The 72,089-nt window shown below is 36.8% G+C and overlaps 2 protein-coding genes and 1 long non-coding RNA gene across 3 annotated transcripts in view; 1 reads left to right on the top strand and 2 right to left on the bottom strand.

The window, feature by feature from the left end:
* Positions 1-24,930: 24,930 nt before the first annotated feature.
* On the bottom strand, positions 24,931-28,656 carry LOC122723691. The gene is made up of 6 exons (XM_043956788.1): positions 28,451-28,656; positions 26,836-26,845; positions 26,170-26,403; positions 25,555-25,881; positions 25,324-25,431; positions 24,931-25,211 (listed from the first exon to the last, which is right to left on the bottom strand). Exons 1-6 carry the CDS (start codon positions 28,654-28,656, stop codon positions 24,948-24,950), a joined length of 1,149 nt encoding a protein of 382 aa, XP_043812723.1. The 3' UTR covers positions 24,931-24,947.
* A 2,791-nt stretch (positions 28,657-31,447) lies between these two features.
* LOC110615801 (tyrosine--tRNA ligase 1, cytoplasmic) lies at positions 31,448-50,776 on the top strand. The gene is made up of 10 exons (XM_021757912.2): positions 31,448-31,660; positions 31,753-31,900; positions 32,255-32,544; positions 32,638-32,734; positions 33,934-34,039; positions 34,221-34,303; positions 34,482-34,627; positions 34,958-35,063; positions 50,150-50,209; positions 50,536-50,776. Exons 1-10 carry the CDS (start codon positions 31,461-31,463, stop codon positions 50,554-50,556), a joined length of 1,257 nt encoding a protein of 418 aa, XP_021613604.1. The 5' UTR covers positions 31,448-31,460; the 3' UTR covers positions 50,557-50,776.
* Positions 50,777-60,277: 9,501 nt separating this feature from the next.
* The window catches only part of LOC110614326, a 12,368-nt gene continuing 556 nt past the window's right edge, over positions 60,278-72,089 (bottom strand). Inside the window, exon 2 of the long non-coding RNA XR_002487772.2 lies at positions 60,278-60,667. This is a non-coding gene — a long non-coding RNA (uncharacterized LOC110614326). The remainder of the gene's footprint in view (positions 60,668-72,089) is intronic.

Genomic DNA, 72,089 nt, shown 5'->3' with positions numbered 1-72,089 from the left:
ATGCTGTTAAGCAGATTCCCAGGTACGCTAAATTTCTGAAAGAAGTTTGCACTAATAGAAGAAAGCTTGCAGAAAGAGAAAAAGTAAGTGTAGGTGAGGTTGTGACTGCTGTTATTAAAAGAGAACTCCCTACTAAGTGTAAAGATAAAGGCATGTTTGCAATAGCTTGCAAGATAGGCAATGTTGGAATTAAGAAAGCCATGTGTGATCTTGGTGCATCAATTAATGTTATGCCTCTTTCTATTTATCATTCTTTGAATGCAGGTGCACTGAAAGACACAAGAGTAGTCATTCAATTGGCTAACAGATCTGTGGTACATCCCATAGGAGTGCTAGAAGATGTTCTAGTGCAAGTAGATGAACTTGTCTTTCCTGCAGATTTTTATGTGATTGATACTAAGGAAGACAGTTGTAACACTACTTCTGACATTCTTCTTGGACGTCCTTTCTTGAGTACTGCTAGGACTAAGATTGATGTGCATGATGACACATTAACTATGGAGTTTGAAGGGGAAGTGATTAAATTTAATGTTTATGATGCTATGAAATATCCACATGATATGTCCCCTGTTTATGGTCTTGATATTATTGACTGCTTGAGCCAGGAAATTTTTGATAAAAATCAAGATGCTATTCTGAATGATGATCTTTGCAGGAATGAAAGCCAGACAGAGCCAAAACTGAAAGAAACTGTCTGTTGCATCCAACAGGTGCATTACAGTCAAGTACAGAACGAAGAAAACTCCCTCCAGAAGGATCGCAGAAGAGCCTTGCGCCATCTGAAACACCTTCATGCGCAACTCTTCAGCTCCCAACGCAAAGCACACCTACCAGTCCTCTTCTGCAGTCCAGTTTTGCGCACAAGGAGTTCCCTGAGGCCAGTCCTGCGCAAGGTAAGCAATCTAAAACCCTTTCTAACAAGAGTCCAACACAGACATCCCTTTCCGAATCTGAGGAAGTTGAGAATGTTTTCTACGAGCAAATTTTTCATGCTCAAACTGATGAGCCATGGTATGCAGACATAGTAAACTACTTAGCCACAGGTAACTTGCCTTCTGATATGCCAAAACACACAAGAGATAAAATCAAGAAAGATGCCAAATACTATGTTTGGAATGAGCCATATTTGTGGAAACATTGTTCTGATCAAATGATAAGGAGATGTATTCCAGACTAAGAAATAGCTTCAGTACTTACTTTTTGCCATTCATATAGTTGTGGTGGGCACTTTGGCCCAAGAAAGACTGCTCACAAAATACTTGAAAGTGGCCTATTTTGGCCCACTATTTTTCGAGATGCTTTCTTGTTTTGCAGATCATGTGCAAGATGCCAACAAACTGGAAATCTGAGCAAAAGAAATCAAATGCCACAAAATCCCATCATGGTCTGTGAGGTATTTGATGTTTGGGGCATAGACTTCATGGGCCCATTCCCACCATCCTTTGGATACACTTACATCATCCTTGCAGTAGATTATGTGTCCAAATGGGTGGAAGCTAGAGCAACAAAGACTGATGATGCCAAGGCAGTAGTGGACTTTGTAAAGACCAACATTTTTGACAGACATGGAGTGCCCAAGGCAATCATCAGTAATAGAGGTACTCACTTTTGCAACAAGGTAGTGGAAAACCTTCTCAGAAAACATAATGTCATACATAGAACATCCACTGCCTATCACCCTCAGACAAATGGGCAAACTGAAGTCTCCAATAGAGAAATCAAGGCCATCCTTGAAAAGACAGTCTCCCCCAATATAAGGGACTGGAGTACAAGATTGGAAGATGCTTTATAGGCCTACAGAACAGCCTACAAGACCCCCATAGGTATGTCTCCTTACAGATTCGTCTATGGGAAAGCATGTCATCTTCCAGTTAAGCTTGAGCACAAGGCCTACTGGGCAGTCAAAAATTGCAACATGAATCTCGCAGAGGCTGGCCACAATCGCAAACTACAATCGCAAACTACAATTGCAAGAGCTAGAAGAGATAAGACGAGATGCCTATGAGACTTCTTGGAACTACAAAGCCAAAACCAAAGCCTCTCATGACAATCAGATTTCAAGAAAACACTTTGAGGTTGGTGATAAAGTCTTACTTTTTGATTCTCATTTAAAATTGTTTCCAGGAAAGCTACGATCTAGGTGGATTGGGCCATTCATTGTGGAACATGCTTATCCCCATGGAGCTGTAGACATCCGAAGTATTGAGACTGGAAAGATTTTCAAGGTGAATGGACATCGTCTGAAACCATACTATGAAGGATTTGCAGTTCAAGTGGTGGAAGAAATTCCACTACTCCATCCATCTCATTCAGCCTAAGGAATCGCAAATTGCACTCCATACCCCAGGGGAGTACTCAGTTTCTCTTGCATTTTAATATTTTCTATACATTGAGGACAATGCATGATTTAGGTGTAGGGGTGCATAAATCTGAAACTTCATTTTTGCATTTTTTTTCATTTTTTCTTTCAGTTCTGCGTTTTCTTCTTCTTCTTGCAATCCTCTTCTGCGATTTTTCTTTCTGAATAGCCACAGTTGAATTTTTTTATTTATTTATTTTTGCTTTCAATAATACACACAGATAGCCACAGTTTTTTTTATTATTTATTCTGTTTTCGTTTTTGAGATGCTTTACTCATCATATGAACTATGTTGGATGAGCTTTTCTTTCCATGACCCCATTGATGTGATAACTCTTTAAACTTATGTTGAATCAATTGAAGTGAGTAATATTCATATTTGAGAATGGCCTTTTGAATTGAATCTTTGAGTTTGTCATGGTGAAAAATATATTGATGACACTCATTAGAGAGAATGAATTGAAATTGTGTGAATGAACTTAACATGACTTGATTTAGCAATTGGTGTTGATTTGCCCAAATCATTGAGAGAAAGAAATTCATAAAGGCTTAGACTTCAAAAGCACAAATTGAAAATTGTTCCAATGGTCAAAAGACTATGAACAGAGCTAGTAGCCACTTGGACAGGTGACCAACTGAGTAACTGGGGGTGGGTATCACAAATATATACCTTCACGTCAAAAGGTTGGTGACTTGTTCAAGCAAAATTAAAAGTGCAAAAGCTGAATAAAATACTTCAAGGTAAGGGCAAGTCACTCTGAAAGCTAAAAAAAGTCTGATCTGAACAAATAATAAGTGCATGTACGATCTCTCTCTTGAGTAAAACGAATCCTAGCCATGGTAAGTAAAAGGAAACAAGGAAAGAAGGTGAGTAATCTTCGTGCATATATTCTTCACTGCAATGATTCAAAATAGGGGTCTAGAGTAAGAGCTTAAGTGGAAATAAGGATCTAGAGTGAGAAAACTTGTTTGACTATGTTTATTTGCTTGAGGACAAGCAAAAGGCTAGGTGTGGGGGTATTTGATAGAGCATAAATTAGTCCATTTTATATTAATATTATTGATGAATATTTACATGATTTCTGCTTAATTTATTGCTTTTAATATTATTTTGCAGAAAATGGTGTAAAATGACAATTTGGAGAAAATCCCCCTAAAACTGCCTTACACTACAAAAAAATAGACTATCAGCGACGGATTTAGTGACGGAAATTACTTCCGTCGGAAAAAAAAAATTTAGCGACGGATCAGCGACGAACACTAAAGCTTTATATTTCTGACGGATTTGCGACGGATTAGCGACGGATTTTTAAAATATTAGCGACTGAATTTATTTCGTCGCTAATCCGTCAGAAAATGCAAAAAGAATATTTAAAAACCTAATCCATCTCTTTCGGGACTCTTTTTTATTTCAGCCACCCTTTTCCTCTCCTCTCTTCTCCTTATCGCTCCATCCTTCTTCTTGCCACTGTCGCCGTCGCCGCCGCCGCCGCCACCGCCGCTGCCATTCTCGGGCTGTCGCGCGTTGCTGCACCTCTCCGTAGCTGTTGCTGCTGCCGCGGCTGTGCTGCCATTGCTGGAGCTGCCACCGCTGCCGCCACCACCGTTGCCACTCACCGCCGTTGCAACTGCCGATCGTCGCCACTCCATGTAAGTTATTGATGGAATGATTGGTTGATCCTAATGTATGCTTGTTATACTAATTTTTAATTTTATATTAATTATTAGATTAATAATTTTGAAAAAGATTAGGTGATTAGCCATTGAGTTTGATGGGTTTATTGCTTAATTGTTTGTTTTTATGTTTTTTATTTATTTATTTGGGGTTTTGAGATGACATCAATTATTGAGAACATGATTATTATGTTACTAATTTTTATAAATTATGAAATATATCTTGTAATATGTTAAAAATAATGTGAAATTAAATTCATTAGTTATAAAAAAAAAAATAATGTGCAATTATGAAATATAGCTTGTGCAGCAGCAAGCATGCTGCTGCCTTGCTGTGCAGCAGCTAGCTTGCTGCTGCCTTGCTTGTGCAGCAGCAAGCTAGCAAGGCAGCAGCAAGCTAGCTGCTGCACAAGCAAGGCAAGCTGCTGCTGTGCTGCAGCACAGCAGCTTGCTGCCTTGCTGCAGCAACTGCATGCTGCTACTTCCCTGCCTTGCTGCCCAGTTGTATTAAATTTTTTTTTTGTCTCCATTTTGTAAATTGGCTTTCAATATTTATATTTTAATTATTAATTATTTTTTTCTAGCAAATTAGATGAATTGCTTATAGAAGTAATCAAAAGTAGTGATAACAAATAATTTAAAAATTGGATAAACAACGAAATATTTTTAACGTTTAAAATTGATTAAAAAAATTGATTAATATAGTTTTTTTTAATTAAAAGGAAAAACTGACCTTTTAAAAAATATATATATATTTTTAATTTTAAGAGAATAAGTCATTTTATAAATTTCAAAATAATAATAATAATAATATATAATTTTATTAATATATATATGTATTGTTAAATTGATTACTTTATGTGCCTTTATTCAACTTTTCTTTGATATGTATTGTTAAATTGATTAGTGTGTTTGATTTGTTAAATTAGTATATAATTAGAGTTGAATTTGTTTATATTTCAGGATATATTTATCATGTCGGTAGATCGTAGATGAATGTATGAGCGACTAGATCAAAATGGCTTTCTTAATTCTGAATTTGAGATTGGGGTGGAGACATTTCTAAACTTTGCCTATGCACAAGTACAGTTTATATGCCAAGATAAAATTCGTTGTCCATGTTCTAAGTGTCAGAATAGAAAATTTCAGAATAGGCAAGATGTTACTTATCACCTTTGCAAAAGTGGATTTGTTGGAGGATATACTAAGTGGATTGCGCATGGTGAATCTATCACTCATGAAATAAATTCTGAACAACTTGAGGAACAATCTACTGATTATCTAGCATCATCTGATCCATTTATTTTAGCTCAACAAGCTCATCAAGTTTGCTATATTAAATATCCTAAAATCAATAAAGTCAGAGTTGACTGGTGTGCGGTTTTCAAAACCAAAGCTAGGAGCACTTACAATATTGGACCTTCCATGGTTAACAACAATTCAAATGAGCAAAACTCCAATGATGTTGCTTATCAAGAGGATGATGTCTCAAGACCTCAAGAAATTGTACCAACAACCGAACTTGATGATCCCACAATGTTACTTGATTCAAGTAGTATGGTTGAGGTGGATGTTAATGAATTGCAACAAGTGCAACAACCACTTGAAGTGGTGGAAGATGAAGATGAGGATGTAGAGGAAGAGGAAGAGGGAGAGGATGAAGAAGAGGAAGAAGACACTGAAGAGTCAGATGACGATTTAGAAGTTGATGGTATTGATAGTGATGATGATGTCAACTTAGAAGATGATTCTGAATGATACATTGTAAAGTATATCATATTTTTATATATATTCATAGACTTAATATTTGATTATTATTTTTTCTATTGTTTGTCTTTATTATTAATTAAAACTAATGGACAATTATTTTTTCAGATGCCTCAAAGAGCAGTATCATCTAGAGGTAGAGGACATAGCCAGCAGCTCTCTATGAATGAAACAGATAATCCAACTACAGATTGTACTTCTCTATCAGATGATTCAACAAATTCATAGATTAGTTTTTAGTTTTATGAACATTGTTAAGTATTATTGATTTATTTTAAATTTTATGACGATTGTTAAGTATTATGAATTTATTTTAAATTTTATGAACATTGTTAAATATTATGGATTTATTTTATATATTCTGAATATTGTTAAGTATTATGAACATTACTTATAATTATTATGAATGATATTTGATTTATATTCAATATGATTCTTAATTATAAATTATTTGATTATACAGGGAATATCTAAATAAAAACAGGGAATTATTTTTTGTGATTGAATTTTAACATATTAGCGACGGATTAGTGACGGATTTGTGAGAAATTTTTTTTAAAATGTGTTAATATTTCCGACGGATTTCCGACGGATTAGCGACGGAATGTTCATCGGATGAATTGGAATTTCCGACGGATTTAGCGACAAACGTTTTTCGTCGCTAAATTTTTCCGACTAAATTTTCCGTCGGAAAACCGTCGTAAATTTTTCCGACAGAGTTTAGATCCGTCGGAAATCCGTCGCTAATATTTCCGACGGAATTGTAATCCGTCGAAAAAAATTAGCGACATGACTTTAAGCTACGGACTTGAGTCCGTCGCAAATCCGTCGCTGAAAGTTTCAGCGACGGATTTTTTACTTTCAGCGACGGAAAAATCCGTCACTGATACCCTGTTTTTTTGTAGTGTTATTTGGAGCAGAAGAGGGCAACCCTGTCAAGTTGGATTCAAGTCAAACTGAATGAGGAAAATATTTTGAAATTTAAATATTCAAGTGACTTTGCAATCACGGACAGCCCATTCCCACACATGGATCAAGCACCTCACGTGGACCAGGCCAAGCACATGGATCCACACATTCACGCAAATGGGCCAAGCACATGAACCAAGCACTTCACGCCAATGGGCCAAGCACATGAACCAAGCGCATTCTCACGCACATGGGATCCGCGCGGACCCGCCAAAGCACTCAGCACACATGGACCAACTCATCCTTGCACGGGACCAAAGCATCTCATCAATTCACGCACATGGCCAGCACTTCATCAAATTCATCCGCACGTGGACCGCAATTGGAAGCTAGGGCACACTCCTCTCCTCCTATTTAAAGACTCTTAAGTGGCCACCAGAAACACAATTCTCTCCTCTCGGCAATTTTCGTAAGGCTTGGCGCAAAGGGCAGATTCCAATTCCTCTCAATCTCTTCAGTTCTCCTTTCTTTCTTTTTCCCTTTTATTTTTATGTTTTTAATTCAGCCAATGAGTGGCTGATTTCTTTAATCTAGTTGAATATTGGTTGAAGCTTTAGTTGTTTAATGGGTTGTGAGACTTGATCAAATATTGTTTAACTTTTGGGAGTTCAATATTTATGCAATTTCGTACTTAATTTTCATATTATTTTGTTGTTGAGATCTACGTTGATTTTTTATTGCAAAATAATTATTTGTTAGTTTGAATAATTTAAGTCCGTAATTGCTTAGATTATTCTTACATAAGAACACTTGACATAAAAACCAAGGAAGTTGCATGATCTAGCGTTATCTCCATACGTTTGGGTAGCTAGGATTGGATCTCTCTATTTCTTAATGCAATTGACAGTTGTTTGTTGCCTAAGACCCAATGACGTTTCTTGGTAACTTGTTAATTAGTAATTGATTAGAGGACATTCCCTAATTAATTTAATAATAAGGAGAGATAATGGTATTGAGAATCTTATTCCATCTCCATAACTAATCTATTGAATCAACCCAAAAGAATAAAGTGTCTGTGATCAATCCCAACAACTAAAGTGGATCCAATATTTCAACTAGAGCTTTTTCATTATTGATTACTTTTTATTTAATTATTTGCTTTCCTTTATTATTCTCATTATTAGTTTACTACAATCAATCTCAAACCCCCCTGTTATTTTGTTGACAGTTTTAATCCCAATTTCAGTTTATCTCATTTGATCCCACTTTCAGTCTTTTATCTCATTTTTAATTTATTATCATTTCAATTTATTTTCTTGGTCATAAAAGAGAAATAGGTGAGTTCTCAATTCTCTGTGGATTCGATTCTTTCACCACTATCTGCAAATATAAAATTGTTGGTAACCAGAAAGGTTATTTTTGACCGGTTTCGACAACCGCGAGTCAATGAACATGCTTAAAATTTTGATAATCTTTAAAACAATGGATTAGTTTAGTTCTACTCACCTTTGGCTGACACTTTACCAACACTGGAGCAGTTTCCTCACTGCTGGCCTCTACGGTCTCCCAGGTCCGATCCTACACAGATGGACTCAAATGAGATACCAAACATACTCTAACAAGACTCTAAACATCTCCCCAAAAATCCTCTAAAACATCACAAAACATGTATAAGAAACAAGCAAAGGAAGGCTGGGCAGGGGACTTTCGGCGGCAGGTTCGGCGGCCGAAGGTCCCTACAAATCCGAAAGTCAGGCACTTTCAGAGGCAGGTTCGACGGCCGAAGGTCTCTACAGATCCGAAAGTCACTAACCTTCAGGGGCAGGTTCAGCGGCCAAACCTTGCTTCAGCGGTCGAACCTGGGTTCTCCGGAATGGCAGAACCCAATTCCGCCCTAAGCATTTCAGCCCCAAAACTTCTCAATCATCACTCCTAACTTCCTACAACATGCATAAGGGGTACAAAAACTAGTCGAAACCCCAACAAACAAGCAACAAAATATAAAAGGGAGCATACATCCATCAACAATCTAACACAAAGCCTATAACCTTAGATCTAGCCATATCATGCATTATAACCCTTAAAACTTACTTAAAGCATAATTAAAAACAAGGATCTACACTTACCTCTTGAAGATCGAAGGTAGATGTGATCCAAACTCGGAGATGAGGAGGAAAACGGTCTCCGGAAGTCTCCAAACTTTAAAACTTTGGATTCAAGCTTAAAACTTCAAAACAAGTGAAAACTCATGAAAATTTGAAGCATTTGAAGGAAAAAATATAAAATCATCAAAGGGAGAGCAAAAATTCACCTTTGCTCGAAAATGGAGAGAGAAAACTCTCCCATTTTCGGACTGGAGGCCTCTTATAGGTGGCTGGCCAGACCACCTTCAGGGGCCGAAAGAGCTCCCGCAGCAGCACCATCTTCGGCGGCCGAACATGAGATTGGCGGCCGAACCTGGACTTGTCCTTCAAAACATTTTTCTTTCATTTTTAAAACTTTAACCCAAAATCAAATAATAAAACCATGAAAAACATTTTGTAAAAACATATTTTACCCTTCTAGAGGTTCCAGCATCCGAGATTCCGGATTTCAACGGAAATTCCATCGGAAGGTTGAAATTCCGACACCAGAGTCTAGCCGAGTATTACATCACTAATGTTATGTCAATTATCAATGATTGGCTTTTAAAACTTTAACCCAAAATCAAATAATAAAACCATGAAAAACATTTTGGAAAAACATATTTTACCCTTCCAGAGGTTCCGGCATCCGAGATTTCGGATTTCAACGGAAATTCCATCGGAAGGTTGAAATTCCGACACCGGAGTCTAGCCGAATATTACATCACTAATGTTATGTCAATTATCAATGATTGGCTTTTATTGTTACTTTATTTTAAATGAAGTTAAATTAATTATTTTTAAAAAAATTAAATTTTATTTTAAATTTTTTTAAAGTGGATTTATTTTTCATAATTATTTATAATATATAAACATTGCACTATTAACAAAAAAAATGATAATAATTTTTTGAAGTTGTAATGTTTTGAATTTAAAAAAATATATAATATTTGTGTTTTTATTTTATAAATTTATAAAAATAATATATAGTTTTCGAAGTAATTATTTATAAAAAAAAATAAAAATAGTAATTATTTAAAAATATATAAAAAATAACACGTTATATTAATAATATATTTTTATAAGTAATATAACAAGATAATATTTTTAAATAATAATATTGTTATAAAATTATATTAATATTGTGTACTTTTACTTTAAAATTTAGTTGAATCCGACTATTTTTAATTTTAACTTTTAAATGATTAAATAATTATATTTTATAAAAATAATTAATAAAAAGTTAATAATAAAATTTCAAAGTGTCAATTTATTTTTATATAAAAATCAAAGGGACATATGTATTTAACTTTATATTTTTGTTTTAATCTTGCAATTTTGTTATCATAACTTAGCGGGTTAAAATTATATATATATTTGAAAATTTAATTTTTATTAATTTAATATATATTTCATAAAATATACGTTATTGAAATATATTTATCATTAACTCGTTGAAGAATTTAATTTAATTTTATTTTTATTTATTCAATAGAATTGATTTACTTATCCGTATCTGTCGGATCAACTCTATCTACCATTATCGTAAGTTTTGTTTTAAATCTGGATTTTGGGTGGTTTCGACACCCATTAGTGATACTAATGAAATCACCCACTCACCATAACAATTTTAGAATTCATTTCTAAAATCTCTTTCATCAAGAAATCCACAATGGTACTGTCAAGAATTCATTTTATATTTAACTCTACCTGTATGTGAAAGAGAAAGAAATTGTAACAAAGAGTGATTATTACTATTTAGGGAAGAATAATAAGCAATGTAGGTTTGCATATTTATGGTTAAATGTTTTGATGAAAATGAAGATATTATGTTTATTAATCAAATGATATGAGTTTAACTATTTTATTTTCAATTCAAATTTTATTCCAACTGAAGAAAGAAAGAAAGTTTTAGGTTTTTAATGATAATGTTTGTTATTATTTTTTGAATTATTGCTAAAAACTTATTATTGAAAAATATTCATAAGAAACTTATTTTAATTTAGATCAATATAATTATTATTCTTAATTTTTATTTGGATTAGTAAATATTTTAAATTAAAGATTATTTAATTATTTTATTTGGAAGAAACATATGTTTGGATAAATAAGATAAAATTTTAATTTTAGATAGAATTTTCTAAAATTTATGACAATAATGAAGTTTATTTTTTAAGGAAAAAATCTTATTTTTATTTTAAATATATGTTTGTTCAAATAAGTTACGATCCAACAAAAAATTACAAAATTTTATAAATAAATTTACATTAATATTATGTCAATTATCAATAATTGGCTTTTATTGTTACTTTATTTAAAATAAAGTTAAATTAATTATTTTTTTAAAATTTAAATTTTATTTTAAATTTTTATAGAGCGGATTTATTTTTCATAATTAATTATAATATATAAGCATTACACTATTAACAAAAAATAATAATAATTCTTCGAAGTGGTAATGTTTTGAATTAAAAAAATATAATATTTGTGATTTTATTTTATAAATTTATAAAAATAATATATAGTTTTTGAAGTAATTATTTATAAAAAAAATTAAAAATAGTAATTATTTAAAAAAATATATAAAAAATAACACTTTATATTAATAATATATTTTTATAAATAATATAACAAAATAATATTTTTTAAATAATTATATTTGTTATAAAATTATATTAATATTGTGTATATAATTGCTTTTTAACTTTTACTTTAAAATTTAGTTGGATCCGATAATTTTTAATTTCAACTTTTAAATAATTAAATAATTGTATTTTATAAAAATAATTAATAAAAAGTTAATAATAAAATTTTCGAGTGTCAATTCATTTTTATATAAAAATCAAAGGAAATATATGTATTTAATTTTACATTTTTTTTAATCCTGCAATTTTATTGTGGTAGCTTAGGCTAAAATTATATATATATTTAAAAATTTAATTTTTATTAATTTAATATATATTTCATAAAATATACATTATTGAAATATATTAATCAGTAATTCAGTGAAGAATTTAATTTTATTTTATTTTTATTTATTTAATAGAATTAATTTACTAATATAATATCTGTGGGATCAACTCTACTTACCATTATCGTAAATTTTATTTTAAAGCTAAATTTTGGATGGTTTCGACACCCGTTAGTGATACTAATGAAATCACCCACTCACCACAACAATTTAAAGAATTCATTTCCAAAATCTATTTAATCAAGAAATCTGCTATGTTACTGTCAAGAATTCATTTTATATTTAGCTCTACCTGCATATGAAAGAGAAGAAATTATAACAAAGAGTGATTATTATTATTTAGACAAAAATACAAAGCAATGTAGGTTTGCATATTTTGATTAAATGTTCTGATAAAAATAAAAATATTATGTTTATTAATCAAATGATATGAGTTTGACTATTTGATTTCCAATTCAAATTTTATTCCATCCGAGGAAAGAAATAAAGTTTTAGGTCTTTAATGATAATGTTTATTATTATTTTTTGAATTATTGCTAAAAAATTATTATTGAAAAATATACATAAGAAACTTATTTTAATTTAGATCAATATAGTTATTATTCTTAATTTTTATCTGGATTGATAAATATTTTAAATCAAAGATTATTTAATTATTTTATTTGGAAGAAACATATATTTGAATAAATAAGATAAAATTTTAATTTTAGATAAAATTTTCTAAAATTTATGACAATAATAAAGTTTATTTTTAAAAAAAAAATCTTATTTTTATTTTAAATATATGTTTGTTTAAATAAGCTAAAATCTAACAAAAAATCACAAAATTTTATAAATAAATTTGCATTAATGTTATGTCAATTATCAATGATACGCTTTTATTATTACTTCATTTTAAATAAAGTTAAATTAATTACTTTTTTAAAAATTAGATCTTATTTTAAATTTTTATAAAGTAGATTTATTTTTCATAACTAATTATAATATATAAACATTACACTATTAACAAGAAAACAATAATAATTCTTCGAAATTGTAATGTTTTGAATTAAAAAAAAATATTTGTGTTTTTATTTTATAAATTTATAAAAATAATATATAGTTTTTGAAGTAATTATTTATAAAAAAACTTAAAAATAATAATTATTTAAAAAAATATATAAAAAATAACACTTTATATTAACAATATATTTTTGTAAATAACATAACAAAATAATATTTTTAAATAATAATATTATTATAAAATTATATTAATATATTTTTGTAAATAACATAACAAAATAATATTTTTAAATAATAATATTATTATAAAATTATATTAATATTGCGTATATAATTATTTTTTAACTTTTACTTTAAAATTTAGTTGGACCCGATTATTTTTAATTTTAACTTTTAAATGATTAAATAATTATATTTTATAAAAATAATTAATAAAAAGTTAATAATAAAATTTTAAAGTGTCAATTCATTTTTATATAAAAATCAAAAGAAAGATATGTATTTAACTTAATATTATTTTTTTTAATCGTGTAATTTTATTGTGTTAGCTTAGCGGTCTAAAATTATATATATATTTAAAAGTTTAGTTTTTATTAATTTAATATATATTTTATAAAATATACGTTATTGAAATATATTAATCACTAACTCGTTGAAGAATTTAATTTAATTCTATTTTTATTTATTCAATAGAATTAATTTACTTATTAGTATCTGTGGGATCAACTCTACCTACCATTATCATAAGTTTTATTTTAAAGCTGAATTTTGGGTGGTTTCGACACCCATTAGTGATATTAATGAAATCACCAACTCACCACAACAATTTGAAGAATTTATTTTTAAAATCTCTTTCATCAAGAAATCGCAATGTTTCTGTCAAGAAATCATTTTATATTTAGCTCTAAATGTATGAAAAAGATAAGAAATTGTAACAAATAGTGATTATTACAATTTAGGAAAAAACAATCAGCAATGTAGGTTTGCATATTTATGTTTAAATATTCTGATGAAAATAAAGATATTATGTTTATTAATCAAATGATATGAGTATGCCTATTTTATTTTCGATTCAAATTTTATTCCAAATGAGGAAAGAAATAATTTTTAGGTCTTTAATGATAATGTTTGTTATTATTTTTTGAATTATTGTTAAAAAATTATTATTGAAAAATATTCATAAGAAACTTATTTTAATTTAGATTAATATAATTATTATTCTTAATTTTTATCTGGATTGATAAATATTTTAAATCAAAGATTATTTAATTATTTTATTTGGAAGAAACATATATTTGGATAAATAAAATAAAATTTTAATTTCACATAAAATTTTTTAAAATTTATGATAATAATGAAGTTTATTTTTTTAAGAAAAAAATCTTATTTTTATTTTAAATATATGTTTGTTCAAATAAGCTACAATCCAACAAAAAATCACAAAATTTTATAAATAAATTTGCATTAATGTTATGTCAATTATCAATAATTGACTTTTATTGTTATTTTATTTTAAATAAAGTTAAATTAATTATTTTTTAAAAATTTAAATTTTATTTTAAATTTTTATAGAGCGGATTTATTTTTCATAATTAATTATAATATATTAACATTACACTATTAACAAGAAAATAATAATAATTTTTTGAAGTTCTAATGTTTTGAATTAAAAAAAATATATAATACTTACGTTTCTATTTTATAAATTTATAAAAATAATATATAATTTTTGAAGTAATTATTTATAAAAAAATTAAAAATAGTAATTATTTTTAAAAAAATATATAAAAAATAACACTTTATATTAATAATATAATAAAATAATATTTTTAAATAATAATATTATTATAAAATTATATTAATATTGTGTATATAATTACTTTTTAACTTTTACTTTAAAATTTAGTTAAACCCGACTATTTTTAATTTTAATTTTTAAATTATTTAATAATTGTATTTTATAAAAATAATTAATAAAAAATTAATAATAAAATTTTAGAATGTCATTTTATTTTTATATAAAAATCAAAGGAAAAATATGTATTTAACTTTATATTATTTTTTTAATCTTTGTAATTTTGTTGTGGTAGTTTAGCGGGATAAAATTATATATATATATATTTGAAAATTTAATTTTTATTAATTTAATATATATTTCATAAAATATACGTTATTGAAATATATTAATTACTAAGTCGTTGAAAAATTTAATTTAATTTAATTTTTATTTATTCAATAGAATTAATTTACTTAAGTATATGTGACATCAACTTTATCTACTATTATCGTAAGTTTTGTTTTAAAGCTCGATTTTGAGTGGTTTCGACACCCATTAGTGATACTAATGAAATCACCCACTCACCACAACAATTTGAAAAATTCATTTACAAAATCTGTTTCATCAAGGAATCTACAATGTTTCTATGGAAAAATAATAAATAATATAGGTTTGCATATTTATAGTTAAATATTCTGATGAAAATAAAGATATTATGTTTATTAATTAAATGATATGAGTATGACTATTTTATTTTCAATTCAAATTTTATTCTAACTGAGGAAAGAAAGAATTTTTAGGTCTTTAATGATAATATTTGTTATTATTTTTTGAATTATTGCTAAAAAATTATTATTGAAAAATATTCATAAGAAACTTATTTTAATTTAGATCAATATAATTATTATTCTTAATTTTTATCTGGATTGGTAAATATTTTAAATCAAAGATTATTTAATTATTTTATTTGGAAGAAACATATGTTTGGATAAATAAAATAGAATTTTAATTTTAGATAAAATTTTTTAAAATTTATGACAATATCGAAGTTTATTTTTTTAAGGAAAAAAATCTTATTTTTATTTTAAATATATGTTTGTTCAAATAAGTTACAATTCAACAAAAAATTACAAAATTTTATAAATAAATTTGCATTAATGTTATGTTAATTATCAATGACTTTTATTGTTACTTTATTTTAAATAAACTTAAATTAATTATTTTTCAAAAAATTAGATTTTATTTTAAATTTTTATAGAGTGAATTTATTTTTTATAATTAATTATAATATATAAACATTATACTATTAACAAGAAAATAATCATAATTCTTCGAACTTATACTGTTTTGAATTAAAAAATATATATAATACTTATGTTTTTATTTTATAAATTTTTAAAAATAATATATAGTTTTTGAAGTAATTATTTATAAAAAAATTAAAAATAGTAATTATTTAAAAAAATATATAAAAAATAACACTTTATATTAATAATATAACAAAATAATATTTTTAAATAATAATATTATTATAAAATTATATTAATATTGTGATTACTTTTTAACTTTTACTATTGAATTGAAAGATCTGAAACTTTTTTAAATATATGCTCAAAGCGCTTTTTATATATAACCTGGAGAAATTATATAATAAAACTGTGATACCATTTCAACATAAATATCATATCAATATGTTTATAGAAAATTATTTCTCTTTTCCTTATAAAAAATAGTTAATTATCAGTTTTTTAGGATTTACTTATCTACTTGTAACACATATCTCATTTATGTGTCTAACTGTAATTAATTTTTCATTTCATGATTAGAATTACTCCGCTTTCCTATTTTCGAGAAATTATATAACATCTCGGTAATAACAATTAGAATTTCTTATTCAGTATGGTAATTAGTTTATTTTTATATGTGCATTTAAAAAAATTATTTTAATTATTTTAATTTTTATTTTTATTTCATATGTTATAATATTATTAGATTGTATATATGAGGGTTATATTCTGCCTATTCCAATACATTTCCTTTTTGTCTCTACTATCATCTTCACCTTTGAATTCAACCAAGAAAATAAACATTCATATAACATTGATAATAACATATTCGACATATATTTTAATTAAAATTTTAGTTAAATAAGATTTGAATGTCATTTATTTTGAATAATTTTTATGGATTTCATACAGCAATGAGAGGATGGTAAAGATAATCAAATTTAAAAGAAAAGAAACTGATAGTTAAATAGAATTGACCAAAATTTTGCCTTCTTGAATTAACCTAGTATGTTCTTGTGTCCATGGTTTAGGGTTCTTTTTCAATCTATTGTAAAGAGGTTTGCATATTATTCGTAGATTTGGTAAAAAATCAGCAACATAATTTAAAGATCCTAAAAATCTTTGTAATTGATTTTTGTCTTTAATTTCATCAGGAAATTTGTCTGCAAATTCTATACTTCTTCGGATTGGTATTATGGTATTTTGATATATTTCATGACCTAAAAATCTAATTTTTGTTTGAAATAATTTCATCTTTGGTTTTGATAATACTAAACCATTTCTTTTTACAGTTTTATAAAAAATATTTAAATGTTTCACATGTTGGTCTATATGTTGACTAAAGACTAAAACATCATCAATATATGTGATTATAAATTCATATGGATTAAATATATCATTCATTATTTTTTGAAATTCACTTGGTGCATTTTTTAATCCAAATGGCATTATATTCCATTCATATTGTCCGAATGGTACTGTGAAAGCAGTTTTATATTTATCTTGTTCAGCTATTTGTATTTGCCAGAATCCTGACTTCATATCAAATTTTGAAAATAGCTGTGCATTATACAATCGATTTAATAAATCTTGTTTATTGGGTATAGGGTACCTAATCCATTTAGGTGGTTTCCAATTTGTTAATTGTTGATTATTCCAATTACTTTCTCTTGATAATATAGTTTTAGTATTATCAGTATTAATATTTAAATCATTTATGAGCTCGTCATCTGGTTGTCTGGACCTCGAAGATCTAGTTCTTCTAAACACATTCATTGTAAAATCCTAGGGTTTTCACATACACTTCCTTCTCTACTCGTTCTGCAGATCTTACTCCTTTTGCCTGACTTATGACTTTCGTGACACAGTTACAACCCTAAAATTTTAATTTGAATAGTTTAAAAATCAGAAGATTGTTATCCAGCAAGTTTAGAAAGCCTTCTTCCTCATTAGGAAATGAATCAACACTCTATTTTGCTTGGAAAACTTGCATTTTATCTTTTAAGGAAGCGAATTTTGAGTAGGACTTTTCTTAGATTTACTATTTAAGCACACTTTTATTGATATTAACCCATTCTCTATTTTTTACTAAATTTTCTCAATACTTTTATGCTTTTTAGCCATTATAAGTGGCTAAATTCTTTAGTTCCAATTGAAAATAGATTAAAATTTTCAGTTTTTTAAAGGAACTAAACTTAATTATTAACTTTGTTTCCTTCAATATTTATGTAATTTCAGCTATTATTATTTTATTGATTGATTAATAGAGTTTATTATTTATATTAACATAGTAAACATATTATTAGTTTAGATATTTGAGTCCGTAATTACTTAAATTATTCAACCATAGATAAAGATTAATGTAATCCGCCAAGTAATTGTATAATTTACCTTAAACTTAGCATGCGGTTTGATTTTTTTGTTAGAATTGGATTTTTACCATTAATAAATTAAATTTAATATATATTTTTTGGGTTGTATATTGACAGAGATTGATTAACTATAATTTCTTAATTAATTTAGGAGAAATTGGTTGTGAGAGCGTCTCTCATAACTAAAATCAATTTATTGAAATAAATAAAAAATATTATCTTTGATTCAATAACCAATTCTTACAATTGAAATAAATTCTATTTTTCAACTAGAATTTATTTGCACCAGTTTTTCTCAAATTTATTTTTTGATTTTTATTAGATTATTACTTTCTTCAAACACTTGATTAAATACCTTCTTTTATTTTTATTGTTTAATTATTTGGTATTTAATTGGAGACTTTTAGTATTATTTTCTGTAGATACAATCTTATTCACTCTATACTCTGTTTATATTTATTGAATGCAATATATTATTTTTTATGATTTCGAAAGTTTAATTTAACTATTCACTTACACTATTCATTTAAAACTATCACACTGTTGTAAACCATTTCACTAAGTAAGTCCAATATAAAATCAATCTCATATAAGAATTTTAAATTAAATAGTTCTATCAAAATTTGTGTTTAACTATTTAAAATACGAATCAACATGTAAATATTAAATCTATTAGTTATAAACTTATTAAGATTCAAAATTCTTAATTAATTAATTTCTTAATTAATAGAGTTCCACACTAACCATTTAATTAAAACTGTCACATTATAGGAAAACCTATTTAAAAAATGAGTGAATCTAATAGAATTTTAATATCATATAAGAATGACTTTAACAGTTTTTAAATTAAATATTTGCATTAAAATTCATGCAAAACTAATGAAAAGTAAAAAATTAATATGCAAATATTTAACCTAATAGTTATAAAATTTAATATGATATTACTTATTCATTTAAAAACCCTAATTAATTTTTTTTTTATCAACGGAGTTCCTGATTACCATTCATTTAAAATTATCACATTATTGTAAAATCCATTTTAAATGAACGTGTATAAAATCAATTTCATATAAAAAAACAAGTTTAATAATTTTTAAATTAAATATTTATGTTGAAATTTGTGCATAACAAATCAATTTAGGAATCAACATCCAAATATTTAACATAGATGAGTTGTAGCTCTCTGTATATAATTTATTCACCTAAAAATTCATGGATATTTAATTTTTCATTAATGGAGTTTCACTCGTCTCACCTAGTGTACTGACTCTGATAAATTAGTTTCCTTTTGTCTTCAAATCACAAAATTTATGAGCTTTATATAAATCCAACCAAGAAAAGGGAACCTCCATAAAATCTATAATCCAATACAAGCGATCTACAGAAAAAAAGCAATCCCAAGAGCTCAGATCTTCACTTGGTGATATTCCCATGGTTTGCCGTCGGTCACATGATGCCGTTCCTCCATCTCGCCAACAGCCTTGCAGAGACGGCTGCTCCACCACTTTTTTGCTACCAACCAAACCTATACAACAATTGCAACACTTCAATCTTTATCCTCATCTCATCACCTTGCAATCTCTCACCGTCCCTCACGTCAACGGCCTACCCATTGGCACCCAGACCGCCTCTGATATCCCCATTGAATTAAACTATTTGTTCGCTGTAGCCCATCGTACCCATGACCAAGTCGAAAAGATAATACATGAAACCAGACCTAAGTTGGTTTTCTATGATATGGTTCACTAGGTGCCGGAGATAACAAAAGCCTTTGGCGTTAAGGCCATAAACTACATTGTAGTTTCAGCAGCCTCCATAGCAATAGTACTAGTTCCGGCACGAAATGTGCCTAAAGATAGGCCCGTTACTGAGTCTGAAATGTTAGTGCCACCTTCTGGCTATCCATCGACAACTACTGTGCTTCGTGCCCATAAAGTGCGTTCATTGTTATTTCTATCCCAACCTTTCGGTGAAGGAATAACGAGCAAACGTTTGTTGCCCTAAAACCACCAACCGGCGCAGTGATACGAGTAATGAAATAATACAATACTTCAAAAATTTAAAATGGAAAACTCCAAATTATAACAAATCAAGTTATTATCGCTTAATTCAAGACTTACGAGATGAAAACTATATTTAAAAAATATAAAAGAATAAGGAAACAAGCCACACTATTTTCAACACATGTGGACGCACAACACAATTTCAGATTGCGTAATGCATGTATGTTCAAATTGCATTTAGACCAGTTTTATTATTTTGTGGAATTTGTTTTAAACTAATTTGACCTATATTAGAAGCCAAATTCGTGCAGCCTATTTAGAAAGGAGATTTTTCCAAGATAATTTAGGAAAATGATCTTTAATGTAATCCAAATTTGACTATTTGACTAAATACTTTCCTGTGTTGTAATTACATCTTCCTATAATAGAATTAGGATTTGGAGATTATAAAAACACACTTAAGGTGGCAGCCACAAGAAGTCAATGAATAAAAGATTATGTTATGAACAATATTTTGTTCTTCTCCATTATTTAGCAACTTATCAATGTTTAATCTTGTGGCGTTCTAATATGAATCTCCTCCATACTTAGTTAATTTATTTAGAATTTCTTGTGGCGTTCTCAAAGATAAAATCGCTTGATTATCTATTTTCTAATCACATTGGTTAGTTAGGGGTGTAGTAGAGCAACATTTGCTTGATTATCTATATTTCTAATCACATTTGTTGGTTATAGGTGTAGTAGAGCAATTTTCGCTCCATTATCTATGTTTCTAATCACATTTGCTGGTTAGGGGTATAGTAGAGCAATATTTTAGAAGATATTTTTGCTTTATTTTTTTTATCAAGTTGTGTGACCGGATTTTTTTATCACATGTTGATCCTGAGTTCCACATCTTGGTGCTACCTTTAATGTGTCTGACTTGTCTCCTTTTGACAATGTTGCAAATTTGAGGACAAATCTTTTCGAGGAAGGAGAAAATTATACGAACCAGCAAACAAAATCACATGAGAATTAAGAAAGCAAGGATCCATTGGTGCTTTCTAGTGGACTAGTGACAAGAAGCAAAGGTAAGAAGCTCGAAGCAGCTATAAACTTACACATTCAAGAACAAGTAATTCAAGAATTGACTGAACTTGCTATTGGCAAATGTCTCGCGAAACTTGAAGACACACTTAAACTACTCATCTTACTTGAGGTGTGTAATGGAGATAGCGCTGTCGAATTTATTTGGCATTGTTATGATGGATTTGCTATGTTTTATTATTTAAACACTCATTTTATTTTGGCTTTGCTTGACCTTATTTTGACCATATTTTATCTTTTAAATTTTAGAGTGTTTATGTTTTAATACTTATTTTAATGTGTTATTTTAGTATGTGATTGGGTTTGGACTTTATGTGTAGTTCGGCCAGGTCTAAAAAGAGTGTCTTAGGGTTTTATTTGTTTTCTCCTTACTATATAAGGATAAAAAACACTTGTAAGAGTCAGATTTGAATATAAATTTTCAGAATTTTTTTTCATACTTTTGGCGTGTATTGCTTTGAGTGAGAGTGAGGATTTGCTTTCATCAATTTCACAAAAAATCTTGGCACTACAAAAAAACAGACTATCAGTGACGGATTTTTCCGTCGCTGAAAGTTAAAAATCCGTCGCTGAAACTTTCAGCGACGGATTTGCGACGGACTCAAGTCCGTCGCTTAAAGTCATGTCGCTAATTTTTTCCGACGGATTACAAGTCCGTCGGAAATATTAGCGACGGATTTCCAACGGATCTAGACTCCGTTGGAAATATTTTCGACGGCTTTTCCGACGAAAAATTCAGTCGGAAAAATTTAGCGACGAAAAATGTTTGTCGCTAAATCTGTCGAAAATTCCAATTTATCCAATGAACATTCCGTCGCTAATCCGTCGGAAATAATTAGCGACGGAAATTTTCCGTCGGAAATCCGTCGGAAATATTAACGTATTTTAAAAAATTTTCTCACAAATCCGTCGCTCATCTGTTAAAATTCGATCACAAAAAATAATTCCCTGTTTTTATTTACATATTCCCTGTATAATCAAATAATTTATAATTAAGAATCATATTGAATATAAATTAAATATCATTCATAATAATTATAAGTAATGTTCATAATACTCAATAATATTCAGAATATTTAAAATAAATCCATAATATTTAACAATGTTCATAAAATTTAAAATAAATTCATAATACTTAACAATCGTCATAAAATTTAAAATAAATCAATTATACTTAACAATGTTCATAAAACTAAAAACTTGTAATACCCGGCTAGACTCCGGTATCGGAATTCCTACCGTCCGGTGGAATCTCGGATGTCGGAAGCCTCTAGTAGGGTAGAATCATGTTTTCATAAAATGTTTTAAGGTATTTCATGGTTTTAAGTAAAATGGAAATGAGTTTTTGCATAAAAACAACCTTGGAGGAAAACTCAGGTTCGGCCGCCGAACCTCAAGTTCGTCCGCCGAACATGCATGCCTTCGGGAGCGCCTTTAGGCCCCCGAAAGCATAAGTGAGGAAGTCCAGGTTTGGCCGCCGAACCTCAAGTTCGGCCGCCGAACATGGCATGCATGCGGAGGCATTTTCGGCCCCCGAACGTGGCCTGGCCAGCCACTATAAAAGGGTCCCTTAGCCGAAAACGGGCGAGCTTTTCCCCATTTTCGGCCAAGGTGAGCTTTCCGCCGCCCCTCACCGATCTTTGATGTTTTTCCTCTAGATCTTTCAAGTTTTTCATTTGTTTTAACTTCGTTTTGAAGATTTGAGCTTTTGAGCAAAGATTTGGAGCTTTGAGGTTCAAGAACTCAAATCTCTCCCAACTCCAAGTTTGGTCGCCTCTACTCTCGATCTTCAAGAGGTAAGAGTCGATCTCTAGCTTATAGTATGTTTTAAGTAAGATTTATGAAGTTCATGGAGATAGAATGCATGTTTAGGTCATAGTTGTGTTTATGGGTATAAATGTATGTTCTTGAACAATGTGGCTTGTAATATGTGTTTGATGTGTTGTAGTTGGGGTTTTAAGGTAGTTTGAGACCCCTAGGAGCTTGAATGCATGTTTTGGTTGAGCTAAATGCATGTTGGTTTGAGTTTGGAGGCATTTGTGCATGTTTGAACCAAGTTTCTGCCCTTTGGGAGAAACCAGGTTCGGCAGCCGAAGGGACTTTCGGCCGCCGAACCCTCTTGTGGAGGCAGCCTTCGGCTGCCGAAGCTTGCCCCCGAAAGGAGACTTTCGTCTCTGTCTGGGACTTTCGGCCGCCGAAGGTGCCGCCGAACCTGCCTGACTTTCGGCTCTGGAGGGACTTTCGGCCGCCGAACCTGCCGCCGAAAGTGCCCTGTTCAGCCATTTCTTGCATGTTTTTCTATGATTATTCCATGATGTTTTAGGGGGTTTTTGGGGAATAGTTTAGAGTTATGTTCACGTATGTTTGGTCCCTCATTTGAGTCCACCTGTGTTGGTTCGGACCCGAGGAACCGAGGACCCCAGCAGTGAGTCTGTTTCCCCAGTGTCTGGTCAGAGCTATCCAGAGGTGAGTGGAATAAACCTTTATGTTTTTAAGCAAACTGATTGTATAGTTTGAGCACGTTCATGCATCATGAATGCCATGTGATGAATTAGGTTGCTTGCATTAGAATTCACGAATATGTTGCATTACATATTTTAAATGTTGATGTGGATGAACGTTGGATGATCTATAGCCCTCAATCTATGATATGATGATGTGATATGTACAGTACGGAAAGTAAGACCAGTGGGACCCATTCTACATTCCCTGGCACTATGTAAGGGAAAGACCAGGACCCATTCTACGTTCTGGCACAGTTGGACCATGTTATGTTATGATATGTAAGGGAAAGACCAGGACCCATTCTACGTTCTGGCACAGTTGGACCATGTAGAGAGCTATTGGTGACAGGTTCATCCTTAATGTGATTAGCTGTGATGTGATGCATTTCATGTTATCATATGTTTTAAGTGTTTTATTATTCTGCTCACTGGGCTTTAGTAGCTCACCCCTCTCCCAATTTCCCTAGGATTGCAGGTACAGGGTAGACCAGGAGGTTTACAAGAGTAATGAAGTCACGCATATGTAATAGTTAGTGTGGACATGATAGATGTATTAATGTTATGTAAAAGTACAGTTTCAGTCATGTAATGATATTGAGGATTAGATATTGTGCTTGACATTGTGTATGAGGTATCCCTTTTATTACATGATCAAAAATGTTTTATTATGTTTATGAAAGCCAACTCATCTTATGATGTATCGCCCATTGGGGCATTGATGAGATCCCACAGAGGGATCATGATTATGATTATGGCTATATGCAGTGTATGTTCAGGTTGAGTTGGATGTATGAAAGAAAAGTTTTAAATTTTTATGTATGTTGTGATCATGTATGGGATTAAACAGGTTTTCAGGTTGCAAGTCAGGCTTGCTACGGGTCTTGGCGGCCTTAAGCCGACCCGGATCCTAGCGCCGGTAGCGGTCCGATTTTCGGGTCGTTACAAAACTAATCTATGAATTTGTTGAACCATCTGATAGAGAAGTACAATCTGCAGTTGGATTATGCGGTGAAGATCTTTTTTTGTTCTTCAATGATTTCATCTGATCTTTTATTTGCTTTTCTATCTGCACTCACATTTGCTCTTGCATTTGCTCTTGCATTTGCTCCATGTCTTATTTTATTTTGACCCGGTTTTGCTCTAATATTTGTTCAACCTCCTCTAAAGAAAACATAGTTTGAGAAGGTCCTCCAGGATGAGCTGATGTGCATGAGAAAGAGGTAGTTGGAGTTCCAGATTTTGCAATATCAGAAGATCCAAAACCATAAACCCTCCCTTTACTACTTCCAGAAATTTCCATCCACTTATTCAAATCAAAAGCAGACTGACTATCACAATTGTCATTCACATTTTCAGCAATGGCAGTCAAATAAGCTCCCTAAGTAAAAAAAGAAAACATAATCAACATTTCATGCACCATACACAACTAATGATAACATAACAAATAGAAAAATAATGTGATAACGATAAATAAGCAAAAACTAACTTACATCAACTCGTTGTGATTTTCCATCAATGAAAACACCTTGACTCCCCTTTTTTGTGTGAGTGGCACGAAATAGTTCAAGTTGAGTTGGTTGCCTACCTAACTTCTTTGCCTACAAAAAAGAAATAATCACACAACACAAGATGTACCACAACACAATATGCACGAATAATATCTAGGCATTTATATAAAAACAGAATTGTATAAATAAAAGTAAGGAATAAAAAAGTTATACCAATCTATTCTCATGAACCTCTAGTTTTATTGAACCACAAGAGTGTTTCGTAATAGTCCCATCTTTTTCTACGTTTCTATTTGCTTTACCAGCTTCTGATTTCTTTCTCCACTCTGGTGTACTCCAATATGCAACAAGTGCATTCCATATCTCTGCCTCCATCCAATCTGGTCCTAAATTGTATAGATAAGCAACATCTGTCTTCTTGTGCTTACGCAACAATTCACTCCTAACTCTATTAAGAATGTCTCGCAATCTTTCTTTTCCTACCTTTTCCCAAGCAGTTCGAATCATATCTTCTTCACTCTCATCCCATACATATCGACTCTACAAACAACAATTAGTGTTATGTAAATTTAAAAAACTTAAAATGCATATTAGAAATTTTAGAATATAAGTTGTATTTACCCGAAAAAGTCCGAAGAGCTCGTCTTTTGTCTTTAAAGGTATTTCTGGCTAAGTTTTCCATGGAGCAGTGTAGCGCATCTTAATGTCATTACTGATTGATCTAGTAACTGTGGAATCTAAAAAGCTACAATATTTTTATACATAATTAGTAGTTGTAAGTAATAATACATATTAAATCAATTGCAAAAAGTTGTATATGACTTACACATTTCCTTTCAATCTGATCAATTGCCGATCAGACGGGTTTGATGGGATAGGATGTCCCAAGTTCGGACCTCTAGTTCGAACTGATGATGATGATGATGCGTTTGCTTGTCCCCCTAATGCTGCTGGAGTGTGCTCCAGTGTTTCCTCTTGCATCTGTACTGGCTCATCTGTTTCATTCGTAGAGAGTTGCTGGCTATGTCCTCTACCTCTAGATGATACTGCTCTTCGAGGCATCTGAAAAAATAATTGTCCATTAGTTTCAATTAACAATAAAGACAACCAATATATAAGTATTTATGAATAACCTAAAATTATATAAAATAAAATTTTTAATTCATTTTAAAATTCAGTTAGCAATGGATTCCTAGTAACTATTTGATAGCAGATATCTTGTAACTACTTAAACTTTTATTTAACTGGAAGTTTTATATCCACATGATAAATTATTAGTCATAGAGTTTAATATTATATGGATAACTAAGAAATTCATTTATTCAATTAGGGGTGCAATCAGTCGGTTTAGTTCAAAATCGAATCGTATTAAAAAAATTGAAAATCGAACTATAAATTTTTTAAAGATCGAACCAAATCAAATTTTTAAATAAATCGAATCAAATTAAACCGATAAAAATTAATTTGGTTCGTTCAAAAACCGATTTGTTGTACATTCCATAACCTGTGTCCAAATGAGAAGAAAACTTTCTAAATACGTTGAGAAAAATTGATATTCTTAGATCATTTCATCCGACAGATATTTCAACAAAATTTTAATAGGATGCTCAAACATACCACTTATCTCAAAATGAAATCACAAAGTATTTGAGAGACAAAATTGAAATCTCTAAATGAAGCAACATTTACATTAATCATTATATCAAATAATACAATGACAGCTGGACATAAATAAAAGAATTGTGTGTGATGGACATAAATAAATGGCTGAATATTTTGTATTAGTTGCTATTAATTTATTAAACATTTAAATTAGAATTATAACATATTTAACACTTAAATTTATAAAAATTATAATAATTAAACGTAAATTAGTTATACTAAACTATTAATAATTTATTCAAAAAACTAAAAATAAATTATATTCTAAATTTCATTAAATATACTGTGAATTTTAATAAGTTAATAAAGTTAATTAGACAAATATAACAATAAAATTTCAAATATATTTAATAATAAGTTAAATTATTTTTATTTTTTTTACAGATATCAATAATATAATTAATTTATATTTAATTATTATAATTTTTTAAAATTTAAATGTTGAATTATTATAATTTTAATTATATATTAATAAGTTAATCTAAAATAATATAAGAGTATAAGTATATAATTCTATGATAAAATAATCCGAGTGACCATATTTATCTCATATTTCATAGGATAATTTTTAATTTAGTATCTATGTTTATTCTTATTTCATGACTTTCATATAATCTTATACATGAGTTTAAATGTAGTTTAGAACAGTATGATGGAATCTATCCTCAGTATTCAATTTTGATCCGATACTACAATTCTTATATAATTAGTAATTTTATATTTTTTATTAATAGTAAACAAAATAAATTTATTTGAATTTCAATATATAAGTTTCTTTTTCTAATTTTAATTAAAAATATCTTGTACAAGCAGGAGCAAAGTTCACCCGCTGGTGCAGAGTGCACCAGCAGGGGCAGCAGAAGTGCACTAGCAGGTGCAATTTTGCACCTGCTGGTGCACTTTTGGAATTACAAATACTCTTAAGCTTTTACAAATACTTCATTAGCCTATTTGTTTATTTAATTCCTAAGGATCTTGTTGACAGTGCACCTATTTGTTTATTTAATTCCTATGCTAATGTCTTGTAGAAGCTCAATCTTTTATGTCTTCTCTCTTTGCAAATAAAAGATGATTTTTTTTTCCTTCTTACTTCCCACTAACTCTTTCTGGTTTTCTTTTACTAATTTTTTTCATGTCTCCTATAGAGATAATTGAGAGTTATTTTGAGTAACTCACTAAGCACACAACATAACCAATAAAATCCTGTTATTTTTTTAAATAAATTCAAATCTGTTAATTTATTTAAAAATAATTTCATTACATCATTCACTCATCACAGCACACACTCATCACAGCACACACACAACTAATTAGTGCCTTTGGACCGATTTTTTTTGGCAAAGTTTGGCAAGCTTCAATGTAATGTGAAAACCAAATAACCCATATCAATCTAGTTTAAGCAGAGACCGATTGCATCACTCCGTATCAAAGCAATTCACTAACTTACCTGGAGTGGCGACGATCGGCAGCTGCAGCAGCGGGTGGCAACGGCGGCGACGGCGAGGGGACAGCGACGGCGAGGCGAAGGCAACGCGCGACACCCACGGGATCAGCAGCGACAGCGACGGCGACGGCGAGGGGACAGCGACGGCGAGTCGAAGGCAACACGCGACACCCACGGGAACAGCAATGACGGCGACGGCGAGGGGACATCGACGGCGACGCGACAGCACTATGCGACACCCACGGGAACAGCAGCGGCGGCAGGAAAATCAGCAACAACAGCGACGGAAGGGCGACAGCCACTAGCGACAACGACGGGAATAGTGGCGGCGGCGAAGGCGGCGGCGGCGAGAGTGGCAAGAAGCACGAATGGGCGCTGAGGGGCAGAGAGGAGAGGAAAGGGTGGCTGAAATTAAAAGAGAGATGAAAAGAAGATTAGGTTTTTTGCTTTTATATTGTTTGCTTTTTCTGACGGATTAGCGACGGAATAAATTCCGTCGCTAATATTTTAAAAATCCGTCGCTAATCTGTCAGAAAATTAAACATAAAGTATTCGTCGCTGATCCGTCGCTAATTCCGTCGCTAAATTTTTTTTTTCCGACGGAAGTTACTTCCGTCGCTAAATCCGTCACTGATACCTTGTTTTTTTGTAGTGGTTTGTCGGATTCTCATCTAAATCCTTCGATCATTGGTATTTTAGCTTCTCTAAGTATGGGGTGCCATAGGAGATAGGTTTATCAAATCTTTAGATTCCATATCTACTTGTGCGTGTGGATTGAGGCTTGTGCCATAGGGTTCCACGTCACTATGGTACCTCATACTTAGAGAAGCTGAAACACCAATGATTGAAGGATTTAGATGAGAATCTGACAAACGTTATAACGAATAATTGGTAAGTTAGCCAAAATTTTTGATATAATTGATGAAAGCAAATTCTTACTTTCACTCAAAGCAATTACATGCCAAAGACATGAAGAAAAATTCTGGAAATTTTGATTTAAAAGTTTGCTCTTATAAGTGTTTCTTATCATTGTATAGTAAGGAGAAAATAAATAAAACTCTAAGACACTCTTCTGAAGTCTGGTCAAACCACACAAGGTCCAAGCACAATCACACACTAAAATAATATATAAAACTCATAAGTATTAAAATATAAGTCCAAGCCATGCTCAATACTCTAAAACTTAAAAAATAAAATATGACCAAAATACAAACAAAAAAAAGCCAAATTAAAATAAGTGTTTAAATAATAAAATATAGTAAACCCATCATAACAATGCTGAATAGATTAGGCGGTGTCATCTCCATTATATACCTCAAGTAAGGTGAGTAGCTTAGATGTGTCTTCAAGTTCTAGGAGACATTTGCCAATGACAATCTTAATCAATTCTTGTGTTACTTGTTCTTAAATGTGTAAGTTTATAGCTGCTTCAAATTTCTTATCTTTACTCCTTGTCACTAGTCCACTAAAAAGCACCAATAGATCTTTTGTACTTGTTGGTTCGCATTATAAGGTACATATTTAAACTATGAAATCTTTATGCATTTATTAGAAACTAGTGATACATATGATGGTTCTAAGATTATTGTTTTTTTTTAACATGAATTATAATCTATATATATTTTCAAATTCATTCGTTGGATAATTTATATTTTTCATCAGTTTATTAGGAATGAAAGTTTTGACTTTGGATTTTAATTGAATCTATTTTTTTTTTTTAAATAAAGAGAAGTATCTAAGTTTAGAGATTTATTATATTATTACTCTCTATTGAAATTAAAAATTATATAAAAATTTATAAAAATTTAATTCAATTCATTTATTTTCAGACAATTATTTTATTTGGAACAAAAGAATTTAATTTTTTTTAATTTAAAAAATCTTTATTTAAAAAATATTGAAATTTTGTATAATTTTTAAAAAAAATTCATTTAAATTTTTTTCATCCAAAAAAATCAAGTTGAAAGGAGGATAACATTATGCATTATTGAGCTTCAATTTAGACTATATAATTCAAACCTTTCAAGGTGTTGAATAATAACTTAGATGTGAGCTTTTTCTTCAAGCCAACTGAAGGCATTTATAAATTGTCATAATTATTTTATTTTTATCATAGTTTTTCTTATAAAAATTGATTTTGAACTAATGATAAATTTTATTAAAATTATTAGAACTTTGTAAGAAATAATTTCACTTAAAACTATTTACAATAAAATTATTTAATTAGTCTTTAGAAACTCTTTTTTTCTTTTTGATCTTTTTTTTGTCTTAATTTAATTTTTGTTTTTTATTTTTAATTAATAATTAATCTTAAAAAATTATTTTAATTTAATAATGACTATTAATATTTAATTCATTTATAATTAATATTAAGAAATTTATTATATTATTTTATTAATTTAAAAAGAAAACGATCTTTATATTTTTATGGTAAAAAATTATGTAAAGTTTAAATTTTAAATATTATAAAAATATTAATAATAATTTTTCGATGAATGTGACAAAAATATTGTTATTTATAGGAATAAGTATTTATGTTTAGTTTAAAAATAATAAAAATAATGAAAATTAAATTAATTTAAATTTATTATTGATTTATTTAGTATAAAATAGTTTAATTAAATTTTATTATATTTAAATTAATCCAAATAAATAAATTTTTTAAAATGAAAATAAATTAAATTCTATTAATTCTTTCTAAGATCAAACAAGGGCTTGAATTATAGACGCTTAGATTACTTAACTTATTGAGATATAGCACTCCATTCAGGAATCCTGAGATGAAGCACTCCCCTGACTATTGGTGATTGAACGCCTCCTAATATTGGAAGCAAACCCACCACACCGCTGACCACTGTCCTCCTGTAATAAACACCCAGCCAGCCCAGCCCATCAGGCCTCCCCCTGCCCCCCGCCCAGTGATGAGCCTACTTGGGCTGTAAACAGTGCTGATAATGGGCTCTTTAAGGCTAAGCTTGTGAGATGTGCTGGACTCAACGGCCCTGAAGAAGCAATGTTCCAAAACCTAGTTAAAAGTTCAGACTCATGCGGTTATACCTTCTCCCTTCTTTTTTTGTCAGCCTCCATCTCCTGTCTATTGACTGTGTCAATGGAGGAGAACCAAATTCCGCCATCCCAAGAGATGCAGTCCCTCTCAGTCAACTCCTCTGATCCAAATTCTAATCCTGCCTCCTCTTCTTCTTCCTCTTTCCAGTAAGCTTTCTATCTGTTATGTAATTATTTGATTCACTTTAATTGGTGGTTTTGCATTGGCGATAATGCTCTTGTTGGTTCTTGAAAGTCAGGCTGACTGCGGAGGAGAGGTTTCGAATCGTGAGGAGCGTTGGAGAAGAATGTATACAAGAGGATGAGCTCTTCAATCTTCTCTCCAAAAAGCCCCAACCCATTTGCTATGATGGCTTCGAGCCTTCTGGGAGGATGCACATCGCCCAGGTACTCATTTCTTTCTTTTAAACTCCTTTTTGGGTCTGAATTCAGTTGATTTGTAGTATCGTAAGATGATCAGATTTCAATTCTGGTACTGTAGAACTAGGCTTGCAGTAGAGTTCAGCAGATTGCTATTAAGCACTGTGTACCTACATTACAATTATGGTTTTGATTTTAGAATCTTTCAATAGTAATAATTAGTCTTCCGTTTATGCTTCTTGTTTGGTAGAGAGGTCTTAACCTTCAAACTCCGCTTTATCACAACATTGCTAGTTTGGATATCAGCTTGTTATGTTTAACTTCTCTTTTTCCTTCCCAATACTGATTTGCTTGTCCTCCTTTTGTGGACTTCAATTACAGGGAGTCATGAAGACGATAAATGTGAACCAATTGACTTCAGCTGGTTGCAAGGTGAAAATTTGGATTGCTGATTGGTTTGCCCAGCTAAACAACAAAATGGGTGGGGATTTGAAGAAAATTCAAACTGTAGGACGTTATTTTATTGAGATATGGAAGGCAGTTGGGATGGATCTTGAAGGAGATAAAGTAGAATTTCTATGGTCTTCAGAGGAAATTAACTCTCGGGCATCTGAGTACTGGCCTCTTGTAATGGATATAGCCCGTAGGAACAAGCTTCCAAGGATAATGAGGTACCAGAGTAGAGATTTAAATATGCTCTTTCTGAAAAATGAGATCACCATAAATCATTAATAAACAAAAAAGGTTACTTTTTTCCTTATTAGGTGTGTTCAAATAATGGGTCGTAGTGAGCAGGACGAGCTGTCAGCTGCTCAGATTCTTTATCCATGCATGCAGTGCGCTGACATATTTTTTCTCAAGGTACTTGCAATCATTGTGATGGAATTAGCAAGATTTGCTGCTTCTCAAGTTAAGCAAATGTTCTTATGAATTTCTTGTGTGGCTATAATAAAACAAAATGTTTATTTTGTTTGAAAGTAGGAGCTTTATTGCACTTTTAAAAGGTCTTGACTTGATGTTCTCTAACTTTTTGGTGAGTCATGAGTTCGTTTACATTTATTAGACATTTTTAAAGTGAGATAATTCTGTAAACATGAAAGAAACTGTGCACACGCTACCATAAGAAGCATTGGGTTGACTGAGTAGAGTGTGCTTAAATTTGCTCAATTCCGTCTCCCTCACAAGTAAGCACATTTTGAACAGATTATATTGATATATTCTGCATCTGTTTATTGTCTGCTTATCCCTTTGGCTCTCTCCTAAGTCCTAACAAACTTCCTTAATCCTTTCCTTTAAAGAGGGTATTAGTATAGCTTAAATTGAACTTAAATATAATATAGTGTCAAATATTTGTTTAAGCTTTGTGCTTCAACTTCTTCTTCGTCTTTTTCTTTTTCTTTTTTCTTTTTGGTACTTATGGTCAGTGTATCCTCAGTCCATTTTTCACATACCAAGATAGTCCCTTCTCCAGATCTCCTCAACATCAGCCTAACGCATTTGGCATAAATAATCGTACAGTGCTCTCAAGTGGAGTCAATTCTGGTTAATAAGGAAGAGAGCTTTCTTCCTTGTCAACTGGACTAGCCTTATTGGGTTGTGCCTCAACTTTTGGTTGGCTAGACTCTAATCATGAGCTTAGCTTATGAAGTTATGCAATTTTGAAAGCAGTGGCAAGTGGCAACACTTATATCTAAATAATGTATGTTAATGACAATTTTATGCTTTCCTGGATGGCAAGTAATCTGGTCCATCCCATATATATATATATTACACTTATTTTGGGTTATCATACTTATAAGAGGAATAATTATGTTTGTTGTCATCATCATATTATCTGGTGGAGTGTAAACCATAGACTTGATATGCCCTTGAAATCTATTTGTTGTGATTCTAATGTTGCATGTCGCATAGAGAACCATAGTTTTGTGTCTGTGCTCGTATATTGTATAATTGGCTAGGAACTCTGATTTTGTGATATATGTGTTTGTATTACTCAGTCTCGGTATATCCTTTGCTTAAATCACAGCTTACATCTTTTTCTAATGTTTGCCATTTGACAGGCTGACATTTGTCAGTTGGGCATGGATCAACGGAAAGTGAACGTACTTGCAAGAGAATACTGTGATGACATCAAGAGGAAAAACAAGCCTATCATTTTATCTCATCGTATTTTCCTAATTTCTTTTTTATTTTAAGGTTTAAAGTGATGTTATGTGCTTATCATCGTCATTGTTGGCATTCTTCTTCTGATGATGATGATTGCTATTCTTCTCCTTCTTCTTCTCATCACTGTTCTTCTTCTTTTATTAACTGGGTTATTGTTTGATTCTGACCACTGTCTTTGCAGACATGCTCCCTGGTTTACAGCAAGGGCACGAAAAGATGTCTAAAAGTGATCCATCTTCCTCCATCTTCATGGAGGATGAAGAGGTATATTTTGCTTTTATATGAGAGAAAGTAAATAATGTAAAAATCTGGGAATGGAATGCTCTTACATATAAAGATTGGTTGTTTCTTTACAGTAGCGGTGTTGGTATTGGTGGTGTTGTTTTCATCAATATCATTACACACTTCATTACTTCATCATTCTTTTCAATTGCTGTCATAGGCAGAAGTAAATGTGAAGATAAAGAAGGCATATTGTCCCCCAAACATTGTTGAAGGGAATCCTTGTCTGGATTATATCAAATACATTATCTTCCCATGGTTTAATGAATTTAAGGTGGAGCGCAGTGCTGAACATGGTGGAGAAAAGTAAGTGAACTTACCTTCCAGTTACTTAAGCTTTTCTTGTTTCCTTTAGATAGGAAATGATTTAAGACTGAGAAAAGGGGGAAACAAAAGTAATTTCTGTTGCCTTCTAGTTACTTTAGCTTTTCTTGTTTTTCTCCCCTTTTTCTGAGTCTTGTATCATTCCTATGCTTTCTTAAGTTTGGCTGTTAATCATAATCGTCTTTCTCTTATATTTATCTTATTCATGATGGATTCATGCTTTTGGATTGATGATTGCAACTAATTGATTACTTTGTAGTTCAACCTCAATAAGGTGTATCTTGATATGTTTACATTATTTTATTAATTTAGGATTTTTAAAAGCTTTGAAGAAGTTGTTACTGAATACAAAAGTGGCGAACTGCATCCTGGTGATCTGAAACCTGCTATTGCTAGAGCATTAAATAAGATACTGCAGGTAATTCTGTTCTATCCTTATCATACTATGCATTTTGCTAGACATGTATGTTGCGATCTGGGATCTCTTGAGAATAATTTTTCATCTCATGTGGATTGGTTCAAATTTACCATAATTGAAGTGGAAATTTATGTTAATTGAAGGTAAAGACATGAAGGATGGATTTTCTGATCGTGGCATTTAAATTATTGGGAGTAATTGTTAAACTGATTTCTTACTTTATGAGCAAATCGATCAAGTCATTTATAATTGAATTATAATAGAATTCATTTGCATTTTTTTTTTGTAGCACCTATTTATATAAACAAATTCCACAGTTTTTATTTTGACATTGAATGAGCTAAATCATTAGTGTTGATGTGATTGATCTGACCGTCATTCTTTTTGTTGAGATTAGATCTCATCTTCATGTTTACTAACATAATTTGACATCATTGCTGTTATTATTATTATTATTATTAGACAATCAGTAACTTATTATTTTGCTATATTTATAATGATGACCGCTGGATTTCTTCACCCCGGATCAGGGGCTTGACCACAGCCAAAGGCCCATAACGTAGAGGCCCACGCACCTGATATGCACAACAAGCCTGGCTCATTCAACCTTCAAGGCCGGGCTCAACCAAGCTTCTTCACTCAGATCGGCCCAGTCCGCGACCAGCAGGCCCTCTCCTCTTAGGACTCAGCGTCCGGCCCGACTCTCGGCCCAGCCCAGTATCCAGAGCCATACTAAGACAGCCTAGCAGATCCGCTCGAGCGTACGCACGAGGAGAATCAGAGGCCGTTACGCATGGAGCAGGCTGCTGATACCCTCGTACACCCGAATCTGTATGTCAGAGACGCGTGTCCCAATCATGGAAAGGCTTTTACACGTCACCAGCAAGCATAGCGAAATGGATAAAAGGGGAACCCCCTCCCCAGAAAGTTTAAGTTTATTTTTCAATACCAAAACCCTTGTAAAACCCTATTCTATTGGATCTCAGATCATCAATTGGCGCCGTCTGTGGGAAACGAAGGAGATCTTTTCATCACCGGAGTTTTCACTTTCAAAACCCACTGAGATCCACGATGGCAAACCACCAAGAAAGTAACCTTAACATTCCAAATGACCTGAGCTCTGCCCAAGATGGGCAGCAGTTCTCCTTTTCTAGCCCTACAACGTTGAATAACCAAACGCCTATTCCTCTTAATCCCTCGCCAAGCTTGGCAGGGAATACTCCCACCATGATTCTGTCTAACCAGGACATTCAAACTATGGCTCTCCAGCTACAGACTACTGCTCACTGGTTAGGGCAGATAATGCAACAGAGGGGCCTTAGCACCCCAATAAATACACTCCCAGTAGTGGAGGAACCCAGAACCAATGAACCCCGACCTACCTCTGACCGCCTCCAAGCTAACAGCCACGATGCCGGGGAAGAGGAAGAACCGGAGGCCCGAATCCATGGGAGAAGGGCAAGAGAGTTGATAGAAAATGAGGAGGCGGACAACTATTCTGCCGGAACAACCAGGGAAACGGGAACTGAAACAGAGGAGGAGGAATACAGCTTGGGCAAAAGATCCAGCCCGGAAGACGAGAAAATGAACCAAAAGCTGAAAAGGTTGAAAGAGCAGCTCTTAGCCGAGCTAGGTAAGAAAGATCAGAGCCAAACCTCCTTGCCCACCTCTTCTCCCTTCTCAAAGATAGTGCAGCAGGAGACCGTTCCCAAGAAGTTTATGATGCCGCCGATGGCGGCCTATAAAGGAGCTGGTAACCCGAGAGAGCATGTCATGAACTATAAGACCTTCATGGAGTTGCAAACCCTGTCAGATGCCTTAATGTGTAAGGTGTTCCCAACAACGCTCTCGGGACCGGCGCGGGCGTGGTTCAACAGCCTGGAGGCCGGAAGCATTAAAAGTTTTGGAGATCTTGCCACCCGCTTCATCAGCCGGTTCATAGCCGGGGTGCCAGCAGATAGGAAGACGAGCTATCTGGAAACAGTGAAACAGAAAGAAGGTGAATCACTCAGAGAGTATGTCGCCCACTTCAATACGGAGGCCCTGCAGATTCCCGAGCTGGATGAAGGAAGGGCGGTGGAGGCCATGCAAAAGGGAACAACCTCTGCCGAGTTCTTTGGTTCTTTGAGCAGGAAACCTCCGACCTCACTGGCTGAGTTGATGAAGAGGGCGGAGAAGTATATAAGGCAGGATGACGCCTTAGTGACGAGTAGATTTGCTAAAGGGATGGCAGGAAAAGAGAAAGCCCCGGAGGAGAGGAGGCCGGAGAGACATGAGAAGAAACATGGAAAGAGGCCTGAGCCGTACAAACAGGCCTGCGAGAGAAGGGATCAAAGGCCTCCTCCTCCTCTTTGAGCAGGAAACCTCCGACCTCACTGGCTGAGTTGATGAAGAGGGCGGAGAAGTATATAAGGCAGGATGACGCCTTAGTGACGAGTAGATTTGCTAAAGGGATGGCAGGAAAAGAGAAAGCCCCGGAGGAGAGGAGGCCGGAGAGACACGAGAAGAAACATGGAAAGAGGCCTGAGCCGTACAAACAGGCCTGGGAGAGAAGGGATCAAAGGCCTCCTCCTCCTCCTCGGGCTCTTGAACCAAGAGTGCTCCCTCCTTGGGTTCCCGAGAAACCAACCCCCCTCAACGCTTCCAGAGCCGAAGTGCTCATGGCAGTCCAGGATAAGGAGTTCCTCCAGTGGCCCAAACCCATGAAGTCGGAAGCAGATCAAAGAAATCCTGACAAGTATTGTCAGTACCACCGGAGCCATGGGCACGATACGAATAACTGTTTTCAGTTAATCGCGGAGATTGAGAGGCTGATAAAAAGGGGGCACCTCAAAAATTTTGTGAAGAAGCCAGAGGGACAGAGGCCTCAGCCTGGTTCGACAGCTCAGACGCCTAGGAGAATAGGAGCTGGACCAGTGAATGATGGGTCCAGTGGGACCATCCACATGATTGTTGGAGGAACGGGAGGACGGATGAGCCGTCGAGGAAAGAAGAGGAACCGGGAAGGAGAGACCAGCAATAGTGAAGTCATGCAAATCGTTGACCACTCTCCCATGATCATCACTTTCTCCTCAGAAGATGCTCAGGGTATTCAGATGCCCTTATGATGACGCGCTTGTCATTGAAGCCGTCATTCATAATTATCGGGTAAAGAAGGTCTTAGTGGATGATGGGAGTAAAGTCAACTTGCTGCCATACCGAGTGTTTCAGCAGATGGGAATTCCAGAGGAACAACTGGTTCGGGACCAGTCACCAATCAAGGGGATCGGAGGAGCCCCGGTACTTGTAGAAGGAAAGGTGAAGCTGGCTCTTACCTTGGGAGAAGCACCCAGAGCTCGCACCCATCATGAGGTGTTTTTGGTGGTCAAACTCCCACTGAGCTACAATGCGATTTTGGGGAGACTGGCGTTGTTCGACTTTGAAGCTGTCACTAGCATCAGGTATTTGGCACTCAAGTTCCCAACGGAAGAAGGAGTGGGAATGGTCCGGGGCAGCCAGGAAGAAGCAAGGGCGGTATACTTGGCCACAGTAACAGAGCCGAGCTCAACTGGAGAAGCACTCGACTCGGAAGTTCTGGAGGTCAGAGATGAAACAAAAGAAGCCCGGACAGAGCCAGTTGGAGAGTTGGAAACCTTCCCCTTATCAGGAGCAGATGCAAACAAGGTCTTCAGTCTTAATGCCAGCCTCACCAAAGAACAAAAAGGTGAAGTCATGGCCCTGATCCGAAGTCACGCGCCGACCTTCGCATGGAAGCCTTCAGACATGCCGGGAATTGACCCCAAAGTGATGACACACCGATTGAATGTCCTCCCCGAGGCCAGACCAGTAAAGCAAAAGAAGAGAGTAGTGGGAAGAGAGAAGCAGCAGGCCACCCGGGAAGAAGTGCAGAAGCTAGAAGAGGCAGGCTTTATTAGGGAAGTCATGTACCCACAGTGGTTGGCAAATCCTGTGTTAGTCAAAAAAGCCAATGGCAAATACAAGATGTGTATAGATTTTACCGACCTAAATAAGGCCTGCCCTAAAGATTGTTACCCCCTACCTGATATTAATAAAATAGTCGACTCAACGGCCGGTTTTGATTATATGTCTTCTTTGGATGCTATGTCAAGTTATCATCAAATCCCAATGGAAAGGTCGGATGAGGAAAAGACCTCATTTATAACTGAAGATGAAACTTATTGTTATAGGGCTATGCCCTTTGGATTGAGAAATGTCGGGGCAACGTATCAGAGGTTGATGAATAAAATCTTCAAAAACCAGATCGGTAGAAATCTGGAAGTGTATGTGGACGATATGGTGGTCAAAAGTTCCACTTTCCAACAACACATAGCAGATTTGAGGGAGATATTTGGGGTGTTAGATCAATACAGAATGGAGTTGAACCCAGCAAAATGTGCCTTCTTCATTAGGGGAGGAAAATTTTTGGGGTACATGGTGAGTGGTAAAGGCATTGAGCCTAATCCGGAGAAAGTGGAAGCCATACTGAATATGCCAGAACCGACCTGTGTAAGAGATGTTCAGAGACTAACCGGGAGAGTAGTAGCGCTTAACCGATTCATGTCGAGGTCGGCAGAAAAGTGCTTGCCATTCTTCAAAAAGCTGAGAAAAGTACCGAATTTCGAATGGACAGAAGATTGCCAAAAGGCCTTCATAGAGCTTAAGAAGTATCTTAGCTCGCCTCACGTGCTCAGCAGTCCCATAAAAGGAGAAGAACTTCTGATATATCTGGCGGCCTCAGAACAAGCAGTCAGCGCAGTGCTAGTAAGGGTGGAAGAAGAAGAACAGAAGCCTGTTTTCTACGTTAGCAAGGTACTCAGAGACACTGAGGTCAGATATTCGAACATTGAAAAATTGGCTTACGCCTTATTGCTAGCAGTCCGGAAATTCAGAGTTTATCTAGAAGGCCACCAAGGAGTCGTGATGACAGACCAACCCTTAAAGAAGATTCTACATAGGCCGGAAACTTCAGGGCGGATGTTGGCATGGTCTGTAGAAATTAGCCCTTACTGTCTAGAGTACCGACCTCGAACAGCCATAAAATCCCAAGCTCTGGCTGACTTCATAGCAGAGTGCGCATTCAATGAGGAGAAAGGAGGATCATCCTCAGAGATATCAAGAAAGGGGGAAGAGAGAGAGCCCCCCCAAGAATTTAGCTGGAAGCTGTATGTAGACGGAGCATCAGGTGCTGAGGGTAGTGGCGCTGGGATAATGCTTAAGGGGCCAGAAGGTTTTAAAGTATGTTATGCCTTGCGTCTAGAATTTACGGCTTCTAACAATATGGCCGAATATGAAGCCCTGGTAAATGGAATGTTGGTAGCTTCGGAGGTAGGGGTAACCGACCTCGAGGTGAATAGCGACTCTCAGTTGGTGATCAACCAGGTGACGGGAGTATATCAGGCTAGGGACCCCATCATGCAGAACTATCTTGATAAAGTAAAAACTATAGAAGCTGAGCTCACGGGTCGGGGAGTTATCGTCAGATTTCAAAGAATACCTCGGGATGAAAATGAGGAAGCAGACCTGCTTAGTCGGTTGACCAAAGAGGAGTTAGAACAGCTTCCCGATGAAGTATATATACAGCATGTCCGTACACCTGCTTTTAAAAAGACAAACACGGTACTGCAGGTAGAACAGAGCCCAACTTGGATGACCCCATACCTGAGATACTTGGAGGAGGGTGAGCTCCCCGAAGATAAAGATGAAGCCAGAAAGATAGCAGCTCGTGCTGCCAACTACCAAGCAATAAGGGGAACCTTATACAGAAAAGGGAAGTCCAGCCCATGGCTCCGGTGTGTGAGTCCGGAAGAAGCTGCAAAGGTAATGGAGGAAATACATAGAGGCCTATGTGGGGCTCACGAGGGAGCAGGGACATTAGCCAACAAAATATTCAGGCAAGGGTACTACTGGCCCACTGTTAAAAAAGAAGCAGAAGAGTTTGTTCGGAGGTGCGACGTATGTCAGAGATTTGCTAACGCCATCAGAACCCCTGCCACTCCTCAAGCAAGCATATCCAGTCCATGGCTTTTCTCACAATGGGGAATCGACATCCTGGGACCTTTCCCCAAGACTACGGGGCAAAGGAAATTCGTAGTGGTGGCTGTGGAATACTTCTCGAAATGGCCAGAGGCAGAAGCAATAGCCACAATCACAGCTCGCAAGATGATAGATTTCGTATGGGGACATCATCTGCAGATTTGGCATACCTAGAGTACTTATCTCAGACAACGGCAGACAATTTGACTGCAGCATTTTCAGAGCCTTCACGACGAACATGGGCATATGGCATAAGTTCTCCTCCGTGGCTCATCCTCAGACTAATGGCCAAACAGAAGTCACTAACAGAGCTATCCTTCAAGAATTAAAGAAACGGCTGGATGGCGCAAAGGAGAATTGGGCAGAAGAACTCAATAGCATACTATGGGCACTCCGAACCACTCCCAGAGCGCCCACTAAAGAAACACCGTTTGCACTTGCTTATGGCACAGAAGCCGTAGTCCCAGTTGAATTGCAGATCCCCACTCATCGAGTCCAATTCGTTAGTGAGAATACTAATGAGGATAAGTTAAGAAGCAACCTGGATGCTCTTGAGGAAGTCAGGGAAGAAGCCCAAGTCCGAACTGCCGCTTATCAACAACGAGCAGCGAGATATTACAACCAAAAGGTCAGAGAAAGAAGCTTAAAAGTGGGAGACCTGACCTTAAGAAACCTGGAAGCTACAGGAAAAAGAGTGGCCGCGGGCAAGTTAGCACCGACCTGGGAAGATCCTTTCAGGGTGACAAAAGTGGTCAGGCCAGGGGTATACCGAATCGAAGATATGCAAGGAAATCCTGAGCCCCATGCTTGGAACATCCAGCACCTAAAAAGGTATTTCCCTTGAAATATTTGTAAAGAAAAACATTGTATTTGGACAAATATGAGTAAATAAAAGTTATTTATACAATATGAATGAATAAACATTCCTCCATGAAAAAGAAAGAACAGGGCTCAGAAAGATCCCTTAAAACAAGACCTCAGTTAGGCACAAAACCAGCTGAGATGACGAAGCGACAGTAAGGCCAATGAGCCTGAATCTTGTGCAAAAACCTCAAGAAGGCACAAAAAACTGCCGGCGGGGCCCCGAGGTCACCCCGGAACGGCCGGCGAGGATCTTAAAGATGCCTCCCGGAGCATGAAGACCGGGATCCCCTAGAACTCCCGGGAAAACAAAACAAAAAGCTGCCGGCGGGGCCCCGAGGTCACCCCGGAACGGCCAGCGAGGATCTTAAAGATGCCTCCCGGAGCATGAAGACCGGGATCCCCTAGAACTCCCGGGTAAACAAAGAAGACCGGGATCCCCTAGAACTCCTGGGAAAATCAAAACAAAAAACTGCCGGCGGGGCCCCGAGGTCACCCCGGAACGGCCGGTGAGGATCATAAAGATGCCTCCCGGAGCATGAAGACCGGGATCCCCTAAAACTCCAGGGAAAATCAAAACAAAAAACTGCCGGCGGGCCCCGAGGTCACCCCGGAACGGCCGGTGAGGATCATAAAGATGCCTCCCGGAGCATGAAGACCGGGATCCCCTAGAACTCCCGGGTAAACAAAGAAGACCGGGATCCCCTAGAACTCCCGGGAAAATCAAAACAAAAAACTGCCGGCGGGGCCCCGAGGTCACCCCGGAACGGCCGGTGAGGATCATAAAGATGCCTCCCGGAGCATGAAGACCGGGATCCCCTAGAACTCCCGGGTAAACAAAGAAGATCGGGATCCCCTAGAACTCCCGGGAAAATCAAAACAAAAACTGCCGGCGGGGCCCCGAGGTCACCCCGGAACGGCCGGTGAGGATCATAAAGATGCCTCTCGGAGCATGAAGACCGGGATCCCCTAGAACTCCCGGGTAAACAAAGAAGATCGGGATCCCCTAGAACTCCCGGGAAAATTAAAACAAAAACTGCCGGCGGGGCCCCGAGGTCACCCCGGAACAAAAACAGCCAGGATCTCGTAAGATCTCCTGAAAACAAAAAATGGTCGGTAAAGGACTTAAGAGCTTCCCGAAATGAAAATTCCCCATATCATATGCAGGGACAACTTCACACAGTTCCGACCTCACAAAAAGAGAGGAGCCCGGAGCTACCAAAGAAAAATCAGGTTCCGACCTCCTGAAGAGGCACGATAGCTAAGCAGCGCCGACCTCAAAACAGATGCTAACGCTAAAAGTTTGGCTATAGAACAAAAAGCCGAGCTCCTAGCTCGGAAGGACCTATATTCTCAAAAGCTCAAAGCCGGGCTCGCAGCTCGGATAGACTTATATCCTCAAAAGCTCAAAGATATGAAGGCCAAAGAAAAAGGTCGAGCTCCCTCTCTAAAAGGGCTCATAAATGAAGAAACCTTCAGAAGGATAAATAAGGGAGAAAAAGGGCTATACTCAAAGCTCAGATCAGTTTATCTGGAACAAACATCCAAATTTACAACCAAGAAGAAGGGGCTAAAAGCAAAAAGCAGACATGCTAGTCGCCATTAAAAGGTATGAGATTTGATCTCTCAGACTATTAGCTAAGAGCTGAGCTTGCAACTCAAGAGCAATTCAGAGCTTATGAATGAGAATACATAGTGTACAAATATGAGAAAAAAGATATTAGAGTACTTTGAGGAAAAAGAAAACTGATATTTCATTACAAATAACTATTACAAATTATCTTTCTGACGAGGTGGGGGGATAAATAGTCCTTAAAGGACTTACATCAGTAAGAACACCCTCGCCTACATTACTTCTACTTGCAGTCACATCTGAAGGAAGCTCGGAATCCCTTGGATCAGAGCCCTCAACGTTTACAACAGGAGCTATCTCTGACTCAAGGTGGAGATCCTCCTTCTCAGAGTTAGGGTCATCCTTCCCTGACTCAAGGACTTCCACGTCCTCCCCCTCTAGCTCGGACTCTTCCGAAGAAGACCCAACTGGCCGGCATATGTCCCTCCGGCAATCTCCTCGGGGCATAGGGAAATCATCCTCCCCATACAGCACTGGCTCGCCATCTGAGTCCACTTCGTACTTGCGAAGCTCGGCCAAAGGAGTATCAGGAGCGTGTCTGGCTTCTCTCAAACCGCGATTGTAGCCGGTCACATACATACGGAAGGCTTTCTTAAGAATAGCCGATTTCATTTCACCAGAAGCCTTATATTCATCGAGATGTGCTTTACAGGTCTCAGCTACAAATTCCTTAAACTCAGAAGAGTCCTTGTAGTCCTGAAGATGAGCCTCACAGGCCTGCTCAATTTTCCCCTTCAGCTCATCAGACTCCTGATACTCCGCTATACATTGTTCGCGCACCAGTGAAGCCTTGTCCTCACCATGTTTTACTACCTTGAGCAGGGCTAAACACTTACTTTCCAGGGTCCTGACTTCATGGTTGAACTGTTGATGGCGAAGCTTGAGCTCTTCAGCCGATGAAGCCAGGTCTCTGATATGATCAGAGCTCGTACTCAATTCCTGCTCAAGGACCTTCACCCGAGCTAGGGCCATTTCCTTCTGAGCCTTCACTTCCTTCAACTGAGCTTGAAGCTCTTCAAAATCAGCCTTTAAGGCCTCATATTGTTGCTGGACCTCAGCTTTTTGCCTCACGGCCTCATCCTTTTCGCTAAGGGCCTCCGTCATAGAGGACAGCTGCTTCAAAACTTCTTTACAACGAACCTCCACTGCAGCTGCCCTCTCATCAGACACTTTGAGAACCTCACGGGTCTGAGACAGCTCTGCTTTTAAAGACTGGGTATGCCCTGCTGTCTCCGCCGCCTTCTCATCAGCCTTTCTAAGGGCCTCTAGCGCAGAATGCAACTCCACCTGGAGGGACTGGATTTGCTCCCGAGCAGCTACCAGATTACCCCTCGCATCACTGGTTGTAGACAGATTTTCCTCCAGACGCGCCTCTTCAATCCGGCGGTCTACGGACTCCTGGAGGGAGCGATCACGAACATCCACCTCCATAAAGAGGCCCATCACCTAGAAAGGAAGAACAACTGTCAAGAAAAAGAAACGAAGCAAACCTAAAGAGGTGAAAAAACAACTTACCATCAGAAGCATTTCCCTAATTGAAGATCCGAGCTCCTCACGAGAGCGAGATCGGAAGGACACTTGCTCCTTGGTAGAACTGGCTAAAAGACCAGTCAGGGCAAGAAGACGAGGATCCGAAGCCTCTGTAATTCCGTCGAACATTCGCTCTCTGAGAAGTTCGGCGACAGCACTGGCCGGAGACTCGGAGGTAATGTCCGATGTGTTCAGAACGTTGCCAGAAGGAGACAGCGAAGGCACAACAGGAACACCTTTCTCCTTCCCAATGGGAGGAAGAGCTGGAGAAGGTCCTGTGGCAGCCCTGGATTTTTTCCGAGCAGGAGAGGGGGCAGATGTTCCGGATGGGGCTGGGCGCTTATCCCCGGTCTTTGATGGAACGCCCTCAGATCCCTCAGGCCCAGTCCTCACAGAGGCAGGGGCATCTTGAGCAGAAACCTCTGAGATTTGGTCATCTAGGAGGATGATCTCCATCCCTGTCCCAGAGGCCTCTTTGTCTTCAGTAGCAGGGGACTTAGATTTTCCCCCTGACACCCCTCCAGGAGAATGGGCAATACCCTGCTCCACTTGATCAGCACCTTGGGTCTGCTCCACAATAGCTAGGGAGGCTTCCCTCACGACCTCTGAGGAGGCTGGAGCAGATCTAGACCCCTCAGCAGGCTTCGAAGTCGAGCTCGATCCACCCCGGCTAGACAGCCGAGATGACTTGGTGCTGCGAGAGCTCGGCTTCGAAGCTCTAGAAGAAGCTTTGGCGGGAGGTCGGCTAACCTTCTTGGAGGAAGCAGCTTGAACCATCTCCGCAACAATCTCAGTCACTGAACGCCCATCCCCAAAGGCGTCAAAAATGGCATGCATATTATCCCGAGACAGGACAAAGTTCTTGGGGAACTTGGTGTCATCCATTTTTACCTCAGAAGCTGCAAAAGAAACGAAATTATAAAGAATCAGCATATTTTCCGATATTATGAGCAAAGAAGAAACAGAATAGTCGGACAAGGCATTATACCCGTGTCCCGGATATCCCTAAGATTGGACGCGAACATACACTTCTCGACGTCATACTTCCTCTCAACGGAAATCAGTCGAAGCAGCCCGACCTGCTCAATAAGACTCAATTGGGGCAGCTCGTTGCAACCCGGGAAGATCTCCCCCCAACTTAGATCCACCTCCCACGTTCTGGCGGACCCTAATTTTAACTCCGCCACAAGGAAGTTCTCCACCCATCCCTTTATGGAGTCCTTGTACCCCGTGAAAAGAGATAACCCACTACGGGGGGAAAAATAATAGAAATTTTGAACCACCCTAACCAGACGGAAAAAAGTGACAAACAGACAGGCCGTGGGTGTAAAACCCCAACTCAGGCAGATAGACTCAAAACAGGACATGAACAAAATGGAGTTTGGGGATAACATCCGAGGAGTTACCCCGAAGTATTCAAAGACCTCAATAAAGAATGGGGTAAAAGGAAACGGTAGACCGAATTCTCTCTGCTTCAAGAAAAACACTATACGACGACCCTCTTGGGGATCCACCAAACCCGGAGGGGGAGGGTAAGGAATGACTATCCTTTCATTTGAAAGAGGTGCTCGAATGAAATACAACGGAGCATCTAAAAGTCTCTGGGAAATATACTTAGTTATGTTGGAGGGTGTAATATGCGACTCAAGGTTAACAACATCAGGAAGCTTTGAACTTGCCATGGAAGAACAAGGAAGCGTACCTGAGAACACAATGGGGTGAAAAATGCAGAAGGAGTTGCAGGAAGACAGAGCAGAAAAGAGCTAGTTTCTTCAGAAGACAGAAGGAATTTGAGATGACAGGCAATAATGAGACGGAACGTTGATCTGAACAGTTTTGTCTTGGAGCGGCGCGATCATTAATTACTCTCGAAGTTTACCCTCTCAACGGGTAGATAAATAACCGGTGAGAAGGTAAAGGGGCAAAAAGATGATCGCTGGGCTTCTCCACATCCGTCAAGGGCCAGATCCGTGATTACAGCCCATCAATCAAAAGCCCATTCGCCACCTACATAATACAAGCCCAACTCGCCAGTCAGAGCAACTTAGCCCGCAGGAACAACTCAACCTGCAAAATTCACCACCTCCATGGTAAATACCAAGGAAACAGAGGGGCAAGTCATGAAAAGACTCAAAAGTACAAGCAAATGGGAGCATGATAAAGGTCAGACTTGCTCATCGTTTAAAAAGTTATAAGATTTGCCTTATCGTTATTGAACAAAGGCTGCGAGATCGGAAAGAGGCGACAAGGGCACCTCGGAATCATACAGAGCTGAGAGCTCAGAAATCAACTCAAGGATTAAAGACCGAGCTCACAGGTCGGATTAGTCCAGACCGGAAAACATAACTTGAGAGCTCGGTCGGCTAAAGGAGGCTCAAAGCTCAATCCATCAAGTAAAGACCGAGCTCACGGGTCGGTTAGTCAAGCTCGGAAAAGTAAACCGACCGTCCAGTTGGTTAAGTAGGCCCGAAGCTCGGCTCATTGACTAACAGCAAGAGTTCGTGAAATATGGTCTGTTCAGCTCGGAAAAAACGAAACAAAATTTAGTTGGCTAAAGCTACGAAGAAAAGCAGTATCAGTACTTCATCCATGAGAGAGAAAGAACAAGTATGAGTAAAAAACAAGAATTTCATTAAAAGAAAAGTACATTACAGCACGTTACAAAGGCCTACGCTACGGGATGAAAGACTATCCTTAAAGGATTTACATAACCACATACATCATTATCTACGTTTACATCACTGACATCTGCCCTACTATCTTAGTCTTAATTCCGGGGACTATCCTAGTACGGAAAGCGAGCTCTACAGGTCGGCTGAGCTCTGTCTCGTTATTATAGGGGAACTGAACAAGTTGATTCCCATAAGCATTTCTCACTGTTCCCCTAGGCAAACGTTCGGTTACCCAAGTGTGATGCACGGTACATTCGGACAAGCTCAGATATTATATGCCGGCCGTGCACCACACATGAAAAACATAAGTCTTCGAGTTACGGCACCGAAGAGATCACAAAGCATACATTCGAAGAAATCGCTGGAGACTTGACTGAGCGCAGCTGATCTCAGTCCCTCATAACGTAAGCACCCCACACTGAAGGAAACAATAAGCTGATCTTTCTCGCCACTTCCATTTATATCAAAAGAAGATAACAGGGGCATCGGAGAAATTTCTTTCTTGAGGGAAGGCAAAGTTAGAGCAAACTCCCCAACAGCCCAGAACCTCTTTGGAGCCCGGACAACAAACAGAGGAGGAGGTCGGCCAGACGACCTGGGTAAAACAGTCTCAGCAGCTTGCCGAATAGTCCCACCCATCGGCCGCCCTACCAGAAGGATCTCCAAAGCACCGTCCAGACTCCTTAGAGGTAACATCAAATTTTCAAGAATTTTGAACTGACCCATTCTTATCTCAGGTACTGCAAAAAGTTTCAAAACAGAGACAAGTCAGAAACAATTCTCCATCAAGATGATAAAAGCAAGATTAAAACAAACCTCTGGGGCAACAAAGCAATACAAACTCAAGCTCACCTCATTCCGTTTGAAGAAGGCGTCAAATGGATCCTTTGCAGATAAAACAGAACAATCAGAACAATCTCGTTAGAGGAAAGAAGCAGACAGAGAAACGGAAAGGAAGAACCTCTTGTTCCAGCAGAGGATTTGAGAATGAAGAAAAGTTGGCGTTGATATATACCCGGAGCCTGAGGCCTTAGCACGGGGCAGAGCTATGCTAGACTCTAAGCTAACGGCGTCAGAATTTTAAAAGATAGTCATGGAAAAGGAAAGAAAGGACATGTCCAGATAATGATGACAGGAAAGCAAAGACAGCAAAGAACACGAAGAATGGAGAAAAGCCAGAAAGGGGAAAGAGCAGATAGGATTCGGAAACTGCACAACGACAGAAAGATGAAAGGATGTTATTAAGGCACCTGAACACGAACAGGCGCGGTCATAATGGTTCTTGATATTCACCCCCTCGGCAGTGGGAGCAATAACTACCGAGAAGGTGAAGGGGCAATTGATGACCGCTGGATTTCTTCACCCCGGATCAGGGGCTTGACCACAGCCAAAGGCCCATAACGTAGAGGCCCACGCACCTGATATGCACAACAAGCCTGGCTCATTCAACCTTCAAGGCCGGGCTCAACCAAGCTTCTTCACTCAGATCGGCCCAGTCCGCGACCAGCAGGCCCTCTCCTCTCAGGACTCAGCGTCCGGCTCGACTCTCGGCCCAGCCCAGTATCCAGAGCCATACTAAGACAGCCTAGCAGATCCGCTCGAGCGTACGCACGAGGAGAATCAGAGGTCGTTACGCATGGAGCAGGCTGCTGATACCCTCGTACACCCGAATCTGTATGTCAGAGACGCGTGTCCCAATCATGGAAAGGCCTTTACACGTCACCAGCAAGCATAGCGAAATGGATAAAAGGGGAACCCCCTCCCCAGAAAGTTTAAGTTTATTTTTCAATACCAAAACCCTTGTAAAACCCTATTCTATTGGATCTCAGATCATCATATAATATTAATTAGGATAATTTACAAGTTAGTCCCTGAGGCACGTTTCTGTTAAGAGAATAATTCTTCTGTTGAATTTCGTTGTTACTTGGTGAGTTGAAACCTGTGAAAGTTTGGTCCATCTTATTATTATTTTTTTCCTAACAATTTATTCCCTCAATTTGAGTGGATTACTTTTGTTTATGGTTGACTAATGGTAATTTTAACAGAACAGGAACATATTTTGGATTCCAATTTTTCTCCTTAAAAAATAGAGGGTCTAAGTTGTGGTCTTTGTTATATTTCAGGAACTATATTATAAAGTATCCCATTAAGTATAGGCCTATATGATTAGTTGTCCATCTTGCTTAAAAAGACAAGGCCCAGTTTCTAATACACAACTCTATCAATTTGCTAGATGCATCTGTTATTTCTTTTTTTCTTAGTTTATTACATATATATTTTTATTTAGTGAGCTGCGCAGCTTGGCTCACTATCTTCTGCAGTTGGCATTTTAATTATGTCCTTGATATCTTCTGCAGCCTGTACGTGATCATTTCAACAATGATGCTAATGCTAAGGATCTGTTAAAACGGGTCAAGGTTTGTATACTTATTGTGCTTTGTTATTTTGTATTAAGACTGTTAAATGAGTCGAGCTTAAGCTTGAAACTAGATTTTTAAACTTTAAAAATCTAGTTGATCTTTTTCTGAACTTGGACCGGATTAATCTTAGTTTAATGAGAAACTAATACAATTTGCATAAGTTGGGGTAGACAAGTCTCAATCAGCTTGTCTTTTTTTTTTTTTTTTTCCTCCCTCCACAAAAATAAAATAAAGTGAGAAAAGGGCAGGCATGAATATGTTATGTTTCTAAATGTTGACCTTATTTTTGGTTGGCTTAGCTGTTGGTTCTTTGTGATATGTAGGGTTACAGAGTAACGAGGTGATGTGGAAGAACATGAGCAGATCTGTGTTGGCTTCTCTATGTTGCATGCAAAGGAAAGGAGCTCTGTTGGGTTCTGATGCTGCCATTCTTAAACTAATACAAAACTTGAATGGTATTATTTATTTTTAGTTTCTCAAACTCAGAACCAGGTTTAGTTTGTGTTTATACTGATGCTATTAGAATTTGAAGCCAGCAATTAGAAATTTTCTGTGATGCCCCAATCTATTGCACAGATTAGCATCTATCAAGTTAACAGGAATTAAAATGTGAGAGAAAATAGGGAGACTGAAATTAACGGAGATTATAATTTTTTCAGATTGAAGCAACGAAAGATTCCTTTTGTCACCAAAAACATATGAAAACAAGGATATCACTCAATTGCATTTCTCATTAAACTTAAAATATTTCTCTCTTTCTGTCATTTTTCTAGTTGTCTAGACATTTATACCCTATTTTTAAATTACTTTTATTAATGTGTTTTGTATTCGTCAATATATATATATATTTTGAGAGAATTACTATTAGATCTTTGGGTTTTAGAAAATTTGATAGTTTGTTTTTATAAGTTCTAAGCCCAAGTAAAAGGTTGCTTGCTATTTTCGAATGTAACTATCAAGTCCTTTTGGTTTATATATTTACAGTTTTGGAGCCCACTCAATCTTAGAGAGTCTCGCTCAATGTTCTATAGGGACTCCTTTTGATCTCTTTCTTCTCCTTCGACCCTTCCCTACCCTTGATCCTTTTCTTCGTTATGTCAAATTCTGAGGATCAATTATTGGAATTAATGGCTCTTACAGAACATCTTAATTTCAACGAATCAATGCTGAATCTAGAGGACAATGTTCAGAGTAAATTGTTATAAGAGAAATGTTTGGTGGGGAAACTTATCGCAACAAAGTACTTTGGTACCACTACTATTAAAGCTGTTTCATCCAAAGCTTGGGTAATCAAGAAGGATTTCTCAGTAGCAGCAAAGAGAAATAATGTTTTCCTCTTTTATTTTGAAGAGGAAGAAGTCCAGCACGTCTTTCAATCTCAATTATTGATAGAGCATGGAATAATGCGATTTATGCGATTTTTCAACAAGAATTTGTGAATTGATGTATTCACTCTTTAAAAATTTAATATTGGAAGTTCTAAATCATGACAAGTCAAATTATTATCGCTTAATTTAATACTTATGAGAAAAGAATAAGAAAATAAGCAACATATTATTCAGCATATTTAGACGTGTAACACAATAAATTGCGTAATACATGTATAGTCGAATTGTATTCAGATCAATTTTATTATTTTAGTATTTTGTGAGATTTGTTTTAAATTAATTTGACTTATATTAAAAGTTAAATTTGTGCAGTCCATTTAGGAAGGATATTTTTTTCAAGACAATTTAGTAATATATCTAAGTTTAACCATTTGACTAGATACCCTTCCTATATTGTAATTATATATTTTTACATCAGTATTAGGGTTTAGATGCTATAAAAACACAATACTGTTTAAGGTGACAGCCATGATAGATAATCAATGGAGATGATGTTATGAGTAATATTTTGATTCTTTTTTATTGTTTAACAATTTATCAAGATTTAACCTTGTAGCATTCTATTATGGATTTTCGCTATATTTAGTTAACTTATTGATGTGGAACCCTATGGTACAAGTCTCAAACTCACACGCACAGGTAGATATAGAATCCAAATATTTAATAAACCCACCTCCTATGACACCCCACACTTAGAGAAGTTGAAACACCAATGATTGAAAGATTCATATGAGAATCCGACATAACGCTACAATGATTAGTTGATAAGTTAGCCAAGATTCTTAGTGCAATTGATAAAAGCAAATCCTCACTATCACTCAAAGCAATACATGCCAAAGACATGAAAAAAAATTTTAAAAATTTAAATTCAGTTTAGTAAGGAGAAAACAAATAAAACCCTAAAACACTCTTCTTAGGTCTAGCCGAACTACACATAAGATCCAAGTCCAATCACACACTAAAATAACACAACAAACTCAAAAATATTAAAACATAAGTCTAAAACATGACCCAACACTCTAAAACTTAAAAGATAAAATATCGCCAAAATACAAGTCCAAACAAAACCAAAATAAAACAAGTGTTTAAATAATAAAACATAGCTCATCATAATAATGCCGAATAAATTAGACAATGCTATCTCCATTACACACCTTAAGCAAGGTGAGTAGCTTAGGTGTTTTTTCAAGTTTCGTGAAACATTTGCCAATGGCTCAATTCTTGTGTTACTTATTCTTGAATGTGTAAATTCATAGCTGCTTCAAACTTCTTAACTTTGCTCCTTGTCATTGGTTCACGAGGAAGCACCAATAGATCCTTACTTCCTGATTCTCATGTGATTGTGCTTGCTGGTTCGTATCAGTTATCAAGAATTTCTTATGGCGTTCTCAAGCTAGAATCACTTGATTATCTATATTTCTAATCACATTAGTTGGTTAGAGGTATAGTAGAGTAACCCTTAAAAGATATCTTAGCATCTTTCTTTGTTAAATCGTGTGACGGAATTTTTGATCACGAGTTGATTCTTGATTCCACATCAATCGTGGTATATTCAAAACACTTGCTAGTCCTATAAAAAATAGCCAAATGACATGGCTATTGAAGATATCCAATTATTCTCCTTTCTGAGTTCAATTAGTGAGGCTTCAATCGAATCAAATGACTCTTACCAATGCAAAATCAATTGGAAATTTTTTGGGGCACTTTGTTGAGGTGGATGAATCAACAAAAGACATTCCTAGTATCGAGACTCACATGAGAATCAGATCCATGATTTCAATAGAAAATCCTTTTCTTACAGGTTTCCATTCAAAATGATTCGATGGCACAATACGGTGGGTATCCTTCAAATACGAACGGTTGCCTGATTTATACTTTAACTGTGATTCTTTGGGCCATTTCAACATCAATTGTATTGCCCCTCTTTCCCAATCTTCGATTCAATCAACTGGCAAGTGCAATGCTTATGGCCCCGGCTTAAGACAAACATCTCCAAGGAGAAAAATCACACAACACACAGAATTTGGAGAAGGAAGCGCTAGAGGAGACAAACCCAAATTAGTAGAGAGCCATTTTTACAGACCAACACTAAAGAAGCAAATGTCTCAACACCGATGTACGTATAAATGTCGATTCAACGGACGAAGGACAAACAAACGCTTTCAGTGATTGGTACTAAAATCAATAACATCCAATGAAGTGTACTAGGAAAGGGAAAGAGTCTAAGAATAATCAAACTCTTACAAATTATTTTTCCAAAACTAGCACCTGCAGCAAAGCATCGAGCCAAGAGCCAATGAGAGGGAAGCCTAACTTATTCTCTAATATATGCTCATGACCTGAAATCCTTTAGCTTTTCAAACATCAATAGGCGACGAAGGGATGGATTCAGATCTGCTGTTTGAGAGTTTTCCCCATCTCCTAGATTATCTCCAGCTTAATGTTATTAATGTTGTAACTCCTCGACAGAACGTTAAAATAGGAGAAGAAGAAGAAGACCTTTCAAGTAGGAGCCGAACCTTGACCTTGGGTAGACCTCTATCTAATATAAAAAGAGGGCCCAACAAGAATGCCAACCCATCAAAGCTAAGCATTCTCTAGTCAACCAAGCTTCAAGCTCAATGGGCTTTATGACTACACAAAAACTACCTTTGATTTTTGGCCTTATGATAAGGAAGTGGAGCCAAATCTCTCAATTATGGGTTGTATGGATTAGGTTAGTAACTTAAACTCCTTTAAAAATCTAGAATCTCTTTCCCCCATTTCAGAGTTAGTTACAAAGAACACCAATCTTGTTCAACACTCATCTGGTTGGAAAGCAAGGAAGTTAAAACATCTCGAAAAACTTCCAAAACTTCAGATTGTTAAGAAAGTGTTGGGATCGAAAGATCTTTTGTCATTAGAGGAGCTTATACAGATATCAACTATTTAGAATAATAAGCAAAAGGAATTGGATGATGCATTAATCGGGCATGCAAGGATAACGCAGAAAATCAAGAGGGGGCATACGAACTTGGCAGAGTGTGGAGACGTTTGGCACATTCAAACATTGCTAAAAACATTGCTAAACAATCACAGGTGATTATTCAAGAACTCATAGAGGATGAAAAGGGTCATGGTAACACTCTTAATTTCGAAAACATGCCCAGAAAACGCTCTGTGCAGGATATTGGAAATGAAGTAGGGAAGAAACAATGCCGTGGAATTAATCACATTTCTGAGGTGGTGGAGGCCAACCGGGGATGGCCTCACGGTTCGATATGAAGATTTTATGTTGGAATTGTCAAGGGTTTGGGAATCCCTTAACAGTTCATAAATTGAAATGGATGTATAAATCCTTATCCCATGATCTGCTATTTATTAGTGAAACAAAAAACAGTGATCATTTTGTTCGTAGAAAGTTGAACTCCTGTAATTTTGTGAACATGTTTCTTGTAAGCCCCTTAGGGCAAGCAGAAGGCTTAGTTTTAGCCTGAAAAGACCGTTGTTCGGTGACTATTGTTAAAGTAGCCTCCTTTATACATGTAACTATTTTGGACCTTGCTAATAATGAAAAATGGTCTCTTTTGTTGTTGTATATCAGTTCTGTTGATAATATTCAGAATGATCAATTTCATTTTCTGGTTGATTACAAGAATAATTTGGATAATGCCTTCTTGTTGATGGGGGATTTCAACAGTGTTCTTCATTCTTGGGAGAAATATGGAGGAAACGGTTTGATTAATGCACAGGTGAGGCTCTTTAGAGACTTTGTTAACACCATGGTTGTGGTTGATTTCAATTTCAAAGGTTAAATTTTCACATGGAATAATTATCACAATGGTTCAGCTAATATAGAAGAGAGATTGGACAGAGCTCTAGCTTCCATGCCTTGGATGAGATCCTTCCCTAATGCAACAGTGGATCATTTGGAAGATAAATGTTCGGATCATAGACCAATTATTGTGTGTACATCCCCTAGTCATGGTAAGCTTAAGAAAAAGTTCTTATTTGATGCTCGTTGGACTGGCAACCAGGTTTTTAATGATTTGATTCAACAATCCTGGAATTTTCAAGCTATTGGTTCTCCCTTGTATCAAACACATTCCAAGCTGAAATACTACCGCAAATCTATTGTTGAGTGGAATAAGGCTCGCTCCACTAATTCCAAGCAACACATTCTTCAATTACAAGAACAACTTGATATGGCTAAAAACAACAACATTGCTTGGGATTCTGAAGTTATAAGACCTATAGAAAAAGAGCTCATTTGGGAATTGAGAAAGAACAACATTGCTTGGGATTCTGAAGTTATAAGACTTATAGAAAAATAGTTCATTCGGGAATTGAGAAAGGAGAAGTACTGGGATCAGAAAGCAAGAGTCAATTGGCTGAAGTCAAGTGATAGGAATACAACCTTTTTCCACTTAAAAAGTTATTCAACGCTGTAAGTGAAATTTCATCGCAAGGTTACAGACCGATCAAGGGAGATGAAAAACAAAATTGGGTGATATTCAGAGCATCATTTCATCTTATTTCCAAAATATTTACTCTTCTTTTCATCTGAGAGATTTTGAGGCTGTCACTGACGGTTTTGAACCAAGAGTATCATGTACTATTAATTAAGGTTGACGGCTCTGATTTTAAGTGATGAAATTCATAGGGCAGTTTTTTCAATTGACCTGTCGAAGGCATGGGGGAGGATGGTACGACTTCTCTTTTTTTTCAAAAATATTAGGACATTATAAGAGAGGATGTGGTGGCTGCAATACAAGAGTTCTTTGTGGCAGGTAGAATGTTGAAAAATATGAATCATACAGTTATCTCTCTTATTCCCAAGTCAAAGCTATAGAAACTATGAAGGACCTACATCGTATTAGTCTTTGTAATGTGCTCTATAAGATCATAGCTAAAGTGCTCACTCTCCGGCTTCAACCAAGGATGAATCTATTTTTGGAACAAAACATAATGCCTTTATCAAAGGGAGACTAATTTCAGATAACATCTTGATTTATTATGAGCTTATGCACACTCTTAAGATGAAGAAGAGAGGTCGCTTTGTGGGTATGTTAGTGAAGCTAGATGTGAGTAAAGCATATGGATGTGTTGAATGGTCCTTCCTTCAGCCTATGTTATAGATCTTTGGGTTTAATGAGAAGTGGATCTCATGGATTATGCAATGTGTCACAATGGTTACCTATTCCTTTCAACTCAATAGGTACCGTTTTGGTTATATATCTCCATCTAGAGGTATCAGACAGGAAGACCCTCTTTCTTCCTACCTTTTTCTTTTAGTTGCTGAAGGTTTTATCACGCAATCAACGAATCTCATATTTCTGGTTTGATTGCCTCTCGGTATGGATATTTTATTTCACACCTGTTATTTGTGGATGACTCAATCTTATTCTCTCAAGCTTGCTTAGAGCAAGTAGAAGTGATTAAAGACTCTCCACAAATACTCTGTTACAAGCGGCCAATCCATCAATTTAGCTAAATCGGCTATAATTTTTAGCTCGAATATCTCAGTGAATCTCAAAAGATAAATCTCGGGAGCCTTGAATATTGTCAATGTTGATATCCAAGATCGCTTTCTTGGTCTCCTAGCCCAATTCCACCAATCGAAAGCTCGAACCTTTGAGTATATCAAGAAAGAACTAAAGGAGAATATATTGGCTGGAAGGAAAAATTATCCTCAAAGGGTGGGAAAGAGGTGCTCATCAAGGCAGTGTCAGCAGCAATACCAGTTTATGCAATATCTTATTTTCATTTTCTTCATCTCTGTGCTCTAGAATTAACAGCACAATGGCCAACTTTTGGTGAAGACATCAGCAAAATGAGAGGAAGATACACGGGCTACAATGGTCTAAGATGTGTAGTATGAAAATAGGAGGTCTTGGTTTCAAGGATATGAAAAATTTTAATAGAGCTCTGGCAGGATTGGAGGATAATTACTGATCCCTCTTCTCTGCTAGCCAAAGTTTTCAAAGGTAAATATTTTTCAAAATCATCTTTCCTCCAAGCTTCACAAAGCAAAAGGGCATCCTTGGGATGACAAAGTATTCTGTGGGGAAAAGAAACTCTCAAGCAAAGGGTTAGTTGGAACATGGGCAATGGAAATAATATCTTCTATAAAGAGGATATCTAGGTGCCACAGCTCTTTCCAAAAAAATCGAAAACCAAACAGTATCATGATGGTAATGTTACGTTGGTTTCGCACCTAATTAATGCCTCATCTCACACATGGAATGAAGATGCTTTAATTGAAATTTTTGAAAGGCCTGATGTAGAAAAAAAAATTCTTAGCAATACCTCTTAGCATTTTTTATAGGGAAGACTGGCTCCTATGGCATTTTGAGAAAAGTGGATTTTACTCAGTTCGTTCAGGATATAGGGTGGCAAGGAATTCGAGCAAATCTCTTATAAATAACAATGTAGGAAATCCTAGTCCAGTTTCCATGTCCCATTTCTCATAATTTTGGAACAAGCTCTGTAAACAAATTTTGCCAAGTAAAATCAAGATCTTCATATGCCAATTATGATTAGAGAGATTACCATGTAATTCTCTTCTCCATACGCGGCTACAACAGTTGGACCCTCAGTGCCCTTTCTATGATCAAATTGAAGCTTTAGATCATTTATTTTATCAATGCTAGCACATTATCACGGTTTGGTTCATTTCCTGCCAAGATTCAAAGCCAGCGAGTTTGATAGCTGACTTAGCAGTTAAACATTTTTAGGATTTTGTTCTAGTTTTGGAAGATAGCATCAATCATGTAATTCCCTCTCCGCATCAGGTTCCTGGTTAAACTCCACCACCATAAGGTTTTATTCAAATTAACTTTGATGCTGCAGTTGATTCTAAGGTTAATGTTGGTGCTTTTGTTGTTTTAGCTCGTGATTGTAATAGGAAAATCCTATACTAGCATTGCCGTTTGTAGCATTCCTTTATAGACCTCTTACTCTTACAAAGTATAGTTTGTCGGAAGACTCATTCTAGCTCAAAATAGAGGTTTTTCAAAAGTTATTATTAAAGGTGATTCGGTTAAGGTAATTGAAACTTATAAAGAATGCCCTTTCCTTCATGTTTACAGAAGATAATCGAGGACTCAAAGGAATTTGCTCAAATTTTATGGTTATTAATTTCTTCTAGGTCAAAGAGCTAACAATCAAGCGACTTGCTGTATGATTAAAAACTTTATTTGTAATAATGCATTCAAATATAATTTATCTTCTCAAATAGACTTTTTTTTTTCTCTTTGCCTTCTCGGAGATTGATTTATAAATTTTTATGCTTTTAAAAGAAAAATACTAAACATCACAATTTTTTTTTTCATTTAATCCTTAACATTTTAAACAAACCTTTGACTGACTGATTGTAATACTAATAGAAGAATAAATAATTGTATTTTAAAATAATAATATTTAAAAATAATAATATATTTCTTAATTGGATTTAAGGTTTATAGAAATAAATTAGTAAATTTTCTAAAAATTCAGAAACATATACCTTGCCATGAGATAGTGAATGGGCTGAGATACTGATTGCAGCGATCATGCAAAATTTATCTGGTTTTAAATTTAAACGTAGAGTGTAAACTAATTAACTTGGAGTTTATGTTTGGCGCTCAACTTTAATTTGCATTTGGTTCATTTGATAGGCTCTTGTCATTTAGCTAGTTAAAAAGTATTAGAGGCTAATTGTTCGTTGCTAAAGGTTTAAACCACATATTAATAGCAACGACATAATTTGTATTGTTACAGTAAAATTGTCACTAATATTATTATTAGTAAATAAATTTAAATATCCTTTTTTTTTTCGTTTTTTACTATTTTTTCAAATATAAATATTATTTTAGTTGGTTTTTCTTAAAAAATTATTTTAAATTATGATAAAATTTTAATTAAATATAAAGAAGACCAAAATGGCTTTAGAACATGCTTCTCCTTTGTATTGTGCACTTCTCCAATTCAAAATTCAAAATTCAAATGGCACTTAAATCTTATTTAGCAGCCCAAGCCCTTCGATTTTAGTTTTTAGAACAATTAGAAATGGACAGGCATGTCAAAATATTTGTTTTTTATCTCCGAAAAGGGCAAACAAATCCATAAAGAATCTCCGGCCTTACTCGCCATAGAGCTGTAAAAACATCCAAAATCATCTAATATCTCGCACATATTTTTACCACCAAGGTATAGGGATAGATTTGTTGAAGCACAAGATTCATGGGTTTGCTCAATTAATAATCCGCTACAAAATTCAATTACAATGTTGTTGCTATTGTCACTGCTTATAGTTGTTTATGCCACCTTTTGACACTAAATATCGCTCTTTCGATGCAAATGGCGAGGGAAAATAAGGATGTTTCCACTATAAGCATAACAGTCGGCTTCTAATACAAAATCCTTGTAAATCTGCAGGCCAATTAAAGACGGTATATTACCCATACACTTGACGGTTGTGCAGTCCATGATCCTTCATAAAAGTAAAATCTATCTGATGCATTTCCCTGATTAAACAAAATCTAAAACAGCCTACAGAACCCAGATAGTTAGAATCATTCAGTTGATTTTCTAAAATTATGCCCAAACCACCTTTGCTGTAACAGACATCATTATGGTCCACCGAATAAACAGTGCGAACATCTGCCTAGAAAATTCAATATACTTATTCACACCCGTATAGCTGGCTTCACAAAACTTGAGAGAACTAGCTAGCTTCTTTTCATTTTTCAATTTTCCATACGGATCAAACTAAAATGTATGCTTGCAAAGAAAAGAACAGCTTTCCCAAAAGGTTATCCTCAGTCTGACCGATTACATTATTACACCAATGATCACAAGATCAAGCCTTTAGTTTCATGCTCAAGCATCCTGCTTGCTTTTCTGCCCTTCAAACTTATCTATAGCAACCTGAAGCTCATCTGTACCACCAACAGCTCTCATAGTGTAAAAATATACCCCAAAAACAAATACGGACAAGCCACCAGCAACTACCAAATTCTTATTCTTGGGTGAAAGGTTCATGAATCCCAGAATTCCAGTCATCTTGCAATGGAAAACTTACCAGCCAAGCTTTACGCAAACAAATCTGAGAAGTAGCAAACAGAACATATAGAATTAGTCTGTTAACAGCTAGCATTTGAAATGACAGACTCAAGTCTTCACTAGGATGAAGTGAAATGCAAATGTCCATCCCAGTTTACAGGGCTCCCGATGTACTTGTTACCCATATTAGTCAATCCAGAGGTTTTTTTAACTCTTAACTTCCCCTAAATACCAATATGCTACTTCTAATCAGCAAAAAGCCTATGAAAACTTTAGAAAATAGTGCACTCCAACCCTCAGTCTAGAGGAGGGTGGACATAAAACATATGAATCAGTATAAAATCATAGTTAAAAGATTCATCTACCTCCCATGGTTTCTGGGACTAAAGCTTGACATGGGCTCATTTAAAATATATTAACTTCAAGCTTGTCTAGTTTTGAGTTCATTTACAATATCAACAAGCTCAGCTCTTGCTCAACATGTCCATTAGCTCATTTAAAATATTAACAAGCCAAGGCCAAGCTTGAGCTCGATTTCAACAGCTCATTTATTAGCTCATTCACAATATTAACAAGCTAAAGTCAAGCTTCGCTCATTTATTAGCTTGTTCATAAACCAGCCAAGCTCAAACTCCACTTGTTTATTATCTCATTTAAGCCCGTGCATTTATTACATCAGACTCAATAACCTTATTTAAACAAGCTGAAGCTCAACTCCCATGATTCCTTGGTCATTAATAATACAAAATAACAAGAAAGAAACAGTTTACACACACCACAACTGTAATACCCGGCTAGACTCCGGTATCGAAATTCCTACCGTCCGGTGGAATCTCGGATGTCGGAGACCTCTAGAAGGGTAAAACCATGTTTTCATGAAATGTTTTAATGCTTTTGATGATTTTAAGTAAAGAGGAAATGAGTTTTTGAATAAGAACACCCTTGGAGGAAAGCTCAGGTTCGGCCGCCGAAACTCAAAGTTCGGCCGCCGAACATGAATGCGTTTCGGGTGAGACTTAGGCCCCCGAAGGCATAAGTGAGGGAAGTCCAGGTTCGGCCGCCGAACCTCAAGTTCGGCCGCCGAACATGGCATGCATACGGAGGCACTTTCGGCCCCCGAACGTGGCCTGGCCAGCCACTATAAAAGGGTCCCTTAGCCGAAAACGTGCGAGTTTTTCCCCCTTTTCGGCCAAGGTGAGCTCTCCGCCGTCCCTCACCGATCTTTGATGTTTTCCCTCTAGATCTTTCAAGTTTTTCACAAGTTTTTACGTTGTTTTGAAGATTTTCGAGTTTAAAGCAAGTTTTGGAGCTCTGAGGTTCAAGAACTCAAAATCTCCCACCTCCGAGTTTAGGACGTCTCTCTCTCGATCTTCAAGAGGTAAGAGCCGATCTTAAGCTCATTTCATGTTTAAAGTAAGTTTTATGCAAGATCTATGGGGTAGAATGCATGTTTAGCTCATAATTAGGTTTTTGAGTTTATGTTGTGTTTTTGAGCAATGTGTTGTTGTTGTGTGTTGTAGTTGGGGTTTAAGTTAGTTTGAAGCCCCTAGGAGCCAATGTATGTATATTTGCATGTTTTGGTTGAGCTAAATGCATGATTGGAAGTTTTGGAGGCAAATGTGCTTAAAGGAGCCAAGTTTCTGCCCTTTGGCAGAAACCAAGTTCGGCAGCCGAAGGAACTTTCGGCCGCCGAACATGGCTGGGGAGGCAGGCCTTTCGGCTGCCGAAGTTGCCCCCGAAAAGAGACTTTTGTCTCTGTCTGGGACTTTCGGCCGCCGAAGGTGCCGCCGAACCTGCCTGGGTTTCGGCTCTGGAGGGACTTTCGGCCGCCGAAGGTGCCGCCGAACCTGCCCTGTTCTGCCTTCCTTTGCATGTTTTTGCATGGATGTTTTGAGGTGTTTTAGGGGGTTTTTGGGGGATGTTTGTAGAGTTATGTTCTAGTTGTTTGGTCCCTCATTTGAGTCCACCTGTGTAGATTCGGACCCGAGGAACCGAGGACCCCAGCAGTGAGTTAGCTGCATCAGTCTTTGTCAGAGCTAGCCAAGAGGTGAGTAGAATAAACCTTATGTTTTTAAAGCAAATGAATTATACAGTTGAGCATGTTCATGCATCATGAATGCCATGTGATGAAATAGGTTGTTTGCATTAGAATCCACGAATATGTTGCATTGCATTTATGATGTTGATGTGGATTGGTTATTGGATGATCCTTTAGTCCTCATATGATATGATGATGCTACGGCATGGTATGGTATGGAAGTCCAGGTTGTACCCATTCTACGTCCCTGGCATATTAGAATGTTATGATATGTGATGTTAAGAGAAAGATCGGTTGTACCCATTCTACGTCCCGACACTTTGGAATGTAGAGGACTATTGGTGACAATACCATCCGAGATGTGATTTGTTGTGATGTGTTGCATTACATGATGGCATGAGATTTTAAATATTGTTTCTATTATTCTGCTCACTGGGCTTTTGTAGCTCACCCCTTTCCCTAATCCCCCAGGATTGCAGGTTCGGGCTAGACAGCGAAGTCAAGAAGAGTAAAGTCTTGTATTGTAATAGTTAGAAAGTGGACATGATAAATTGTTTAATGATGTAAAGTTTGAATAGTCATGTTATGTATAATGTTATTGAGGATTAGAAGTTGTGCTTGACCCTATGGATGTTGTTATCCCTCGTTGATACATGATCTTAATGTCTATTGATGTTCATGTTTAACCAACTCAACTTATGATGTATCGCCCATTGGGGCATTGATGAGATCCCATTGAGGGGTCAAGTTTATGATTAAGATTATGTTTAGTGCATGCACAGGTTGAGTTTGGTGTATGAGGAATGAATGAAAGAAAAGTTTTAATTTTCGTGTATGATTGTTGATCATGTATGGGATTAAACAGGTTTACAGATTGCATGTCAGGCTTGCTACGGGTCCCGGCGGCCTTAAGCTGATCTGGATCCTAGCGCCGGTAGCGGTCCGATTTTCGGGTTGTTACAGAATGGTATCAGAGCCCTAGGTTCATATGGTCGGACCTAGAGTGTCGGGCTCATAGAGGTTATAGAAGGTCAAGCACAATAGGAAGATCATGTCCACTAGGATAGGATGAGTAGTCCTGTCTTGCTTAATGATGTGAAATGCCATGACTATATGCATGTGCATTAATGATATGAATGATATGTATGTGATGCGGGTTCATGTGTGCCCACATGAACCATATGATGCTAATGTTTATGTTATGTGCTGCCTTTCAGAAAACAGGATGAGGGGAACTCGTCGATCAGCAAGATTGACTGGAGTGCCACCTGAGGATGAGGGCATGAGCGCCCGTCCTCCTACATTGCCTAGGGCAATGTCTAGTAGGTCTAACAGAGAAAGAGCAGTAAGAGACCCTAGAAGGTCTCTGGATCTGGGTAGGAGCAGATCAGTGAGAGGAACAGTTCAGGGAGGAATGTCAGAAGGCATGGGGGATGATATGGATGTAGAACAGAGGAGGGATGGCAGTTTGGGAGTTAGCATGTCAGAAGAGGGAATGGGAGAGTCCCAAGGAGGCACTCAGGCCTCGGGATTTGTTCAGCCACCCCACTACCCACACTTCTCACAAAATCCCAGGTATTCGATGGGAGGTACATCGGATTACCCTAACTTCACCCCTTATCCCACACAGATGCCATACCCACCCTACTACCCACCATATTCACAATACCCAATGTATCCACCCCCACCTTACTATCCAAATCCAGCAAACCCTACCTCAGAAAATGTTGCACCACCTACAGAACCAGCAGCCCCAGTTACCCAACCTCTTAGACCTAGCTCAGCCAGTGGGAGCAAGGTCAAGATGACCGACTATATGAAGTTGGGAGCTCCCCAGTATGAAAAAGGGGATGACCCGTTTGTGTATCTTGAGAGGGTTAAGGTGATCACATATGAGATTGGGGCTGATGACAGTAGAGCCATTCAGATGGCCGGGTTCACTCTTAAGTGTAAGAAGGCGCGAGAGTGGTTCAAGAATTATGTGAACCCCAGAGTAGACAGCATGTCTTGGGAGGAGTTTGCAAACGAGTTTGCAGGATGGGCTTTCCCAGATAGTTCAAGGGAACTGAAGATGATAGAGTTTGAGCAGTTGAGGCAGACTGATGAGATGGGTGTAGAGGAGTTCACAGACAGATTCTTGGAGCTGTTGCCATTTGCAGGGCAGAATCTTGACTCAGACCAAAAAAGGTCAAGGAGGTATATCATGAAACTCCACTCTAGATATTCCTCCTTGATCCAGTCAGCAGATAGGGAGAGCTTCCACGCCATAGTGGATATGGCCCGGAAAATGGAGGCCAGTGCCATCGTTCAGGGAACAGTTAAGCAGTCAGTGGCACAACCTTCTGGTTCCAAGACCCCAGGCTCTTCTTCTTTCAGTGCAACAGCTTCAGGTAGCAAAAAGTGGAGTAACACCACTAGGAAGTCCAAGAAGAACAAGTTTTGGAACAAGGTCAAGTCTAGTCTGGGACTAGGGAGTGGCTCAAGCTCTGGCGCGGATAATGCAGTTTGTGCAAAGTGTGGTAGGCTACACAGGGGAGTTTGTCGGGCTGGGACAGTAGCCTGCTTCAGATGCGAGCAAGAGGGACACATGGCTCGGGAGTGTCCTAGGGCAGCTTTTGGAGCACAGTCTCAGCAGACGACTTCAGGTAGTGTAGCGCAGCCAGCAGCTCCAGCCATGACTCAGGCCAGTGGCAGAGGCAGAGGGAGAGGGGCAGCCTCTTCTTCAGCGGGTTTCAGAGGTGAAGGTCCATCAGCTCCAGCACGGATCTTCACGATGACTCAGCAGGAGGCAGATGCATCTAACACCGTGGTGGCAGGTAATTTAGTCATTGGTTGTTCAGATGTGTATGCCTTGATGGACCCTGGTGCATCTCATTCTTTTATTGCTCCGAGAGCCGTCCAGAGGTTGGGGTTGATGATCTCTGAGTTAGAGTGTCCTCTCTGGGTCAGTGGACCCAAGTGTGATCCATCAGTGGCAGAGTCAGTCTGCCAGTGTAGTCCTGTGTTTGTTGAGGGAAGATGCTTGTCCGCCGACCTGGTGGTTCTAGATTTGACAGATTTTGACATCATTCTAGGGATGGACTGGCTATCTACCCATGGTGCTACCTTGGACTGCAGGGACAAGGTAGTCAGGTTCAGAGTTCAGGATGGGTTAGAGGTTGTCTTCAGAGGAGACAGGAGGGGTACACCTAGAGGTCTGATATCAGCTCTTCAGGCTCGTAGGTTGCTTAGGAAGGGATGTCAGGGGTATTTGGCTCATGTAAGAGAGCTTAGCAGTCAGGTTAGAGAGCCCGCCTCGGTGCCAGTAGTTAGAGAGTTTCTAGACGTCTTCCTAGACGAGCTGCCAGGTTTACCACCTGCTAGGGAGATAGAGTTCGAGATAGAATTGATGCCTGGAACCCGACCGATCTCTATCCCTCCCTACAGGATGGCTCCAACCGAGTTGAAAGAATTGAAGGAACAGTTGCAAGAGTTGGTAGAAAAGGGCTTCATCCGACCGAGCACCTCACCTTGGGGTGCGCCAGTCTTGTTCGTGAGAAAGAAGGATGGATCCCTTAGGCTTTGTATCGACTACAGGCAGTTGAACAAAGTCACTACCAAGAACAAGTACCCATTACCAAGGATCGACGATCTATTCGACCAACTAGCTGGAGCAGGTTGTTTCTCCAAAATAGATCTGAGATCGGGGTACCATCAGCTAAGGATAAGGGATGAGGACGTGCCGAAGACAGCCTTCAGGACCAGATATGGGCATTTTGAGTTCCTTGTAATGCCGTTCGGGTTAACCAACGCCCCTGCAGCATTCATGGATCTCATGAACAGAGTGTTTAGCCAGTACCTGGATCACTTCGTTATTGTCTTCATAGATGATATCTTAGTGTATTCCAAGAATGCAGAGGAGCATGCCCATCATCTGCGGTTGGTCTTGCAGACCTTGAGGGAACATGGCTTGTATGCCAAGTTCTCTAAATGTGAGTTCTGGCTGAGGAGCATTTCGTTCTTGGGGCATGTAGTGTCAGAGAATGGGATAGAGGTGGACCCCAAGAAGACAGAAACTGTGGCTAACTGGCCTAGACCCACTTCAGTGACGGAAATCAGGAGTTTCTTGGGATTGGCAGGTTACTACAGGAGGTTCGTTCAGGACTTCTCAAGAATAGCAGCTCCTCTGACCAGACTAACCAGGAAGAATCAGAAGTTTCTGTGGACCGACCAGTGCGAAGAGAGTTTTGAAGAGCTTAAGAAGAGGTTGACTTCAGCACCAGTGTTAGCTCTGCCATCTAGTGATGAGGACTTTACAGTCTTTTGTGATGCGTCCCGTGTGGGACTAGGTTGTGTACTAATGCAGAATGAGAGGGTGATTGCTTATGCTTCTAGACAACTGAAGAAGCATGAGTTGAATTACCCCACACATGACCTTGAGATGGCAGTAGTAATCTTTGCACTCAAGATGTGGAGGCACTACCTCTATGGGGTAAAATGTGAGATCTTTACAGATCATAAGAGCCTGCAGTACATCCTGAGTCAAAGAGATTTGAACTTGAGACAGAGGAGATGGGTAGAGCTGCTGAGTGACTACGATTGCAAGATTCAATATCATCCGGGTAAGGCGAATGTTGTGGCAGACGCCCTAAGCCGGAAGTCACTAGGCAGTCTATCCCACATCACGGCAGAGAGGAGACCAGTGGTGAAGGAGTTTTACAAGCTCATTGATGAAGGCCTACAGTTGGAGTTGTCTGGTACCGGTGCTTTAGTGGCCCAGATGAGAGTGACACCTGTGTTTGTGGAGCAGGTGGCTCAGAAACAGCATGAGGACCCAGAGTTAGTAAAGATTGCCAGGACTGTTCAGTCAGGCAAGGACAATAAGTTCAGATTTGACAGTAAGGGGATCCTCCGCTATGGGAGCAGACTTTGTGTACCAGATGACATAGGGCTAAAAGGAGACATTATGAGGGAGGCTCATAATGCAAGATACAGCGTTCACCCCGGAGCCACCAACATGTATCAAGATTTGAAGAAGGTTTATTGGTGGCCAGCGATGAAGAAAGAACTGGCACAGTTTGTGTCCGCCTGCGAAGTATGTCAGAGGGTGAAGCTGGAACATCAGAAGCCGGCTAGAATGCTTAACCCGCTACCTATTCCAGAGTGGAAATGGGAGAATATAGCTATGGACTTCGTAGTGGGGTTACCGGCGGCGTCCAACAGAGTGGACTCCATATGGGTGATTGTGGACAGACTCACCAAATCTGCTCACTTCATTCCTGTCAGGAGTGGCTACTCTGTGGACAAGTTGGCGCAGGTATATGTGGATGAGATTGTCAGGCTGCATGGGGTTCCTGTTTCGATAGTGTCAGATAGAGGGCCCCAGTTCACCTCCAGGTTTTGGCGGAGTCTGCAGAATGTCATGGGTACTAGGTTGGATTTCAGTACTGCCTTCCACCCCCAGACGGACGGACAGTCAGAAAGGACCATCCAGACTATCGAGGATATGCTTAGAATGTGTGTGCTGGACTTTGGCGGTTCTTGGAGGCAACATCTACCTTTGGTGGAGTTTGCCTACAATAACAGCCATCATGCTAGCATTGGGATGGCTCCATATGAAGCTTTATATGGAAGGAAGTGCAGGTCACCTGTTTGCTGGGAGGAAGTTGGAGAAAGGGCCTTAGCAGGGCCTGAGCTAGTAGAGGTCACCAGCAGGGTGGTACCCATAATCAGAGAGAGAATCAAGACTGCTGCAAGCAAACAGAAGAGTTATGCAGACATCCGCAGACGGCAGGTAGAGTTTCAGGAGGGGGATCTGGTATTGCTCAAGGTGTCTCCTATGAAAGGAGTGGTTCGCTTTGGGAAGAAAGGTAAACTAGCCCCACGATACATCGGACCCTTTGAAATCTTGCAAAAGATTGGGAATGTGTCGTACAAGCTGGATTTACCTGCTTCAATGGAAAGAATCCATCCGGTTTTCCATGTTTCCATGTTGAGAAAGTTCGTGTTAGATCCAGACAAGGTTCTTAGTGAGCCTGATGTGGAGATCCAAGAGGATCTCACCTATGTTGAGCAGCCAGTGCGGATCATAGACACCCAGATCAGAAAGCTGAGAAACAAGGAAATCCCGATGGTGAAAGTCCTGTGGAACCACCACAAAATGGAAGAGTGCACTTGGGAGACACGGGAGTCCATGCTCCAGCAATACCCTTATCTTTTCTAAGGTTAGTTCTTGTATGTTATGTGTATGTTGTGATGACTCTATGCATGTACTAGTTGAGGAACATTCGGGGACGAATGTTCTTAAGGGAGGGAGAATGTAATACCCGGCTAGACTCCGGTATCGGAATTCCTACCGTCCGGTGGAATCTCGGATGTCGGAGACCTCTAGAAGGGTAAAACCATGTTTTCATGAAATGTTTTAATGCTTTTGATGATTTTAAGTAAAGAGGAAATGAGTTTTTGAATAAGAACACCCTTGGAGGAAAGCTCAAGTTCAGCCGCCGAAACTCAAAGTTCGGCCGCCGAACATGAATGCGTTTCGGGTGAGCCTTAGGCCCCCGAAGGCATAAGTGAGGGAAGTCCAGGTTCGGCCGCCGAACATGGCATGCATACGGAGGCACTTTCGGCCCCCGAACGTGGCCTGGCCAGCCACTATAAAAGGGTCCCTTAGCCGAAAACGGGTGAGTTTTTTCCCATTTTCGGCCAAGGTGAGCTCTCCGCCGCCCCTCACCGATCTTTGATGTTTTCCCTCTAGATCTTTCAAGTTTTTCACAAGTTTTTACGTTGTTTTGAAGATTTTCGAGTTTAAAGCAAGTTTTGGAGCTTTGAGGTTCAAGAACTCAAAATCTCCCACCTCCGAGTTTAGGACGTCTCTCTCTCGATCTTCAAGAGGTAAGAGCCGATCTTAAGCTCATTTCATGTTTAAAGTAAGTTTTATGCAAGATCTATGGGGTAGAATGCATGTTTAGCTCATAGTTAGGTTTTTGAGTTTATGCTGTGTTTTTGAGCAATGTGTTGTTGTTGTGTGTTGTAGTTGGGGTTTAAGTTAGTTTGAAGCCCCTAGGAGCCAATGTATGTATATTTGCATATTTTGGTTGAGCTAAATGCATGATTGGAAGTTTTGGAGGCAAATGTGCTTAAAGGAGCCAAGTTTCTGCCCTTTGGCAGAAACCAGGTTCGGCAGCCGAAGGAACTTTCTGCCGCCGAATATGGCTGGGGAGGCAAGCCTTTCGGCTGCCGAAGTTGCCCCCAAAAAGAGACTTTCGTCTCTGTCTGGGACTTTCGGCCGCCGAAGGTGCCGCCGAACCTGCCCTGTTCTGCCTTCCTTTGCATGTTTTTGCATGGATGTTTTGAGGTGTTTTAGGGGGTTTTTGGGGGATGTTTGTAGAGTTATGTTCTAGTTGTTTGGTCCCTCATTTGAGTCCACCTGTGTAGATTCGGACCCGAGGAACCGAGGACCCCAGCAGTGAGTTAGCTGCATCAGTCTTTGTCAGAGCTAGCCAAGAGGTGAGTAGAATAAACCTTATGTTTTTAAAGCAAATGAATTATACAGTTGAGCATGTTCATGCATCATGAATGCCATGTGATGAAATAGGTTGTTTGCATTAGAATCCACGAATATGTTGCATTGCATTTATGATGTTGATGTGGATTGGTTATTGGATGATCCTTTAGTCCTCATATGATATGATGATGCTACGGCATGGTATGGTATGGAAGTCCAGGTTGTACCCATTCTACGTCCCTGGCACTATGTAAGAGAAAGTCCAGGTTGTACCCATTCTACGTCCCTGGCATATTGGAATGTTATGATATGTGATGTTAAGAGAAAGACCGGTTGTACCCATTCTACGTCCCGGCACTTTGGAATGTAGAGGACTATTGGTGACAATACCATCCGAGATGTGATTTGTTGTGATGTGTTGCATTACATGATGGCATGAGATTTTAAATATTGTTTCTATTATTCTGCTCACTGGGCTCTTGTAGCTCACCCCTTTCCCTAATCCCCCAGGATTGCAGGTTCGGGCTAGACAGTGAAGTCAAGAAGAGTAAAGTCTTGTATTGTAATAGTTAGAAAGTGGACATGATAAATTGTTTAATGATGTAAAGTTTGAATAGTCATGTTATGTATAATGTTATTGAGGATTAGAAGTTGTGCTTGACCCTATGGATGTTGTTATCCCTCGTTGATACATGATCTTAATGTCTATTGATGTTCATGTTTAACCAACTCAACTTATGATGTATCGCCCATTTGGGCATTGATGAGATCCCACTGAGGGGTCAAGTTTATGATTAAGATTATGTTTAGTGTATGCACAGGTTGAGTTTGGTGTATGAGGAATGAATGAAAGAAAAGTTTTAATTTTCGTGTATGATTGTTGATCATGTATGGGATTAAACAGGTTTACAGGTTGCATGTCAGGCTTGCTACGGGTCCCGGCGGCCTTAAGCCGATCTGGATCCTAGCGCCGGTAGCGGTCCGATTTTCGGGTCGTTACAACAACTAAGATTAAAAATACAACACCATAAATCAAATAGAACTAAAGTTTTACTAAATGACATAAATCCTAGTATCAAATCACTCAAATTATTGGATAGTTCTTACTTAAAGATTGAAAGTTGAAGAGAGGAATAAGCTGGATTTTTGCATCCACGAACCCTTCTAGTTTTCCAAAGCAGACATCAATTTTAGCAATATCAAAATAAAATATCATAGAAAAATAAAACTTTAAACTCAAAAGAAAAACTACATCAAATTACACCTGAAAATGAACATAGCAGGGCCCAAACCACTAGGCTAGGAACTTAGGAACATATACATATATGCAAGACAATCTATTCAATGGCTGAGACATTGTGGCTCTTCTTCTAAAGGTTCACTACCTCAAACATTAAAAAAGAAAATAATTCTTTTTCTTTTCCAGCTCCAAAGAGGCATCACCTTTGGCATAATAAAACAGATTGCCTATTCACATATATTCCACAAAACCTTCCTCGAATGTCAAATCACATCCCGCTTAGGCAAGAAACACACAATATTGAATTCCCCTTTCACTGAGATATGTTTGGGGACAAGAACGCATCATTCTTTATGCTATGCCTTATCAACTAGTTCTGGAATCAAATCAACTAGCAAATAGCAACATGAAAACTTCAGTCCTAATAGACTACAGGGGAAATAAAGATCTTTCCTCCCAAACTTGTATGCTAGAAGCAAAGAATATTCAAATTTACTTCATTAAATTATGCTACGTGCATCTTTTAATCATATAAAACCTTAGAAAACAAAAATCCTCTTACAAGAAACCAAATTCCAGCATACTATAAACATAATATTTACAACTAATAACTCTCCATATCTAGAGAGAGAGAACAAAACACAAAAACCCAGAAATTAAAACAAAAGAGCTAACAAGAAATTACCTCACATGGATTCCAG

The sequence above is a fragment of the Manihot esculenta genome, chromosome 5 (genome assembly GCF_001659605.2).
Source record: "Manihot esculenta cultivar AM560-2 chromosome 5, M.esculenta_v8, whole genome shotgun sequence".
Classification (NCBI taxonomy): domain Eukaryota; kingdom Viridiplantae; phylum Streptophyta; class Magnoliopsida; order Malpighiales; family Euphorbiaceae; genus Manihot; species Manihot esculenta.
The sequence above is the reverse complement of the archived record's forward strand: the minus strand, read 5'-3'. Positions and strand labels throughout refer to the sequence as shown.

What these genes read in the sequence shown, in the direction of transcription:
- LOC122723691 (XM_043956788.1), bottom strand. Translation starts at nt 28,656, where the DNA reads ATGTCCCCTCGCCGTCGCCGTCATTGCTGTTCCCGTGGGTGTCGCGTG. An exon ending in TGATCAGATTGAAAGGAAAT is followed by an intron (nt 25,882 to 26,169) that starts GTGTAAGTCATA and finishes TGTTGTTTGTAG; the next exon opens with AGTCGATATGTATGGGATGA. An exon ending in GAAAATCACAACGAGTTGAT is followed by an intron (nt 25,212 to 25,323) that starts GTAAGTTAGTTT and finishes TTTTTTACTTAG; the next exon opens with GGAGCTTATTTGACTGCCAT.
- LOC110615801 (XM_021757912.2), top strand. Translation starts at nt 31,461, where the DNA reads ATGTTCCAAAACCTAGTTAAAAGTTCAGACTCATGCGGTTATACCTTC. An exon ending in TCTTCTTCTTCCTCTTTCCA is followed by an intron (nt 31,661 to 31,752) that starts GTAAGCTTTCTA and finishes CTTGAAAGTCAG; the next exon opens with GCTGACTGCGGAGGAGAGGT. An exon ending in AAGCTTCCAAGGATAATGAG is followed by an intron (nt 32,545 to 32,637) that starts GTACCAGAGTAG and finishes TTTCCTTATTAG; the next exon opens with GTGTGTTCAAATAATGGGTC.